This window comes from Nansenia antarctica, assembly GCF_963989245.1.
Source record: "Nansenia antarctica genome assembly, chromosome: 3".
NCBI lineage: Eukaryota > Metazoa > Chordata > Actinopteri > Argentiniformes > Microstomatidae > Nansenia > Nansenia antarctica.
The window spans coordinates 81,664,862-81,735,956 of NC_137688.1; the positions used below are offsets into that span (position 1 = coordinate 81,664,862).

At 47.1% G+C, this 71,095-nt stretch overlaps 5 protein-coding genes and 3 pseudogenes across 8 annotated transcripts in view; 6 read left to right on the forward strand and 2 right to left on the reverse strand.

Annotated features, from left to right (window-relative positions):
- The window catches only part of LOC308154487 (protein regulator of cytokinesis 1-like), a 7,612-nt pseudogene extending 5,847 nt beyond the window's left edge, over nt 1–1,765 (forward strand). Inside the window, exon 4 of the transcript in view lies at nt 1,761–1,765. The product of the transcript in view is annotated as a protein regulator of cytokinesis 1-like (transcript). The remainder of the gene's footprint in view (nt 1–1,760) is intronic.
- Nucleotides 1,766–29,467: 27,702 nt separating this feature from the next.
- Nucleotides 29,468–31,482, forward strand: LOC308154488 (protein regulator of cytokinesis 1-like; annotated as a pseudogene). Its single transcript has 3 exons — nt 29,468–29,905; nt 30,230–30,468; nt 30,621–31,482. The product of its transcript is annotated as a protein regulator of cytokinesis 1-like (transcript).
- A 6,486-nt stretch (nt 31,483–37,968) lies between these two features.
- LOC308154489 (protein regulator of cytokinesis 1-like) lies at nt 37,969–39,420 on the forward strand (the record flags this gene model as incomplete). The annotated part of the gene is made up of 3 exons (XM_080527643.1): nt 37,969–38,410; nt 38,601–39,039; nt 39,135–39,420. 3 exons carry the CDS (start codon nt 37,969–37,971, stop codon nt 39,418–39,420), a joined length of 1,167 nt encoding a protein of 388 aa, XP_080383769.1.
- Nucleotides 39,421–40,374: 954 nt separating this feature from the next.
- LOC308154490 (protein regulator of cytokinesis 1-like) lies at nt 40,375–42,168 on the forward strand (the record flags this gene model as incomplete). The annotated part of the gene is made up of 4 exons (XM_080527644.1): nt 40,375–40,816; nt 41,007–41,445; nt 41,541–41,754; nt 42,163–42,168. The coding sequence occupies 4 exons, from the start codon at nt 40,375–40,377 to the stop codon at nt 42,166–42,168; spliced, it is 1,101 nt and encodes a 366-aa protein (XP_080383770.1).
- Nucleotides 42,169–42,686: 518 nt separating this feature from the next.
- On the forward strand, nt 42,687–44,198 carry LOC308154491 (protein regulator of cytokinesis 1-like; the record flags this gene model as incomplete). The annotated part of the gene is made up of 3 exons (XM_080527645.1): nt 42,687–43,128; nt 43,319–43,757; nt 43,985–44,198. 3 exons carry the CDS (start codon nt 42,687–42,689, stop codon nt 44,196–44,198), a joined length of 1,095 nt encoding a protein of 364 aa, XP_080383771.1.
- Nucleotides 44,199–45,093: 895 nt separating this feature from the next.
- Nucleotides 45,094–46,605, forward strand: LOC308154492 (protein regulator of cytokinesis 1-like; the record flags this gene model as incomplete). Its single annotated transcript, XM_080527646.1, has 3 exons — nt 45,094–45,535; nt 45,726–46,164; nt 46,392–46,605. 3 exons carry the CDS (start codon nt 45,094–45,096, stop codon nt 46,603–46,605), a joined length of 1,095 nt encoding a protein of 364 aa, XP_080383772.1.
- Nucleotides 46,606–53,677: 7,072 nt separating this feature from the next.
- On the reverse strand, nt 53,678–54,642 carry LOC308154493 (leucine-rich repeat-containing protein 28-like; annotated as a pseudogene). The gene has a single exon. The product of its transcript is annotated as a leucine-rich repeat-containing protein 28-like (transcript).
- Nucleotides 54,643–55,484: 842 nt separating this feature from the next.
- LOC308154495 (leucine-rich repeat-containing protein 28-like) lies at nt 55,485–56,474 on the reverse strand (the record flags this gene model as incomplete). Its single annotated transcript, XM_080527648.1, has 1 exon — nt 55,485–56,474. One exon carries the CDS (start codon nt 56,472–56,474, stop codon nt 55,485–55,487), a length of 990 nt encoding a protein of 329 aa, XP_080383774.1.
- Between the last annotated feature and the right edge of the window lie 14,621 nt (nt 56,475–71,095).

Sequence of the window (71,095 nt, forward strand, 5' to 3'; positions counted from 1 at the left end):
CCGTCTTCATAAAAAATCAATAATTCGGAATGCTGCGCAAATGTAGTACCCCTGCAGAGTGGAGTATCTTCATTTCGACAGATCGACTCTACTGGGCTGCGTATGTCTGCGTGCACGCGCCCATATCGAAGATTTGTAAGCCTGTCTTCTGTGAACACTGATGACACAAGGCTGATCCTCATTCGAGGAATCACCTGAGGCTTGAATACCAATCTCGAGGTCCCTGAGCGCCGCATTTAATTATAGCGCAGCTATATTAAGCCACCGTTAGTGGAATATGGCCCAGGGAACGATTGCATTAGCTAAGAACCCAGTCCGCAGACAAAAATCCAAACACATTGATATAAAGTACCATTTCATCAGGTCTACAGTACAGAATGGACAGATCTGTTTGCAATATTGTCCCACAGATCAAATGGTGGCTGATGTGTTTAGCAAACCAGTAACTAAGGACAAATTGGTTAGGTTCACAAAGGTTATGTTTGGGAGAGAAACCACATCAGTGTGAGTAATGACCAAGCGGTCAATTTTTGTTTTGGTTTTCTTGCTTTATTTTTTTCAAAGTGTTATAAGAGAATACCAGTGAAAATTTGAAGACTGTTTGTAAATGATGATGATGATGATGATGATGATGTATATTCTTGTTTCACAGGAGGGGAACAATATCAGTGCCAGCTTTTGTTTGTTTGATTGATGGAATGACAGCCCCAAAGAGTGTTATGGAAATTGTAGGCTACTGATTGTTACTGATTTGTTTATTTTTCTCTCCATCTTAGATTGGTCAGGTGAGAGCAAGTGGGGGTGTTGACATGAGTGTGCTCTCCAGTCATCCCTATCCCAGTGTGAGTGGGGCATAATTGATTGATTGACACCAGCTGTGTGACATGAATGATTGAGCCAGCTGATCCTATATATGTGACCATTCCCACAATAAAAGTTGCTTCCTTGATAACATGAACCCTGTCTGACAGCGTATGATTCCTCCGTTCAGTGTGCAGTCCGATCGTTATCGTTTTAGCCAATACGCAATAACCAACGTTTAACAATCGCAAAACTGATTGCCTCAATCAAGACAACAATGTCTGATCAACAGCCTCACACGCCAGCGCAGGCGGAGGAGAATTCCTCCTGCGAAACTTCATCAACCTTTTGGAGCCACCGGCACACCATGTCCCTCATTCGGGACAGATCCGTATCAGAGGATGAGAGGGTGGCAAGGGGCGTGCCACTACAGGGATCTTCTGATCGACAGGGCATAGTGTGTCCACAGGGCACACAGAGAGACCTTGAGAACCAGAGAACAGAAGAGACCCTGGCGTCACAGAAGAGGAAGAGGAAGGTAGAGGAAGGCAGAGGAAGAGTTGGGGCCTGCACGGAGGAGACGAGGTGGGAGCTGGTCTGACCAGCGGTGGCTCGGTACCGAGGAGAGGAGGGAGGAGGATCTGATTGCGGATATGGGCTTCCTGTCTGTCACAGACTGGTGGTTCGGTACCGAGGAGAGGAAGGAGGAGGATCTGATTGCGGATATGGGCTTCCTGTCTGTCACAGACTAGTAACTCTCCACCTCTGACTGACAGCTCGATCCCTCCTCTACTTTGAATGAACTCAACCCCAATGTGTTGAATTGATATAGATTTATGAAGTAGTAGTAATAATATTAAGATAAGATTTCTGTCAGCATGCATACATTTTAAAACAATTATAAATAAAAGTGTTTTTTGAATGAACTCAACCCCAATGTGTTGAATTGACCCCACCAGGTTGACCAACAGAGGTCAGAAAATACCGGTACCGTTTCTAACTTCTGATTGGGTGGGCAGACTAGCCCGCCTCCTCCAACATCTCCCACTGCCCACCCCCTCTTCTTTCTGTCATAAACACAGCGCTCTGAAGCAGACAACCCGTAGACTGGTTGGCGACTTTGTCGCTATATCTGGCGACTTTCCAGACCCCCATGGCGACTTAATTAGTCAAAAGCGACCAGCGACAAATCTAGCTACTTTTTCTGGTCATTTGGGGAATTACTGTAAAGCAGACAACCCGTAGACTGGTTGGCGACTTTGTCGCTATATCTGGCGACTTTCCAGACCCCCATGGCGACTTAATTAGTCAAAAGCGACCAGCGACAAATCTAGCTACTTTTTCTGGTCATTTGGGGAATTACTGTAAAGCAGACAACCCGTAGACTGGTTGGCGACTTTGTCGCTATATCTGGCGACTTTCCAGACCCCCATGGCGACTTAATTAGTCAAAAGCGACCAGCGACAAATCTAGCTACTTTTTCTGGTCATTTGGGGAATTACTGTATTTTTTATTTTTGTAGGGTAACCTCTCTGTACCCTACAGAGAGGTTACCCTACAGAGAGGTTAGCCTACAGAGAGGTTAGCGTACAGAGAGGTTAGCCTACAGCAGGGTTAGCCTACAGAGAGGTTAGCCTACAGCAGGGTTAGCCTACAGAGAGGTTAGCCTACAGAGAGGTTAGTCTACAGAGAGGTTAGTCTTCAGAGAGGTTAGCCTACAGCAGGGTTAGCCTACAGAGAGGTTAGCCTACAGAGAGGTTACCCTACTGTATTTTTTTATTTTTGAGGAGAAGGAGAGTCAGACACTTTTGCTCAGCCACCATAGTGGCTATCCATAGGAAAACAACTGATTTTCACAGTGCCTTCTTAAGTTATATTCTTTCATAACAGACACGCTGTCTCCACACACAAGACACACAGGCTTTCCTTTTACTTCTTTTCGCCTCCCACCTGTCTTGAAACCCCCTGTCTGTTTTCAGCGTCTACTTTTCACTGTGCTGCTGCTCTGCTCATGACGAGTACTGAAGTGAAGCGAAGACGCGGGGTCGCGCTCGCTCGCGGGCACTCGGTACTCGCCAATGCACTCGCAGTGCATCTTGGGACTTGTAGTATTATGGTGCTAAGGGCACAGAATACTGCGGGCCGGTTTTAATAGTAATTAAATATCATCCCGCGGGCAAGAGAGAACTCATTCACGGGCCTGATCTGGCTTTGACACATGTGCTGTAAAGCATCTAACATGTCCTGTGTTCCACAATTCATGTTAAAACCGAGCTCAAGAGAGACGAGTAGGCCTACAGTCTCCCCAGAGAGAGCCTTGGTACAGCAAGGTTAGCCTACAGCAGGGTTAGTCTACAGAGAGGGTAGCCTACAGAGAGGTTAGCCTACAGCAAGGTTAGCCTACAGAGAGGTTAGTCTACAGAGAGGTTAGCCTACAGCAGGGTTAGCCTACAGAGAGGTTAGCCTACAGAGAGGTTAGCCTACAGAGAAGTTAGCCTACAGAGAGGTTAGCCTACAGAGAGGTTAGTCTACAGAGAGGTTAGCCTACAGAGAGGTTAGTCTACAGAGAGGTTAGCCTACAGAGAGGTTAGCCTACAGAGAGGTTACCCTACAGAGAGGTTAGCCTACAGCAGGGTTAGCCTACAGAGAGGTTAGCCTACAGAGAGGTTAGCCTACAGCGAGGTTAGCCTACAGAGAGGTTAGCCTACAGAGAGGTTAGTCTATAGAGGTTAGCCTACAGAGAGGTTACCCTACAGAGAGGTTACCCTACAGAGAGGTTACCCTACAGAGAGGTTAGCATACAGAGAGGTTAGCCTACAGCAGGGTTAGCCTACAGAGAGGTTATCCTACAGAGAGGTTAGTCTACAGAGAGGTTAGCCTACAGAGAGGTTAGCCTACTACAGAGAGGTTAGCATACAGAGAGGTTAGCCTACAGAGAGGTTATCCTACAGAGAGGTTAGCCTACAGAGAGGTTAGTCTTCAGCAGTGATGCCGGTAACGCGATACTAAGTAACGCGATACTCTAATCTGAATACTTTTCCCAGTAACGAGTATTCTAACGCGATACTATTTCCAAATCAGTAATCGGATTAAAGTTACTTATTCAAGTGGCTGTGCGTTACTATTGCGTTACTACCTCATAACTTAGGCTAAATGCAGTATTTCTTTGTAATGTTCGATAGTAAACAAACATTTCTCGCGTCTTGGGGAGTGACGTCAGTGCCCACGTTTTCAACACGAGGTTACTATGGAAGGCCATGCCCACAAAAAACGGCTCTCGACTATCGCGAGATTGCAGCAGAATCGCTCACGTGTATCACCACGCTGATTGCACAGTGTAAACAGAAGCGTAGCCTACACAATGGAGCGAGAACAGAGATATGCGTTAAATAGCTGGAAATATAAGGATTATTTTGAGTTTGTGTCAGCAAAGGATGACAAGAACATAAATGTTGATCATTGATAAACTAAATTGATAAGACTCACCCAGTTTAGGATTAGGATTATATTAGGATCATATCTGAATGGTCAGGGTAGGTTTTAGGTTTTGTGAAACCACTCCTTGCTAGTTACTGTTAAATAAAGATTATATTTATTTTATTGTTTAAAAACAAGTATTTATGTTGGGTGAGGCAAAGAAAGACTCTTTATTTTGTTGTTTTAAGTTATTGTTTAAAGTTTAATTCTGTAATTTAAGTTACTGTTAAAATAAAGTGAGTTTTGGCAAAACCAGTTTTCATTTTTATGTTGCGGGGGGGGGGGGGGGGGGGGTCGGGTGCCTAGGCAGCTGCCAATAGTAACTAAAAAAGTAACTAGTAATCTAACTTAGTTACTTTTAAAATCAAGTAATCAGTAAAGTAACTAGATTACTTTTTAAAGGAGTAATCAGTAATCAGTAATCAGAATACTTTTTCAAAGTAACTGTGGCAACACTGGTCTTCAGAGAGGTTAGCCTACAGCAGGGTTAGTCTACAGAGAGGTTAGCCTACAGAGAGGTTAGCCTACAGCAGGGTTAGTCTACAGAGAGGTTAGCCTACAGAGAGGTTACCCTACAGAGAGGTTCGCCTACAGCAGGGTTAGCCTACAGAGAGGTTAGTCTACAGAGAGGTTAGCCTACAGAGAGGTTACCCTACAGAGAGGTTACCCTACAGAGAGGTTAGCCTACAGCGAGGTTAGCGTACAGCGATGATTGCTGTCTCCTCCTCTCTCCCTCAACAAACGCAGCAGACAGACCCCAATGTGATGCTCTGAGCCTGCTCAGCCTTTTTAAATTAATTTAGCCTTTCAGAATTGCATATTATGCAAATTAGTTGATTATGTCATCTAGCTACTTCTAGCTACTTTTGGGAGAGCCACTTCCATGGAGTACTTCCATTACATTGGAGTTGGCAACACTGCTGGTGACTTTCCAAACCCCCGTTGCGACTTAACTAGTCAAAAGCGACCAGCGACAAATGTAGCTACTTTTTCTGGTCATTTGGGGAATTACTGTAAAGTATGTAACATAATGTCGCTTAGAAAAGACGCCACCTTTCATAAGATAGTACCAGGTAACAGTAACAGATACCAGTGTCTACCACAGGCATATGTGGAGGTATAACTCAAGAAAGTTATCTTTTTTTGCCGGTGGCATCCTGAAAGGAAAAACTTTAAAACATATCAGTATACATACAGTACATACTGATACATACATACATAAGAACGTGTCGTTGTAAGGCGATCAACTTCTCCAGAATTGAGTTAATTGAGTCGTCAAGCGAGTTCGTTTAATCTCAACGAGACGTCCTTGATATAACTTCTTAAGATAAAATGATCCAATCAAATATTAGGCACCACTACTGAACTGTTCTTTTTTTTGTTCTTTTTTTTTTAAATGCAGTTCTGCATTTTTTTTATTACAAAGTTTGAAAATATATACAGAAAAAACATTTTGGCCTGTAATCTGTTACATATAGCAAACAAGCACAGCTAAAGGAACAGTAAACAGAACAGAACAGTAACAGAAACTACTAAAACTAGCAGTGCAAATAATAAACGATACTGCGGGAAGCAGCATTTAATTAACAAACATTCCACATCTCAAGGCATCGAAGTAATGATGGGAAAATATATGAATACAATATACAAAAATAGTTACTAGTAAAATAAAAAAGATGACTGTACATTTAAGCTACACATCCACAGGTTCAAGTAGATGATTTGAACATTAGAACATAGTAGAACATTACTATCCTCAATTACTCTCAAAATGATTCGAGAGGCTAACATATAATGCATGCATCGTTTAATGCATTTCATAGAGTACTTAGGTATCTCAACAACTTAACAATAAATACCACTGGATAACTAAAAGTAATTCAAGTAACATGGAACATCAAATAATTTCACATTTAGTTTTTACCTTGTATGCTGTCTCATAAGCAGATATAACTGTATTGACCGAGAGAGGTACGCTAACATTTAGCATAGTATCTTTAAAGCACTGAGGTGTCACAAACCTGTAAACCACATTGATGTTGTATCATAACCTTTAGAGTGACCATGTTACCAGTCTTTGTACTGAAGACCCAGGCAGCCATTTTGTAGGGTCTATTTCTTTAGTCAGTAAACAGTAAAGCACCAAGTCGCTCCCTTTAGTCTCTTCCCCGGTCAAACAGGAAGGTTGTGTTCTCTGACTACCCTGACGACCCTGACGTTACACCTGATTGGCTTAATGAACAGGAAGTGGTTTTTAAAACCTCTCTTAAGATGCATCAGTGAGCTACTAAGAGTGCACGTGAGAGACTGGGGCTGTGTTCGTAAATTCGCTCTGGAAATCTGATCAGCACTGACTGTGAGAAGAATGCGTCTTGTCCAATCAAATCACTCGGTCCCTTTATGACATTGGACCCAGGGTGCACTCCGGTTGCTCTGAGCAAATTTACGAACACAGCCGTCGTGAGAAGCTTAGTGTCATCTTCCACAGTAGCCACTGGAACGTGTTAGGGGAAGACTTTCAGCTTCCATGGATATTCTTAATATTCCTTTCCTATGATCAACTGTTTTTGTGCTTTCCTAACTGATATATTTTGGATGAATCCCTACGGGGGGAAGCTAAAGAGACATTCACTCTAAAAAAATCTGACTTACATTCTCAGTATATTATTAATACTTAGTGCGAAGAGAGTAACAATCATAAGAATAGTTACTTAACAGTCTGCGTCCCTCAGCAAGGAGCAGAGCAGGGAGCCCTGGTTCAGACGGATGATGCCCAGGGGGCCTGGCGTGAACGTGTTCATCCGGTAGTCCTTACAGCTCCCCAGCACGTCGCCTCTCAGACTGATGAGAGGCAGCTTCTGCTTCTCCAGGGGCTCAGTAGGAAGCAGAGACACGGGGACCAGAGGAGCCACCTCCACTCTCTGGTCCATCCCCTGGTCCTCCAGGGGCAGGAAGTCCTCCAGGGGCAGGAAGTCCTCCAGGTCAGGGTTCGACAGTGCGACTGTTTTGGTCGCATTTGCGAGTGAATATATTTCTGTGCGACAAAAAAAAATAAAAAAAATAAAATAATAATAACTGAACTACTGTCATGCGCAGTCAATCTTATGTTCGTTAATAAGATCACAGCGCATCTAAACCAATGCAATCCTTTGAAAACAGACACGTGACAGACACGTGACCCGCAAGCACAACAAGCGCGCATTTACATTTGTAAATCCTGTCAGAAAAAGACCGCTGTTAAAATGAATCCGATTACGGCATACTTTAGCAAGAAGGCTAATGTTAGCAGCGTTCCAGACAGAGAGGAGGTAGAGGGGGGTAGTGGAGTCAACATTACAGCTGGAGACGAGAGGGACGAAGAAGACAGACGGGGAAAGCGAGGATGAGAGCGCCCGGTCAGAAAGTGTGTCAGGGGAGGGGGAAGGTCATTATCCGCGCGGTGATAATGGCGGTGCCACTGCCAACGCGAAGTCTGGTCTGACAAAAGTGACAAAGGTCTACAGGTACAGTGCCGAGTGGCAAACATCTTTCCCGTGGCTGTTGCTGAAGGGAAGATGTATTGCAAGTGGTGTGTCGCCCACATGAAGTTAGCTGGAAAGACCGTGTTTGTGTCAGGAGACGCACAGCTGAAACGCGACACAGTGAAAAAACATGGTCTGTCTCGCAAACATGTGAAATGCAGGGAAGCTTTCATGTCAGCTCAGAACAAGCCCCTTGAGAAAGCTGTTGGACGCCAGAAGGCTAGCTCCAGTGAGGAAATTAAAAGACAGCTCAAGTTAAAGTTTAACATCGCTTACTACGTGGCAAAAGAAGAGATCCCATTTATTAAATTCCACAAATTATTCGCCCTTCACAAGAAAAATGGCGTTGAATTAAATCCAACCTATAGTAATGACAAACGATGCGCTGACATGATCGGGCAGATAGCGGATGCCATGAGAGAAGACCTTGCTGTGAAGATCAATTCCGCACACTATCTCGCCGTACTGATAGACGGGGACATGGACATCACGAACACAGAGTGTGAGATTGTATATGTACGTCTTCTTGACAACGGGAAGCCTGTGAACCTTCTGGTGGGACAACAAGCCCTCGAACATGCCCATGCCATTGGTACGTTTTTTTTTAATAGTCTTAATTTATGTAAGTTGTAATTAGTCTATTTGGTTTTGGAGACTATTGTGTTTTTCTAATTGTGTTTTTTTCTGTAAAGGGGTTCTGAAGGCCACAAAGGCTGCCTTTGCAGCTGTTTGTGAAGGTGATGGAGCGGCATGGATGCAGAAGTGTGTGTCGTTTGGTGCTGATGGGGCCGCAGTGAACATGGGCAGGCAGGGGGGGGGTGATAGCCCATCTTCAGCGAGAGGCAGGGCCTCACATCATACCCATCCATTGTATGCCACACAGGTGAGTGTAAATGCATAACGCTACACTATACATAAATAATTACTACCTACTGTAAACTATAAATACTATGCACTAAATAAATAAGCCTATGATAACACTACCATATACATAAATACTGTACACTATAAATACTATACACTTCATAAATACTACACTTTAAATAAATACTCATGAACACAACCATTCATAGTTGCATTACAATCTCCATACTCTTAACCTTGAAAACATTTTTAATTAAGTGGCAACACATTTGTTTGAGTCTCTTGTGTTGGAAGAATATGTCTGCTTCTTACACAGATTGGAGCTTGCCATACTCACTCTACAGAAGACAGAGCCAAAGGTGTCGATAGTCTATGATCTCCTGCACCTCATCTGGAAGACCTACCACTACAGTGGAAAATCTAAACGAGAGCTCTGTGCTCTTGGACAGGAGCTTGGAGTGGATGTCCACAATCCCAGCAGTGTCAAGGTGTTGTATTTAATACTTATCTGGAATGTTGTTTTGTTATGGACATGATTCAGATGTTTTACCCTGTAAAACACTTAATAATAATTATTATTATTAAGGGAACTCGGTGGATCCCCCACATTCACCGGGCGCTGAAGGTATTCCTGCAGTATGGAGGGGGGAAGGACCTTGCCAGTGATCCTGATCAATACTCTGTGGTTCTCCAACATATGGAGCATCTGGCAGCCTCACAGTCCACTTCTGTGGAAGTGTAAGGACGGGCCAAAAAGGTCAGTTTTCTTGTGTTGACCACTATGAATAAATAAACTAAAGTTAGGCTTTAAAGAATAGGTTAAAAACATCTTAACTGCTCCTCCTGAGACATCTTCCGACCCTCACCACTACGTCTCCTAAAGACACCCGCTTTCCCCTCTACTGTGTCCCTAGAACTTATATTGCCCCCATTGTACTGTTTCTCAGTTTCTCCAGTAATAAAAAATAAATTAAAAAAAATTAAAAAAAAAAAGTTTTAGTAGAAGGCGATAATAGGGAGAAGGTTTTTCCTCCTATCAGTGGCCCCGGGCCCGAGCTAGAGTACTCTTCCTGCAACGAATGGTGGACTGCTGATTCACATGCTTAGTATTCAAATGTATTGATTGTAAGTCGCTTTGGAATAAGGCGTCTGCTAAATGCCAAAAATGTAAAATGTAAAACGCAAACACTACTGTCATCAAGTTGTTAGATGGTTAAGTTTATTTTCAACAGCTAACCATTTTTTATCGTATCCATTTACTCAACTACTCAACAGATAAAGAAGGAAATGGAGACTACACTTTTCTGTGTATTCTGCCACTTTTTCTGTGACCTGTTTGGCCTGCTAGCCAGCCTCAGCCTCACACTGCAGAGGAACAGTTTAATCCTCCCCACAGCCACTTCAGAAATAAGAAAAACGTTAACCAAGCTTCAGGCACTCAAGACACAGCCAAAGGAAGGTGGCTTGTTTGAGAGAATCCTGGCCACATTCGCACAGCAGCAGGGAAATGAGATGAGATTCCAGGTTAGTTTAGGATAAGTCAGTGTTTGTGATGTCAGGGTTTAACATTGATCATCTTGAGGATTATGCAGGGTTGAGAGAGTTTGAGGATGAAATACTGCTATGGTCACAACCAAGATTTTGTGTGTGTGTGTGTGTGTGTGTGTGTGTGTCTTTTGAAGGGAATGACCCTGAAGGGGAACATGAACGGCCTCACACATCCACAGCTGAAGCGACATGTGGATGCTGCCATTGACATCAGCATGGATGCTATCAAAGCGAGGTATGGGCAACAAACACTAAAGGAGCTCTGTGCTCTCTTTTGTTTTTAAAAGCATCACACCAAGGTAAATCACAAATCGATTGTGTTGACATCGCAATAAATCTTATTTTTTAGGTTTGGTAGTTTGGTGTCAGATGAGGGCGTCAAGTCTACGCTGGACTCTTTCAAAGTCTTCAACCCTGATGCCTGGCCAAAAGACCAAGCCAGCCTACTCACTTATGGAAATGGGAGCGTTGCAGATCTGGCAAGGCATTTCCATGAGCCTCTGACAGGGTAAGAATGCATTTTAAGACATTGCATTGACAGACGTGAGACACTAGTTGCATATGTGCTAACCCAATTGCTCTCTTCTATCCTTCAGAGCGGGGTGTGATATTCCTGCCCTGCAACAGGAATGGGAAGGGCTGAAAGTACTCGTAAGCGAGAACTTCAGCGACAAAAGCTATGCTGAGCTGTGGGAGGTTCTCCTCACAAAGGACCCCTATAAGAAAGACTACCAAGTAAGGCAAAGTAGATCCAGATAGCCCTACACTTAAACACATTCATGTTTATTGTATGTATGTTGTTTTTGAATAGTGAGAGGTGAGGGTTAAACATTTATTTAAAATGAAAATTGTTCTCCCCTTAGAACATACTGGAACTGGTCCAAATTATGTTGGTGCTCCCAATCTCGGCTGCCCAATGTGAGAGGGGGTTTTCAGCCCAGAACCGCATTAAAAGTGCAACCAGAAGTAGGCTGGCCGTTTCTACCACAGAAGACCTAATGCGAATCAGTTTGGAGGGGCCTCCGCTTGAGCAGTTTGATCCAAGTCCAGCGGTTGAAAGATGGCTTGATAGCTCTAAGCGGGCCAGGCGACCAGATTATCAAGACTGCTGGACCACAGACATTCTTTGCATTTAATTGCTCAGAATTTATGAATTTTATATGAAAGCCTGGGCTTAATTATTTATTTATTCATGAATCATTTATTAATAAATGAATATTCTTACTTCCCCTTTACATTGTGTGAGTCTCCATTTTTATTACGGCCAAGAGCCGGTTATGATAATTCTGATATGTTATGATTATGATAATTTGTTGTCGTCATACGAAAATTGCGCAATTTTCATTGTGCTACTGAAATTCTTGGTGTGCTACTAAATTTTTTGGCATGGTAGCACAGTGCTACCTGGGGAAAAGGTAAGTGTCAAACCCTGCTCCAGGGGCAGGAAGTCCTCCCCGCCGTCAGGCTCGTCACCGTCGTCCCTGGCAACAGCCATCCCAGCATCCCCTGCTGCTTGCCCTGCGCCCTCGTTGGACTCAAACAGAGCCATGGGGATGAAGGGCCTGCCCTCCGTCAGCGCGTCCCTCAGCAGGGAGCAGAGCAAGGAGCCCTGGTTCAGACGGATGATGCCCAGGGGGTCTGGCGTGAACGTGTTCATCCGGTAGTCCTTACAGCTCCCCAGCACGTCGCCTCTCAGACTGATGAGAGGCAGCTTCTGCTTCTCCAGGGGCTCAGTAGGAAGCAGAGACACGGGGACCAGAGGAGCCACCTCCACTCTCGCGGTCGACTCCTTCATGTCCGTGTTCTGAGAGACCATAGTGGAAACGTGGTCGAGGGAGTCCAACTCAGTATCATCCATGTGCTTTCTGGTCTTTCTGGTCTTCTTCGCACCATCCTCTCCAGATGCAGCATCCTCTTTATTCCGCTTGTCTCTGTCGGAGATGTAGTCCAGCGTTTGGAACACCAGGTTGTACAGGTGGTCCACCTTCTTGCTGTAAATACATGTTGAGCCTTGGATGACCAGTGCTGCCTCTGCAAAGTTCAGAGTGGTTCTCCCTCCGTCAAAAGTCATGGTTATATCATCCAACTCCTCTAGGTAAAGCGTCAGCTCCGAGGCGACGTCAATGGCCCAGTTGTCCTTGAGATCGCGGATCGGCCGCAACATGTCGTCCATAGCACTGACCCATTCTCTAGACTTGGGTGACTTCACTGCATCACTGTAGGTCAAAGGTACGTTACACAACATTTTGTAGCAGTAATCAATGTTTACCTGTGCCTGGTCCTGACTTCCTACTTCATATACACGGTCCCCAAAATAATCTGGTCTCTTCCTCTCCCTGGGAGGATAGCGTGGAGACTCCTGTTTCTCCCTAGTCTGCACCTGTTCGGGCCTGGTCACAGGAATATGCTCTTGAGCAGTCTTTGGACTCACGTCCCTTTGCTTAGTTGTGCTGGCCCTTTGTGGCACATCACAGTCCTCATCATCTATTGATATCTCAGTCTGTGTCTGCTGCTCACCCATCATCTTTGGCATAAATCTGACCAGTCTGTGCTTCCTCACCTTTCCACTGTCAGGATAGAAAACCAGGTAAGCTGGGCTTTTCTTGTCATGCCCTACAAAGAAGCCCTTCTCACTCCTTGGGTCTAGCTTTTTCTTATCCTGTTTGTAGGCATAACACACCGTTCCAAACTTCTGCATCCTAGACATATTGGGACGTCTCCCTGTCAGCATCATGTAAGGTGTCTGTTTTGTGTGATTGTTAAAACACCTATTTCTCACTACAGATGCAGTCTGTACTGCATAAGGCCATAACACCTTGGGTAGCTTGCTCTCTAATAACATGCATCGAGCCATGTCAAAGAGAGTCCTAAACTGGCGTTCTGCAGTGCCATTCTGATGTGGTGAATATGGAGATGATGTCTCATGTCTGATACCATTTCTTCTCAGTAGCCCTTGGTACTCTTTCCCTGTAAATTCAGTACCATTATCTGACCTGATACGTCTGATCCTACCATACGCGGCGGTGTCAGCTATGAACTGTTCTGTCGCCTGTACAGTATCACTCTTGTGCTTAAGAAAGTAGAAAAACACAGTACTAGTAGGTACGTTACACAACATTTTGTAGCAGTAATCAATGTTTACCTGTGCCTGGTCCTGACTTCCTACTTCATATACACGGTCCCCAAAATAATCTGGTCTCTTCCTCTCCCTGGGAGGATAGCGTGGAGACTCCTGTTTCTCCCTAGTCTGCACCTGTTCGGGCCTGGTCACAGGAATATGCTCTTGAGCAGTCTTTGGACTCACGTCCCTTTGCTTAGTCGTGCTGGCCCTTTGTGGCACATCACAGTCCTCATTATCTATTGATATTGTTGGGACGTCTCCCTGTCAGCATCATGTAAGGTGTCTGTTTTGTGCGATTGTTAAAACACCTATTTCTCACTACAGATGCAGTCTGTACTGCATAAGGCCATAACACCTTGGGTAGCTTGCTCTCTAATAACATGCATCGAGCCATGTCAAAGAGAGTCCTAAAGTCACCTCAGTCTGCCGATCTCAGGACAGATGACCTGCAGAGCGTTGTCACTCAGGTCCAGGGACTGGAGCTTGGCCAGGTTTCCTACAGCTTCAGGAATGATGGCTATGTTATTGGAGTGTAGATACAGCTCAATCAAGTTTGGGAGCTTCTGTGCAAGATTGTCAGGCAGAGTTGTGAGTGAGTTCATCTCCATGTAGAGCCTTTCCAAGAACTGCAGACCCTCATCCTTCAGGAGTTCTACAGGGAAGTTGTTGAGGTTCCTGTAGTTAAGGAACAGGTTCTTGTGGCGTTCCTGTTTGGCCATACATATCGTCTCATGGAGTTCTGAGGCCATTTCTATGGAGAAGCCCCTTACCAAGGGGGGTTTCTCTGTCACTCTGCCTTCTATACCATTGTTGCCCCCTGTAGGTGCTGAGGTGATGACAGGTGCGTGTGTGTCCATGTCTTTGATGAAGTCGTGGGTCATTCTCTCCAGCTCCTCCACTTCCCTCATGGAGAGAGGCACCCCCCCGCCGGGGATACGGAACGGGCCAGAGGGTGAGGGCTTTGATGACGGGGGAGATTTCATTGGCTGGCTGAAAGAAGAGGGTGGTGATGTCATCGCCTTGGGCTGAGGAGGGGCCACAGGAGTAGGAGGGGCCACAGGAGCAAGAGGGGGTGGGTTCACATTCTCCGGTCTGCCAATGGGAGAAGAGCCCTTTGTGTGATTGAAGGCTGGGGGAGCCACTGTGGTGGTTGGAGGGGCGAGGGGAGGAGGGGGGGGAGGGGTAGGTGGCAGCGGAAGGTTTAGGGGCGACGCCAAACGGAGCGGCCACGGCCGGGCCCTTAGCGGGCTGCTGCGCGACAAGGGCCGGAGCGGATGCTGCAGGGTTGTGGTTGGCCTGTCGGTTTGTGGCTCTGGCTTTGAGCTCCTCTGCCCGGGGGGGGGGGGAGGGCTTGTCTCCCATCTCTGGGGGTGGGAGGAAGGAGAGGGCGGGCTTTGGGGCGGTGGGGGGAGGGCCAGGGGGCTTGGGGGCAGGTGCTGCCGAGTGCTGATTGGGTAACTGAATGAACGACGATCATGGACGGTTGGAAGGTTTGAACATGAACATGCGGCTCGCGAGTCCTTCTCCTGGACGGTTGGAAGGTTTGAACATCTTTGAACTTCTCATGGACGGTTGGAAGGTTTGAACATGAACATGCGGCTCGCAAGTCCTTCTCCTGATATTTGCTTTGTATGCTCGGCCGTCTCTACCATGGATGTGCTCCGGTAGTGGGTTCTAGTCGCCCGCACTCTGCCACCATATGTGGTGACCACCACGTAGGACCAGGTATGATGAGCACAACAAGGTAGGAACAGACACCGACGACAGGGAGCAGTTTAGCCTTGACGGCACATTTACTAAAGAATAAGCAATACAGGGAAATAAAAATCCAACTCAGGTCTCTGCCGGGCCCTTTAAGGGTCCAGGGAATATAAGTCACAAAAGGCCTCTGTGCCTTGGGGGCGTGTGGGGTGGGTCCATGACCAGGGGCGGCTCCGTGGGTATGGATCACAGGGGGCTTCCACTCTATGGGCTGTGGGGGGCTCTTTCCCCCTTCTCTCCAAGGCCTAGGCCCAGGCCGGCCTGGCAACAGACAAACACAAGTTAAAATATTTTACTATGGAATTGCTGTGCCGGAAACCTCGAATTCGAAGTGGTCAGTTTATGAAAATAATACCATAGAATACTAAATAAAATATTAAAATAATAGCCCGCTAGCGTTTGCCGCCATATTGTGACACCACCCCCCCCCCCCCCCCCCAAGTCCAATAAAAAATGAATACATTTTAGCATCATAAAACTGCAATTTGGAGAAATGCAACACCAGCACACTTAAAAAAAACTAACAATGTTAGTTGTAATGTACAGTTCTGCATCCTACTGTTTGTTCTGCATCGGACATGTGTGAAATTGCTGCTGTTCCGTAGCAGTCTGTTTGTATTCTCTGATGTTGTCTGAGTTTGTTTAACACTCAGAAACAGCATTTTTATTCACATTCACATGGCTTTTCTGCTCTCTGGTAAACTAATGATAATGATATTCCAACTGCCCAGTTAAATCCAATCTATTATTTGGCATTCAGTGACATGCTTTTTAAATTATATAACACAGAATATTAGTCAACATTAATATTTAGGGAAGAAAATAAGCCTACTTTTTTTGATGGGGGGGGCGGTAAGAGGCCTGGATAATGGACAGGGGGGCGCTGGCCCAAAAAAGGTTGAGAACCACTGGTCTAACCTGAACTGTGAAGTGTGCACTCGGGGAAAGTTTGTACAGAGCTTCAACAGGAAGCCTGATAGAAGGGCCAAAAATGCTCTAGAGTTGGTGCACACAGACCTAGCGGGTCCAATTGACCCAGTGTCCATAGATGGACATAGATTTGCACTTTCGTTCACAGATGACTATACTAGTAGTGTTTTTCTACTTTCTTAAGCACAAGAGTGATACTGTACAGGCGACAGAGCAGTTCATAGCTGACACCGCCGCGTATGGTAGGATCAGAGGAGGACTGTGATGTGCCACAAAGGGCCAGCACGACTAAGCAAAGGGACGTGGGTTTTTCTACTTTCTTAAGCACAAGAGTGATACTGTACAGGCGACAGAGCAGTTCATACGACCAGCGGTGGTCTGACCAGCGGTGGCTCGGTACCGAGGAGAGGAGGGAGGAGGATCTGATTGCGGATATGGGCTTCCTGTCTGTCACAGACTGGTGGTTCGGTACCGAGGAGAGGAAGGAGGAGGATCTGATTGCGGATATGGGCTTCCTGTCTGTCACAGACTAGTAACTCTCCACCTCTGACTGACAGCTCGATCCCTCCTCTACTTTGAATGAACTCAACCCCAATGTGTTGAATTGATATAGATTTATGAAGTACTGTATTTTCCGCACTATAAGGCGCACTGGATTATAAGGCGCACCTTCAATGAATGGCCTATTTTAGAACTGTTTTCATATATAGGGCGCACCGGATTATAAGGCGCATAGAATAGAATATAGAATACTGCAGTCAAACGTTTGACTGGGGTTGCGTTACGCCCAAGCTCCACCTACTGCGTTGCGTCACCTCTCCATCGGTGTTGTGTCAACTTCCCGTTGTCCATGCTCCACCTGAGCGTTGTCACCGTCAACGTTCTACCTGCTCCACCGTCAAAAATATATATTTTTCCACCTCAAGTATCAGCCGTTCGTCATCCATTTTTGCAACAAGCGTCAAGGACCTGCGGTGATTCACAGCTGACTCGCGTGAATAGCAATTCGCAATAGCTGCGACCACGAGATATAGAGTAGTTAGCTAAAAGCATTTTCAATCTGGTATCTTCTCTATTAGTGGATTAACCGATGTGGTGATTTAACAGCTGATAAAAAAATACATCAAGTAGACTACAAACAGAGCAAAACAACACCAGAAAACAACCAATAGGCTATACAATTATAACCAACAACCAATATGTGACAGCTCCTGGTGAAATGTGCAACGTAATTTTTCAGTTTTTACACATGCTTAAACTACAGATGGTAAGCTTTTAAATGATGTGTCATACATTCAAATCAGAGAAAGATTGAACACGACAGGCGTATTTGAATGTTGGTTCACCTCAAACACTGAATGGGAGAAAAGTGACTCTGAACGCAGCCCCAGCTATGAACGCAGCCACAGCTACGAACGCTCCTAACAAAACACATCGCTACGAAGGTCTCAACTGTATTTTAATAACATGACAACATACTGGGAGAACATCGACATGCTAAAAACACATAACTACACATAACTAGATGAACACATGAAGCGGCCTTGAGTGGGCGGCGCTATCCATTCGAACTATCCTCACCATCAGGTTTAGTAGTTTTAGGTACACTAGTATTTTTAGCAGAGTTCCGGTTAGAAGCCTAGTCTCGGCTGCCCGCTTGGAGGTAACAGTATAGTTCAGGTAGGACCAGTGTAGTCAGCTGCAGTGTGCAGTGTTTCGCATGCCTTATTGGGTACAGCCTACCCCATACGTTATTTAACAGTGTATTTGCAGTGATACGTTTTGCAGTGTATTTGCAGTGATACGGTTTTTCTGTGGTTTACTGTGTGCAGTGTTATTTTAGAGCAGCATTACTCAGACTCTCCATCAGGGGGAGCCAAACTGGGCCCAACTGTATCGTTGTCCCAAAGCATAGTGGCTGTGACTGGTGCCGCCTGACCACTCTGCCTTAGAGATTGATTTTATACTTTTAATATTACTCGTCCTGATCCTGGTGCAGGTGTTTTTTTATGAATTGTTAATAAACTTATGGTTGCAATATACTGTATATCGCCTCCTCTTGTTGTGTACTCAAGGGTCCTAGTATATCCTGCCCATACTCAGTATTGATACAGTCGTCACGAACAATAACCACCCATGCAAGCACAGGCATGACGCCCCACTACGTCGTCTTCGGCCGCCACGCCAGGCTTCCAGTGGACATGCTCCATGAAGTCGCACCGCCCCAACAGAGAGACGACCTGGACGGGTGGGTCAAAAGACATCATCAAGCCCTTCTGCAAGCCTATGTCACGGTTCGCAACAACGTAGAGCGGCGCAACAACTGGAACGAGGAGAACTACAACCGGAACGCACGGAGCTTACCACTGCTACCAGGAGAGAGGGTGTTGATGAGGAACTTTCGCCGCCAAGCACAAGGGAAGCTAGCCCCCCGGTGGCTCCCAACACCTTTTGTGGTGGTTTCCCAGCTATCGGATCAGCCAGTCTTCGCCATACGACCAGAAGGGAAAGACGGCCCCATCCGAACCATCCACCGCAACAACTTGAGGCCATGCCCAGGAGACTCGGCGATGAGGGACGACCAGGGTATGAATCTTCCAGCAAGCCATCCAGATCGTGCTCAACATGGACAACCGCAGCCCGTTTGGCCATGCAGGTGGATGGTCCAGCCACAGCCACCTGCTCCGCCTCGACACGGCCGTACATCTGGACCACCAAGTCCAATCCAAGGACCACCCTTCCCTCCAGCAATGGCACCGGCGCCGACTGCCCAGCCTCAGGAGGCCCCAGAGCACCAACTAGGGGCAGACCAAGGCGATTCACGGCGGTATTCACTCCGCCCCAATCGTGGCAACCCTCCATCACGGTTTTCACCTTAAGGGTCGAAACAGACTGACTAGTCGTGCTCGGGACGACCACGTGTAAAGGGGGGGCGAATGAAGCGGGTTGGAATGACTGGTATGAATGAGTGGGTGTGTCAGAAGTGGGATGGTGCGAATGAGTGTTTGTGTGTACGTCCATCTGCTTCTCCACAGGTGGTCCCAATCACAATCACTCCCATGATTGTGAGTATAAATGCCGGTGCTTCCGTTCCACGAGAGACCCGACCTTCCTTCCACGCACCGGCGAAATCGAGGGCTCGAACGACGGGAACGGACCTACGATTCCACACCACACGAGAGACTTTATACAACGCCCTCAATTCATCACAGTAAAGGGAAGTCGTACTACCCTTGCCTGTGTGTGAGTTGAGCAACACCGGTTTTCTCCTTTTGTATGTGTCTGACGACTGATTCTGCCTCCCCCTCCCCCTACCCGCAGCACACCGGACCAGCCAACCATCGCCGAACGCCGGGCGACGATTGAGGATTGCGGGAACGATCAACACCTATCCACGGGCGCCTATCGCGAACAACCCGCTCCCTGGACTTCCACCGAGAGTCGCAAGACTGAGCGACATCACTGACACTGAAGTGCTGGGATTCCCTCTCACCCCTCTCCCGATTAGACGAGACTGTGGGTTGGGCCTTGAGTGGGCGGCGCTATCCATTCGAACTATCCTCACCATCAGGTTTAGTAGTTTTAGGTACACTAGTATTTTTAGCAGAGTTCCGGTTAGAAGCCTAGTCTCGGCTGCCCGCTTGGAGGTAACAGTATAGTTCAGGTAGGACCAGTGTAGTCAGCTGCAGTGTGCAGTGTTTCGCATGCCTTATTGGGTACAGCCTACCCCATACGTTATTTAACAGTGTATTTGCAGTGATACGTTTTGCAGTGTATTTGCAGTGATACGGTTTTTCTGTGGTTTACTGTGTGCAGTTATTTTAGAGCAGCATTACTCAGACTCTCCATCAGGGGGAGCCAAACTGGGCCCAACTGTATCGTTGTCCCAAAGCATAGTGGCTGTGACTGGTGCCGCCTGACCACTCTGCCTTAGAGATTGATTTTATACTTTTAATATTACTCGTCCTGATCCTGGTGCAGGTGTTTTTTTATGAATTGTTAATAAACTTATGGTTGCAATATACTGTATATCGCCTCCTCTTGTTGTGTACTCAAGGGTCCTAGTATATCCTGTACGGCTACACACACAGTTCTTGCTTTTGAACACGAGCTAAAACGAAAGTACTTATGTTTACAAGTCAACCCTCCCTTACCGGTAGCCTCCGGCAAACGAGAATAATGAATCCAATACACAAATTATAAGTGTTTAGTGATCGTTAAACTGTTGTTTATTATATCGAGTGGGTACTTTAAAACTTCAAGTTGAAAGCACCAAGAAGGACCGCCTCGAAATTCATCGATGTTCATGTCCCGTGCTCGCGCTGTTGCCTTCATTCGATTGACTGTAGAGACGCTTCTACTTGGTGTTTACTGATTACCGTAATGCTGCAAGCGGTGCGGCTTTGTAGTTTACCAGTCGTACTGAAACATTTTGACAGAGCGCCTTGAGCGCCGTGTACAACCAGTATGGATCAACAAATTAACCAATTGATCCATATATAAGGCGCACTGTCGTTTTTTTTGAAAATTAAAGGCTTTTAAGTGCGCCTTATAGTGCGGAAAATACGGTAGTAGTAATCATATTAAGATAAGATTTCTGTCAGCATGCATACATTTTAAAACAATTAAAGTAATTGTAAATTAAATAAAAGTGTTTTTTGAATGAACTCAACCCCAATGTGTTGAATTGATATAGATGTAGACTGACAATGTATCAAATATACACATTCTGCAGTTACAAATTATACATTTAACTACAACATTTACATCACAATGGTGCATTTCTTGGAATCTCTAACATTGAAATGTATGAAATATTCCCCTCTTTGTATAGTTTTGTAATTTATTTAAAGTGTAATTACTGTGGATATCTTTGTTTAAAATGAAGAAAAGTGGGCATTTTCACATGATGTGGAGCCCAACATCACGGCAGCTTGTCCAAGTATGTGATATTTCTCCCCATGAGGTTCTCTGACTTTGTGAAGGCCAGGACTATGTATTTGTGTGTGATTATTTCAAATTTTTGTTTTTACCAGTTCAATACACCTGATTTGAAAAGCCACTCTACCGGATTGGAGCACTTTGAGCTGCAACGTTTGCAGGAAAAGCGCTATACAAATAAAAAGTTATTATTATTATTATTATTATTATTATCTGTTTACTGTAGTTATATTACAAAGCATTGAGATGGGACAGTTCTGGTATTTTTGCCACCAAAATGCGAACTTTGATACACTTGGGTATCCATAAACCATAAAAGAGTTTTACTGAAAAGAAAAAGGGAAACGGCTAGAAGCAATATATGAAATCTGTAGCTTTATGTCTATACACAGTAATGTATAAGAAAAAGGTTATTTAAACATGTGACAATGTGCTGTATGTTTCTACGTTGAACAGTTGTTGTAGAAAATGAACAAACAAATTAGTTTAATTAATTCTATTAATTAATTTCTATAATAAGTTGTTCTATGCTACTTGGAAGTTTTGAGTCATATTTCAACTTGTCTGATTGCGATGACATGATTTGTGATGAATATAGGTCAACTCTACAATTTAATTATTCCCCCCCCCCCCTCTCTCTCCAATGTCCTTATTCATGTTAAATACATCTGCTGGAGAAGGAATTCCTCATGAACCCCTAAATAGGTTTGCTGACAAAATGGACCCTGGCTATGGACTGTGAGGTCACAATGTCTGAAGTTAGAATTCTTCTAAAACATTACACACATCACATACAGTCCTTGTGGATGTCACAATTGCCAAAGTGATGACAACCATGTAGAACATGCAGCTGGAGTTCTAGAATCCAGCTAGAGTACACATGCCGTTCATTTACCTGCAATTCATCTGTGAAGAGCTAGATAGATAAACGTTATTCGTTCTTTTCCCCAAAAAATTTGAAGACATGAATCCTAGTGCGCCTATTCAATGGATGGCCTCCTTGTATGTAGGAGATCTCCACAGGGATACCACTGAGGAAATGCTGCATGAGAAATTCAGCCTTTCTGGCCCGATCGTCTCTACAAGGGTGTGCAGGGACATGCTAACACAACAATCTCTTGGGTATGCCTATGTCAACTTTCAACAGCAAGCTGACGCAGAGCGTGCCCTGGACACCATGAACTTTGATGTCGTCAACAGAAGACCTATGCGCATCATGTGGTCTCAGCGTGACCCTTCTCGGAGGAACAGTGGGGTCGGCAACATCTTCGTTAAGGATTTAGTGGAGACGTTCAACAGCAAGCACCTCTACGACACGTTCTCGGAGTTTGGGAGCATCCTTTCCTGCAAGGTAGCGTCTGACGCGAATGGTAATGCTAAAGGCTATGGCTTTGTGCAGTATAACACCCAGGAGGCTGCTGAGAGAGCGATTAAGAGACTCAACGGCACGTTATTGAAGGGCAGAAAAGTGTTCGTCGGACACTTCCAATCACGCAAAGAACAAGAGGCTGAACTCGGATCCAGGGCCGGAGAGTTCACCAACGTGTATGTCAAGAACTTCGGAGAGGATATGGACGACCGACGCCTTCAGGAGAGGTTTGAAAGATTTGGACCAGTCCTGAGTGTCCGTGTCATGACCGATGACGCTGGTAAATCCATGGGTTTTGGATTTGTCGACTTCGAAAGGCATGAGGATGCCAAAAGGGCCGTTGATGAGATGAACGGCCAGGAGCTAAATGGGAGGCGGGTCTACGTGGGCCGTGCCCAGAAGAGAGGAGAGCGCCAGACTGTGCTGAAGCGCCAGTTTGAGCATATAAATCAGGGCCACAGGACCAGATACCAGGTGTGTGTATATGAACAAACATATACTGTATCAGAAAGCTCATAATCTTGGTAAGCATTGTTGATGTATTTGAGGCATGAAAAACATCTTAGTAAAACACAGTTTCTCTCTACCAGGGTGTCAATCTTTATGTCAAGAACTTGCACGATTGTTTGGACGACAAGCAGCTGCACAAAGAGTTCTCCCACTTCGGAACAATCACCAGCGCAAAGGTGATGACGGAGGGCGGACGCAGCAAGGGATTCGGCTTCGTGTGCTTCTCCTCCCCCGAGGACGCCACCAAGGCCGTGACCGAGATGAACGGCTGCATCGTGGCCACCAAGCCCCTGTACGTGGCCCTGGCCCAGGGCAAGGAGGAGCGCCAGGCTCGCGCAACCAACCAGCACGTGCAGAGTATGGCCAGCGGCTGCGCCGTTCCCAACCCAGGCATCAACCCCTACCAGGTTGCTCCCCCACCTGGGTTCTTCATGGCGGCCATTCCACAGGCCCAGAACTGGGCTGCACCGGACTTCACCAACCAGCTGGCTCAGCTGAGACCCACTCATCTCCTAGACACACCTCCTCAGCACTTCCAGAACACGCCCACCAACGCCATGTGTCCGTCGGCTACCAGGCCTAAGACCTTCAACGCTATGAAGGCCACGCCCTCCCTGGTTCCCCCTATGATGACCTCTCAGCGCGCGGGTCAGTATATTTAGTGAAGTAATCCTGCCCCAAAGAGCACTATCCAAACATTTGCCATAAATATCCCTTTGATTATGATTATCTTCCCTCTCAGCTACCCAGGCCTTGAGAAAGCACCCTGCCAGTGCAGACGCAGCTACAGCACGGATGCACACTGTGCCCCGTAACAAGTACACAGCTGGTGTACACCTCCTGCAGCACATGGCTCCCCAGCCACAGATCCCCATGCAGCAGCCTGCTATCCATGACCAGGAGCTTCGGACTGACTCCATTTTGGCTGCCGTTCCCCATGAGGACCTGAAGCAAATGATAGGCGAGTCTATTTGTTTGTTTCAATGAATCCCCCATTAGGTTAGTATAATTACTGTTACTGATATTTATTCTCCCCCTCCCTCCAGGTGAGCGTCTCTTCTCATCTATCCACAGCATGCACCCCAGCATCGCTCCCAAGGTCACTGGCATGCTGCTGGAGATGGACAACTCTGACCTGCTCCGCATGCTGGAGTCTCCACAGTTCCTGCGCTCCAAGGTGGACGAAGCGGTCGCTGCGCTGGAGGCCCACTGGGCTGAGGAGGCTGTACAGAAATCTGGCCACGTCCCAGTTTGAGTTTCAAGCGGCTAACGCGTAAAAAAGGAGACGCGGACTTTGAAACCTACTTCACCGATAACTATGCAAAACGAATAAATGACTTCATCACAAAATGAAATCGATTGACTCAGCTATGTCTAAAAAAAGGGTAAGCTGTACCTCGATGATGAATGTAAAAGCACTGGTTGGACCAGGCTACACGTGAACGCGCAAAACGGAGATTAGGGGTGAAAACGGAGCCAGAGCATACCTGTCAACATTGGGATTTGAAAATAAGGGATATTTTCCCGAAAATAAGGGATATCCCCGGCACGCCCCCGGGCCGCCCCCCCACCCCACCCCCCACCCCCACCCCACCGTCCATAAACCATACCCCTTACATTTAGAGAAGGGTACACACAGTCAATCCTAACATCACCACTAGACAACCATAGGATACCCCTTACATTTAGACAAGGGTACACACAGTCAATCCTAACATCACCACTAGACAACCATAGGATACCTCTTACATTTAGACTGTACACACAGTCAATCCTAACATCACCACTAGACAACCATAGGATACCCCTTACATTTAGACAAGGGTACACAGTCAATCCTAACATCACCACTAGACAACCATAGGAGACCCCTTACATTTAGACAAGGGTACACACAGTCAATCCTAACATCACCACTAGACAACCATAGGATACCCCTTACATTTAGACTGTACACACAGTCAGTCCTAACATCACCACTAGACAACCATAGGATACCTCTTACATTTAGACAAGGGTACACACAGTCAATCCTAACATCACCACTAGACAACCATAGGATACCCCTTACATTTAGACAAGGGTACACACAGTCAGTCCTAACATCACCAATAGACAACCATAGGATACCTCTTACATTTAGACAAGGGGACACAGTCAATCAACCACCTGCTTCAGTGCAACAATAATTGGGTTAACTAGTTCCTATGATTAAGTTAAGTAAGTGACTACAGGTGATCAGAATCAGATACCTGGTTGAAAGTAAAATACTTTGAACATCCCTGCATATACCGGTATATACATGAAAACACAAAAGGGCATATCAATTCAGCACATTTATTTATACATTACTTAACTTAATAGATAGATAACAGTTGTTTTGGTTTAATAAGTGCTGCTATACAGCTCAACGGGGGGAAATGCGACATGAATTATATCAAAAAGCAGCACTATCATGCACAGATCACCCTTAAAACTTGTAAAGTAAATATCTAACATTAGACAGGGAGCAGACATTTATTGTTATGGCGTTCCGAAATACGATGTGACAGGAACGCTGGCTGTCCACGGCATTGGTCAACTACATGCTCAAATCCACCGCTCTCCATCAAAAATGGCACATCCATCAATAATATTACATAAGAACAAAGTTCTGCTCGGATTAGATTGCGGGTTGTTTTTGTTTAATAAGTGCCGCTATACAGCTATATCGTCATATACCATCAAGGGGGGGAAATGTTACATGGAACTAGGTCAAAACGCGCGACTATCATGCACAAATCAGCCTAATGTCTCTACGCCTCTTTCTTTGATGAACTTTATTGACAAGGTTTAGCTAGATGTTACCAGAGAACATCATAGTAAAAAAACATATTAGATTTTGATAGATTTTCCTGCTTTACCAGGGACAAGAACACGACTGGAAAAGGAATAATAACATTATTGGAATTCACGATGAGGAAGAGTGAGGTGCTCGCAGCGGAGTCTGTGGCATGCTTGAATAAAGCCCTGTGCCACTTGAAGGGCATCTGGGATGAGATCGGCATCCCAGAAGACCAGAGACTGGAGAGAGATCATGTGGTCAAGAAACATATCAAAAGTTTGCTGGACACGATGATTGCTGAGGAGGAGTCCCGAAGGAAGAGACTCCTGATAAGCATGGAGAAATGCAGGAAAGATCTGGACACACTCTGTCTGGAACTGCACACACCCCATGTTGAGGAGGAGCGGGGGAACAGCATGCTCCAGCAGGAGAAGGACATCCGGACTCGGGTGGAGGTTCTGTTGAAGGAGAAGAACCAGAGGATGCAGCGGCTCAAAGCCCTGGTCGAGCAGGACCAGGACCTGTGTGACATCCTCTGCTCCCAGCCCTTCTCCATCGCCCCCAAGGACGTCCGTATGCGTATAATATATAGGGGTAGAGGGGTAGTATCAGTGGTGTAGTCTACGTGATACGCAGGACTACGCCGTATACCCACTAGGAAAGGACAAGGATTTGCGTATACCCACTAAAAAAATGCGCGAGGATACGTAACGGCGTTTTGTGACAGAACTTTCACTTTCATTCATAAAATTCACCCCGTCTGTGTTACGAAGCACTTACTTCGAACTTTCTGACATGTTTGTTATCGCATAACCAGTAGTTCAGAATGCTAGTCTCAGTATTTCCCCTACAGAGCCTTGGGGTGGGCGGGCCGCGAATTTGCGATACCTAGGATGGTAGGGGGGTCTCGCCAGCCAATGAGGGAGTGCTTCGCCAACCAATCAGGTAGCGGTATTGCCCTGCCTCCCCTTACCATCCTAGGTTTCTCAAATTCGCGGGCGGGCCAGACCTCCACACACAGCTTCGTGCCGCTGGAGAATGGTTTTGTTTTTGTTTTGTGTGCGCGTGCGACGCGAGAGAGTTTTTGCAGGGTGAAATCTCTGCAGAAGAAAGTAAGCAAGTTGAAACGTTAGCAAATATAATTACTGTGTTCTGACAGAGAAAGTTGGTTCAAATTAGTCGTTATTATTGTGACTAGAAAGTGTCTGATTATAGTTTCATTGTGTGAATAATAGTATCAAAGAACTAGTAAGCTAGCTAGCTCAGAGGTGGTTAGATGAGCTAGTCTGCTGCACACATGCCAGCTAAAGAGCTAACTGGAGGCACTTTATTATTTTGCTTAAAGTATATATACAATCTTTCTTATTCTGCTAGAATTGGGCTTTATGGTAATACCATAATGGTATATTTACAGTACATGGACAGTGGATTGAAGCATTGGAACAAACCCTCACTCATTGGAAATGTCTGTTTTTTGTAGTTGGACATACGATTTCCTTACAGGTGAGAGAGTAAGTAAAGACAGTATCTGACTCTATTGCCCACAGCAACCCAATATTCAATTAGAATGATGTTATGATTTGATATGCATTCAATGTATACCTCTTATTAAATTATAAATACTCTGGTTGTTATATTTGCCTTTTGGTTGACAGCAAAAGAGGGAGAGAGGAGGATAGAGAGGGAGAGGAGGAGGAGAGAGAGCAGGATGGTGTCGGCACACCAGAGAGACAGCAAGAACCAGGTGAGAAAGTGGACATGTAGTCAAGACCACATAAGTAAGTAGCCTTGAGAACCAATGGTTCTCGAGCCTAACGGCCCTTAGGGGGCAGGAGCCTATCTCCTGTTTCTGTAGCGTGAGGCAGCTTGATGTACAAGTACAGTCCATGCCACCCCCCCCCCCCAAGGCAGCAAACACTGGTGTAGATGCATACTGTATGCATAAGTGAGTGTGGTGGTGCTTATGGGGTGTCGCTACGGGACAGGTGTCGCTCTGACTGGGAGGGCAAAATCACAGTATACCCACTAGAAAAAACTAGACTACACCACTGGGTAGTATAATATATAGGAGTAGAGGGGGAGTATAATATATAGGGGTAGAGGGGTAGTATAATATATAGGGGTAGAGGGGTAGTATAATATATGGGGGTAGAGGGGTAGTATAATGTATTGGGGTAGTATAATATCCCTGACATGGAATCCATATAAAATACATCTGTGGGACCGGCTGCAGGTCCCGGAGGAGGAGAGAGGGGCCTTCTCTGATCACATGGTCCAGTCCAAGAAGAAGAAGAACCTGGAGGCGTTACAAGAGGAGATCAGGCGTCTGGAGGAGCTCAAACTGCTGAACATCCGTCACGTCACCGAGGCCATCCGGTCAGAGGTAGCTGTGTTATGGTAGAGGTGCTTCCTCAGCACTGAACAGCGGCAGGCCTTCGCTCCCTACTTTAGCGAGGAGTACACTGAGGAGCTGCTGGGTCTGCACGAGGGTGAGATCCTGAGGCTGAACCAGCACTTTGAAGAGCACAAGGAGCTGTTTGAGGGGGTCCACCACTGGGAGGACAGCTGGAGGCTCTTCCTGGATCTAGAGAGAAAAGCCACAGACCCCACCAGGTTGACCAACAGAGGAGGGGCCCTCCTCAAAGAGGAGAGACAGAGGTCAGAGTTGCACAAAAGCCTGCCCAAGCTTGAGAAGAAGCTGCGCAGGCGGAGGAGAATTCCTCCTGCGAAACTTCATCAACCTTTTGGAGGCACCGGCACACCATGTCCCTCATTCGGGACAGATCCGTATCAGAGGATGAGAGGGTGGCAAGGGGCGTGCCACTACAGGGATCTTCTGATCGACAGGGCAGAGTGTGTCCACAGGGCACACAGAGAGACCTTGAGAACCAGAGAACAGAAGAGGAAGAGGAAGGTAGAGGAAGGTAGAGGAAGAGTTGGGGCCTGCACGGAGGAGACGAGGTGGGAGCTGGTCTGACCAGCGGTGGTCTGACCAGCGGTGGCTCGGTACCGAGGAGAGGAGGGAGGAGGATCTGATTGCGGATATGGGCTTCCTGTCTGTCACAGACTAGTAACTCTCCACCTCTGACTGACAGCTCGATCCCTCCTCTACTTTGAATGAACTCAACCCCAATGTGTTGAATTGATATAGATTTATGAAGTAGTAGTAATAATATTAAGATAAGATTTCTGTCAGCATGCATACATTTTAAAACAATTATAAATAAAAGTGTTTTTTGAATGAACTCAACCCCAATGTGTTGAATTGATATAGATGTAGACTGACAATGTATCAAATATACACATTCTGCAGTTACAAATTATACATTTAACTACAACATTTACATCACAATGGTGCATTTCTTGGAATCTCTAACATTGAAATGTATGAAATATTCCCCTTTGTATAGTTTTGTAATTTATTTAAAATGTAATTACTGTGGATATCTTTGTTTAAAATGAAGAAAAGTGGGCATTTTCACATGATGTGGAGCCCAACATCACGGCAGCTTGTCCAAGTATGTGATATTTCTCCCCCTGAGGTTCTCTGACTTTGTGAAGGCCAGGACTATGTATTTGTGTGTGATTATTTCAAATTTTTGTTTTTACCAGTTCAATACACCTGATTTGAAAAGCCACTCTACGCCTATTTCTTTGATGAACTTTATTGACAAGGTTTAGCTAGAAGTTACCAGAGAACATCATAGTAAAAAAACATATTAGATTTTGATAGATTTTCCTGCCTTACCAGGGACAAGAACACGACTGGAAAAGGAATAATAACATTATTGGAATTCACGATGAGGAAGAGTGAGGTGCTCGCAGCGGAGTCTGTGGCATGCTTGAATAAAGCCCTGTGCCACTTGAAGGGCATCTGGGATGAGATCGGCATCCCAGAAGACCAGAGACTGGAGAGAGGTCATGTGGTCAAGAACCATATCAAAAGTTTGCTGGACACGATGATTGCTGAGGAGGAGTCCCGAAGGAAGAGACTCCTGATAAGCATGGAGAAATGCAGGAAAGATCTGGACACACTCTGTCTGGAACTGCACACACCCCATGTTGAGGAGGAGCGGGGGAACAGCATGTTCCAGCAGGAGAAGGACATCCGGACTCGGGTGGAGGTTCTGTTGAAGGAGAAGAACCAGAGGATGCAGCGGCTCAAAGCCCTGGTCGAGCAGGACCAGGACCTGTGTGACATCCTCTGCTCCCAGCCCTTCTCCATCGCCCCCAAGGACGTCCGTATGCGTATAATATATAGGGGTAGAGGGGTAGTATAATATATAGGGGTAGAGGGGTAGTATAATATATAGGGGTAGAGGGGTAGTATAATATATAGGGGTAGAGGGGTAGTATAACATATAGGGGTAGAGGGGTAGTATAATATATAGGGGTAGAGGGGTAGTATAATATATGGGGGTAGAGGGGTAGTATAATGTATTGGGGTAGTATAATATCCCTGACATGGAATCCATATAAAATACATCCATGAATGTTGCTGATGTTTACCAACATGTTTATAACATCAACGCAGAATATTACAGTTTTTGTTCATGTTTTAGCCTACCAGGCCCAAAGAGGAGCCTACCAGGCCCAAAGAGGAGCCTACCAGGCCCAAAGAGGAGCCTACCAGGCCCAAAGAGGAGCCTACCAGGCCCAGCGAGGAGCCTACCAGGCCCAAAGAGGAGCCTACCAGGCCCAAAGAGGAGCCTACCAGGCCCAAAGAGGAGCCTACCAGGCCCAAAGAGGAGCCTACCAGGCCCAAAGAGGAGCCTACCAGGCCCAGCGAGGAGCCTACCAGGCCCAGGGAGCAGCCAGCCTGGAGGACCAACCCGGAGGTGTGTGTGTGTGTGTGTGTGTGTGTGTGTGTGTGTGTGTGTGTGTGTGTGCTGAGTAGAGATCAACGTGGGTCTTGTGTGTAAATTACCAGAGAGTCTATTGAAGTTCAAACAGCCTCACAGTCATCCATGAACCCCACCGTGAGAGGGTCCAGAAGCTGTGGGACCGGCTGCAGGTCCCGGAGGAGGAGAGAGGGGCCTTCTCTGATCACATGGTCCAGTCTAAGAAGAAGAAGAACCTGGAGGCGTTACAAGAGGAGATCAGGCGTCTGGAGGAGCTCAAACTGCTGAACATCCGTCACGTCACCGAGGCCATCCGGTCAGAGGTAGCTGTGTTATGGTAGAGGTGCTTCCTCAGCACTGAACAGCGGCAGGCCTTCGCTCCCTACTTTAGCGAGGAGTACACTGAGGAGCTGCTGGGTCTGCACGAGGGTGAGATCCTGAGGCTGAACCAGCACTTTGAAGAGCACAAGGAGCTGTTTGAGGGGGTCCACCACTAGGAGGACAGCTGGAGGCTCTTCCTGGATCTAGAGAGAAAAGCCACAGACCCCACCAGGTTGACCAACAGAGGAGGGGCCCTCCTCAAAGAGGAGAGACAGAGGTCAGAGTTGCACAAAAGCCTGCCCAAGCTTGAGAAGAAGCTGAAAGCCCAGATAGACGTGTGGGAGCAGGAGCAGGGGCGGGACTTCCTGGTCAACGGACAGCAGTTCCTGCAGTTTGTGGAGGAGCAGTGGGAGACGCACCGCGTAGAGAAGGAGCAGGAGAAACTGGAGAGACAATTGAAGAAAAGCAAGCAGACAGAAATGGATATGCTCTATGGAACGTCCGTCAGAACACCAACTCAAAGGAGGTTCCTTGGCACTGTGACCCCCAGTAAAACACGAAAGCTCAATGCCACCTCCAGCATCTCTAGCGCCAACTCTAACAGCACCGTCCGCTCAGCTTTTCAAATTCAAACTCAAACCCCAATGTGTTGAATTGATATAGATTTTTTCAGGGACCAATCAACCCAGGGTTCAACAGAGGATTGAGGATGTTGAGGGAAGATCCCTGTTGCCATTGAGAAGTGGGACAGTTTAAGTGAAGAAAACAAAGCACAACTTGGGTCAATGTCAAATTTCTACTGCAAAATGCACCTTGTTGCAAACCTGGAGGAGGAAGCCAAGAAAGCCTTGAAGAGCTTTGAGGACGTCGTTGTGCAGGAGGGGAAGAACACCCACAGCTTCACCACCAATGAAGCAGGAGCAGTGCGTTTAGTCCCAACAGCATGCAAAGCATTCACCGTAAGAGGCTCTGATGAAGCGGGCATTCCACACCTTCTGGAGGCTCATCTAGCTCCACTTGGCAGGTGTGAGAGCACTTGGCATCATAGATAAGATGGTTACAGGACCATTCTGGCGGCTCATCTCTCAAAAAGGCAAGAACATCCTCAGCCTAAACCACCATCTGTTGGATATGAAGATCCAGTTTGAGAGATGGAGCCGAGATGCAAGTCCACTCCTGGAAGCAGAAGCCCTATTCAACGAGGAAGTTGTTGAGGTCCACAAAGATGATCTGTACGAGGAACTCTTCAGTGAAAGTGGCGATGAAGAGTTTCAGGTGATTTTTTATATTGTGCATCTGTCAAATTTAAATATATTGAATGACAACTGTACATAGACCCTACTGTGTGTATGAGTACAAACATACTACACGCGTGTGAGCATGCATGCACAGTACAGTCACACTCATGAAACACTGTACCCACACACAGTGAAAGATTATCCCATGAAACGCGTACATGGGCTGATTGGTAAAACATAATTGCCGTCCCGTAGGTTTTGACACTATCTGTTATGTGTAACTGCAAATGTTAGGATGTAGCATGGTCATTCTGATATATTTGTATTTATTCCCCTCAGACCATGACACAGGAGGCCCTGGAGCTGATGATGTCTGGGATGCTTATTCTGTTGGAAAGGCAGGCTGCAGATCAGCTTCCAGGAGGAAAGTACTGGGACCCCTCAGAGGAGGTGAGGGCGCATGCTGGAAATGTGCCAACAACAAATATTGTGTCAGAACGTGACTTTGCCATCCTCGACATGCTGGTGCGACAGAAGCCTTCTGCTAGGACTCAAACTGCTGAACATCCGTCACGTCACCGAGGCCATCCGGTCAGAGGTAGCTGTGTTATGGTAGAGGTGCTTCCTCAGCACTGAACAGCGGCAGGCCTTCGCTCCCTACTTTAGCCAGGAGTACACTGAGGAGCTGCTGGGTCTGCACCAGGGTGAGATCCTGAGGCTGAACCAGCACTTTGAAGAGCACAAGGAGCTGTGTTGAAATGTGCCAACAACAAATATTGTGTCAGAACGTGACTTTGCCATCCTCGACATGCTGGTGCGACAGAAGCCTTCTGCTAGGACAATGTCGCAAAAAAGAAAAAAGCAGCAACAGAAGAGAGAGAAAGAAAACAAAGAACTAAACAACAAGGTCATGCTGACAAATAAAATAGCAAAATTGGGTGGTGTATGGTGTTCAGCAGCAGAAATAGATCACCAACTTTCAGCTCTGGCTACTGAAAGAGAAAAGATTCTAGCCTTGGTGACCCAGCTGCAGTTCCACAGGTCTGTCCTTAAGGCAAAAGGAGCAAAAGAACTGTTCCAGCAGTCGGTCACAAGAGATGGGAAATCTCACACTTTCAGCTTCAAGGAGCTTCGCCTGAATGTGCTTGAAGTTCTAAAAGAGAACCAGGTTGTTGAGGAGACAGAAGAGAATCAACAGGAGCCTGCAATAACATACCGCAGCGAGGAGGAAGTAAGGAAAAGGCTAGAGAGGTCTGGGATGAGATCGGCATCCCAGAAGACCAGAGACTGGAGAGAGGTCATGTGGTCAAGAACCATATCAAAAGTTTGCTGGACACGATGATTGCTGAGGAGGAGTCCCGAAGGAAGAGACTCCTGATAAGCATGGAGAAATGCAGGAAAGATCTGGACACACTCTGTCTGGAACTGCACACACCCCATGTTGAGGAGGAGCGGGGGAACAGCATGCTCCAGCAGGAGAAGGACATCCGGACTCGGGTGGAGGTTCTGTTGAAGGAGAAGAACCAGAGGATGCAGCGGCTCAAAGCCCTGGTCGAGCAGGACCAGGACCTGTGTGACATCCTCTGCTCCCAGCCCTTCTCCATCGCCCCCAAGGACGTCCGTATGCGTATAATATATAGGGGTAGAGGGGTAGTATAATATATAGGGGTAGAGGGGTAGTATAATATATAGGGGTAGAGGGGTAGTATAATATATAGGGGTAGAGGGGTAGTATAATATATGGGGGTAGAGGGGTAGTATAATGTATTGGGGTAGTATAATATCCCTGACATGGAATCCATATAAAATACATCTGTGGGACCGGCTGCAGGTCCCGGAGGAGGAGAGAGGGGCCTTCTCTGATCACATGGTCCAGTCCAAGAAGAAGAAGAACCTGGAGGCGTTACAAGAGGAGATCAGGCGTCTGGAGGAGCTCAAACTGCTGAACATCCGTCACGTCACCGAGGCCATCCGGTCAGAGGTAGCTGTGTTATGGTAGATGTGCTTCCTCAGCACTGAACAGCGGCAGGCCTTCGCTCCCTACTTTAGCGAGGAGTACACTGAGGAGCTGCTGGGTCTGCACGAGGGTGAGATCCTGAGGCTGAACCAGCACTTTGAAGAGCACAAGGAGCTGTTTGAGGGGGTCCACCACTGGGAGGACAGCTGGAGGCTCTTCCTGGATCTAGAGAGAAAAGCCACAGACCCCACCAGGTTGACCAACAGAGGAGGGGCCCTCCTCAAAGAGGAGAGACAGTTAGCCCTTCTAAAATGCCTTTCTAAACAATGGAATGAAATAAATGATGATAATACAGAGAAAAAAAAAAAAAAAAAAAAAAAAAAGAGGAGAGACAGAGGTCAGAGTTGCACAAAAGCCTGCCCAAGCTTGAGAAGAAGCTGCGCAGGCGGAGGAGAATTCCTCCTGCGAAACTTCATCAACCTTTTGGAGGCACCGGCACACCATGTCCCTCATTCGGGACAGATCCGTATCAGAGGATGAGAGGGTGGCAAGGGGCGTGCCACTACAGGGATCTTCTGATCGACAGGGCAGAGTGTGTCCACAGGGCACACAGAGAGACCTTGAGAACCAGAGAACAGAAGAGGAAGAGGAAGGTAGAGGAAGGTAGAGGAAGAGTTGGGGCCTGCACGGAGGAGACGAGGTGGGAGCTGGTCTGACCAGCGGTGGTCTGACCAGCGGTGGCTCGGTACCGAGGAGAGGAGGGAGGAGGATCTGATTGCGGATATGGGCTTCCTGTCTGTCACAGACTAGTAACTCTCCACCTCTGACTGACAGCTCGATCCCTCCTCTACTTTGAATGAACTCAACCCCAATGTGTTGAATTGATATAGATTTATGAAGTAGTAGTAATAATATTAAGATAAGATTTCTGTCAGCATGCATACATTTTAAAACAATTATAAATAAAAGTGTTTTTTGAATGAACTCAACCCCAATGTGTTGAATTGATATAGATGTAGACTGACAATGTATCAAATATACACATTCTGCAGTTACAAATTATACATTTAACTACAACATTTACATCACAATGGTGCATTTCTTGGAATCTCTAACATTGAAATGTATGAAATATTCCCCTTTGTATAGTTTTGTAATTTATTTAAAATGTAATTACTGTGGATATCTTTGTTTAAAATGAAGAAAAGTGGGCATTTTCACATGATGTGGAGCCCAACATCACGGCAGCTTGTCCAAGTATGTGATATTTCTCCCCCTGAGGTTCTCTGACTTTGTGAAGGCCAGGACTATGTATTTGTGTGTGATTATTTCAAATGTGTGTTTTTACCAGTTCAATACACCTGATTTGAAAAGCCACTCTACGCCTCTTTCTTTGATGAACTTTATTGACAAGGTTTAGCTAGATGTTACCAGAGAACATCATAGTAAAAACATATTAGATTTTGATAGATTTTCCTGCCTTACCAGGGACAAGAACACGACTGGAAAAGGAATAATAACATTATTGGAATTCACGATGAGGAAGAGTGAGGTGCTCGCAGCGGAGTCTGTGGCATGCTTGAATAAAGCCCTGTGCCACTTGAAGGGCATCTGGGATGAGATCGGCATCCCAGAAGACCAGAGTCTGGAGAGAGGTCATGTGGTCAAGAACCATATCAAAAGTTTGCTGGACACGATGATTGCTGAGGAGGAGTCCCGAAGGAAGAGACTCCTTATAAGCATGGAGAAATGCAGGAAAGATCTGGACACACTCTGTCTGGAACTGCACACACCCCATGTTGAGGAGGAGCGGGGGAACAGCATGCTCCAGCAGGAGAAGGACATCCGGACTCGGGTGGAGGTTCTGTTGAAGGAGAAGAACCAGAGGATGCAGCGGCTCAAAGCCCTGGTCGAGCAGGACCAGGACCTGTGTGACATCCTCTGCTCCCAGCCCTTCTCCATCGCCCCCAAGGACGTCCGTATGCGTATAATATATAGGGGTAGAGGGGTAGTATAATATATAGGGGTAGAGGGGTAGTATAATATATAGGGGTAGAGGGGTAGTATAATATATAGGGGTAGAGGGGTAGTATAATATATGGGGGTAGAGGGGTAGTATAATGTATTGGGGTAGTATAATATCCCTGACATGGAATCCATATAAAATACATCTGTGGGACCGGCTGCAGGTCCCGGAGGAGGAGAGAGGGGCCTTCTCTGATCACATGGTCCAGTCCAAGAAGAAGAACCTGGAGGCGTTACAAGAGGAGATCAGGCGTCTGGAGGAGCTCAAACTGCTGAACATCCGTCACGTCACCGAGGCCATCCGGTCAGAGGTAGCTGTGTTATGGGAAAGGTGCTTCCTCAGCACTGAACAGCGGCAGGCCTTCGCTCCCTACTTTAGCGAGGAGTACACTGAGGAGCTGCTGGGTCTGCACGAGGGTGAGATCCTGAGGCTGAACCAGCACTTTGAAGAGCACAAGGAGCTGTTTGAGGGGGTCCACCACTGGGAGGACAGCTGGAGGCTCTTCCTGGATCTAGAGAGAAAAGCCACAGACCCCACCAGGTTGACCAACAGAGGAGGGGCCCTCCTCAAAGAGGAGAGACAGTTAGCCCTTCTAAAATGCCTTTCTAAACAATGGAATGAAATAAATGATGATAATACAGAGAAAAAAAAAAAAAAAAAAAAAAAAAAAGAGGAGAGACAGAGGTCAGAGTTGCACAAAAGCCTGCCCAAGCTTGAGAAGAAGCTGCGCAGGCGGAGGAGAATTCCTCCTGCGAAACTTCATCAACCTTTTGGAGGCACCGGCACACCATGTCCCTCATTCGGGACAGATCCGTATCAGAGGATGAGAGGGTGGCAAGGGGCGTGCCACTACAGGGATCTTCTGATCAACAGGGCAGAGTGTGTCCACAGGGCACACAGAGAGACCTTGAGAACCAGAGAACAGAAGAGACCCTGGCGTCACAGAAGAGGAAGAGGAAGGTAGAGGAAGGTAGAGGAAGAGTTGGGGCCTGCACGGAGGAGACGAGGTGGGAGCTGGTCTGACCAGCGGTGGTCTGACCAGCGGTGGCTCGGTACCGAGGAGAGGAGGGAGGAGGATCTGATTGCGGATATGGGCTTCCTGTCTGTCACAGACTGGTGGTTCGGTACCGAGGAGAGGAAGGAGGAGGATCTGATTGCGGATATGGGCTTCCTGTCTGTCACAGACTAGTAACTCTCCACCTCTGACTGACAGCTCGATCCCTCCTCTACTTTGAATGAACTCAACCCCAATGTGTTGAATTGATATAGATTTATGAAGTAGTAGTAATAATATTAAGATAAGATTTCTGTCAGCATGCATACATTTTAAAACAATTATAAATAAAAGTGTTTTTTGAATGAACTCAACCCCAATGTGTTGAATTGATATAGATGTAGACTGACAATGTATCAAATATACACATTCTGCAGTTACAAATTATACATTTTACTACAACATTTACATCACAATGGTGCATTTCTTGGAATCTCTAACATTGAAATGTATGAAATATTCCCCGTTGTATAGTTTTGTAATTTATTTAAAGTGTAATTACTGTGGATATCTTTGTTTAAAATGAAGAAAAGTGGGCATTTTCACATGATGTGGAGCCCAACATCACGGCAGCTTGTCCAAGTATGTGATATTTCTCCCCCTGAGGTTCTCTGACTTTGTGAAGGCCAGGACTATGTATTTGTGTGTGATTATTTCAAAATTTTGTTTTTACCAGTTCAATACACCTGATTTGAAAAGACACTCTACGCCTCTTTCTTTGATGAACTTTATTGACAAGGTTTAGCTAGATGTTACCAGAGAACATCATAGTAAAAAAACATATTAGATTTTGATAGATTTTCCTGCCTTACCAGGGACAAGAACACGACTGGAAAAGGAATAATAACATTATTGGAATTCACGATGAGGAAGAGTGAGGTGCTCGCAGCGGAGTCTGTGGCATGCTTGAATAAAGCCCTGTGCCACTTGAAGGGCATCTGGGATGAGATCGGCATCCCAGAAGACCAGAGACTGGAGAGAGGTCATGTGGTCAAGAACCATATCAAAAGTTTGCTGGACACGGTGATTGCTGAGGAGGAGTCCCGAAGGAAGAGACTCCTTATAAGCATGGAGAAATGCAGGAAAGATCTGGACACACTCTGTCTGGAACTGCACACACCCCATGTTGAGGAGGAGCGGGGGAACAGCATGCTCCAGCAGGAGAAGGACATCCGGACTCGGGTGGAGGTTCTGTTGAAGGAGAAGAACCAGAGGATGCAGCGGCTCAAAGCCCTGGTCGAGCAGGACCAGGACCTGTGTGACATCCTCTGCTCCCAGCCCTTCTCCATCGCCCCCAAGGACGTCCGTATGCGTATAATATATAGGGGTAGAGGGGTAGTATAATATATAGGGGTAGAGGGGTAGTATAATATATAGGGGTAGAGGGGTAGTATAATATATAGGGGTAGAGGGGTAGTATAATATATGGGGGTAGAGGGGTAGTATAATGTATTGGGGTAGTATAATATCCCTGACATGGAATCCATATAAAATACATCTGTGGGACCGGCTGCAGGTCCCGGAGGAGGAGAGAGGGGCCTTCTCTGATCACATGGTCCAGTCCAAGAAGAAGAACCTGGAGGCGTTACAAGAGGAGATCAGGCGTCTGGAGGAGCTCAAACTGCTGAACATCCGTCACGTCACCGAGGCCATCCGGTCAGAGGTAGCTGTGTTATGGGAAAGGTGCTTCCTCAGCACTGAACAGCGGCAGGCCTTCGCTCCCTACTTTAGCGAGGAGTACACTGAGGAGCTGCTGGGTCTGCACGAGGGTGAGATCCTGAGGCTGAACCAGCACTTTGAAGAGCACAAGGAGCTGTTTGAGGGGGTCCACCACTGGGAGGACAGCTGGAGGCTCTTCCTGGATCTAGAGAGAAAAGCCACAGACCCCACCAGGTTGACCAACAGAGGAGGGGCCCTCCTCAAAGAGGAGAGACAGTTAGCCCTTCTAAAATGCCTTTCTAAACAATGGAATGAAATAAATGATGATAATACAGAGAAAAAAAAAAAAAAAAAAAAAAAAAAGAGGAGAGACAGAGGTCAGAGTTGCACAAAAGCCTGCCCAAGCTTGAGAAGAAGCTGCGCAGGCGGAGGAGAATTCCTCCTGCGAAACTTCATCAACCTTTTGGAGGCACCGGCACACCATGTCCCTCATTCGGGACAGATCCGTATCAGAGGATGAGAGGGTGGCAAGGGGCGTGCCACTACAGGGATCTTCTGATCAACAGGGCAGAGTGTGTCCACAGGGCACACAGAGAGACCTTGAGAACCAGAGAACAGAAGAGACCCTGGCGTCACAGAAGAGGAAGAGGAAGGTAGAGGAAGGTAGAGGAAGAGTTGGGGCCTGCACGGAGGAGACGAGGTGGGAGCTGGTCTGACCAGCGGTGGTCTGACCAGCGGTGGCTCGGTACCGAGGAGAGGAGGGAGGAGGATCTGATTGCGGATATGGGCTTCCTGTCTGTCACAGACTGGTGGTTCGGTACCGAGGAGAGGAGGGAGGAGGATCTGATTGCGGATATGGGCTTCCTGTCTGTCACAGACTAGTAACTCTCCACCTCTGACTGACAGCTCGATCCCTCCTCTACTTTGAATGAACTCAACCCCAATGTGTTGAATTGATATAGATTTATGAAGTAGTAGTAATAATATTAAGATAAGATTTCTGTCAGCATGCATACATTTTAAAACAATTATAAATAAAAGTGTTTTTTGAATGAACTCAACCCCAATGTGTTGAATTGATATAGATGTAGACTGACAATGTATCAAATATACACATTCTGCAGTTACAAATTATACATTTTACTACAACATTTACATCACAATGGTGCATTTCTTGGAATCTCTAACATTGAAATGTATGAAATATTCCCCGTTGTATAGTTTTGTAATTTATTTAAAGTGTAATTACTGTGGATATCTTTGTTTAAAATGAAGAAAAGTGGGCATTTTCACATGATGTGGAGCCCAACATCACGGCAGCTTGTCCAAGTATGTGATATTTCTCCCCCTGAGGTTCTCTGACTTTGTGAAGGCCAGGACTATGTATTTGTGTGTGATTATTTCAAAATTTTGTTTTTACCAGTTCAATACACCTGATTTGAAAAGACACTCTACGCCTCTTTCTTTGATGAACTTTATTGACAAGGTTTAGCTAGATGTTACCAGAGAACATCATAGTAAAAAAACATATTAGATTTTGATAGATTTTCCTGCCTTACCAGGGACAAGAACACGACTGGAAAAGGAATAATAACATTATTGGAATTCACGATGAGGAAGAGTGAGGTGCTCGCAGCGGAGTCTGTGGCATGCTTGAATAAAGCCCTGTGCCACTTGAAGGGCATCTGGGATGAGATCGGCATCCCAGAAGACCAGAGACTGGAGAGAGGTCATGTGGTCAAGAACCATATCAAAAGTTTGCTGGACACGGTGATTGCTGAGGAGGAGTCCCGAAGGAAGAGACTCCTTATAAGCATGGAGAAATGCAGGAAAGATCTGGACACACTCTGTCTGGAACTGCACACACCCCATGTTGAGGAGGAGCGGGGGAACAGCATGCTCCAGCAGGAGAAGGACATCCGGACTCGGGTGGAGGTTCTGTTGAAGGAGAAGAACCAGAGGATGCAGCGGCTCAAAGCCCTGGTCGAGCAGGACCAGGACCTGTGTGACATCCTCTGCTCCCAGCCCTTCTCCATCGCCCCCAAGGACGTCCGTATGCGTATAATATATAGGGGTAGAGGGGTAGTATAATATATAGGGGTAGAGGGGTAGTATAATATATAGGGGTAGAGGGGTAGTATAATATATAGGGGTAGAGGGGTAGTATAATATATGGGGGTAGAGGGGTAGTATAATGTATTGGGGTAGTATAATATCCCTGACATGGAATCCATATAAAATACATCTGTGGGACCGGCTGCAGGTCCCGGAGGAGGAGAGAGGGGCCTTCTCTGATCACATGGTCCAGTCCAAGAAGAAGAACCTGGAGGCGTTACAAGAGGAGATCAGGCGTCTGGAGGAGCTCAAACTGCTGAACATCCGTCACGTCACCGAGGCCATCCGGTCAGAGGTAGCTGTGTTATGGGAAAGGTGCTTCCTCAGCACTGAACAGCGGCAGGCCTTCGCTCCCTACTTTAGCGAGGAGTACACTGAGGAGCTGCTGGGTCTGCACGAGGGTGAGATCCTGAGGCTGAACCAGCACTTTGAAGAGCACAAGGAGCTGTTTGAGGGGGTCCACCACTGGGAGGACAGCTGGAGGCTCTTCCTGGATCTAGAGAGAAAAGCCACAGACCCCACCAGGTTGACCAACAGAGGAGGGGCCCTCCTCAAAGAGGAGAGACAGTTAGCCCTTCTAAAATGCCTTTCTAAACAATGGAATGAAATAAATGATGATAATACAGAGAAGAAAAAAAAAAAAAAAAAAAAAAAGAGGAGAGACAGAGGTCAGAGTTGCACAAAAGCCTGCCCAAGCTTGAGAAGAAGCTGCGCAGGCGGAGGAGAATTCCTCCTGCGAAACTTCATCAACCTTTTGGAGGCACCGGCACACCATGTCCCTCATTCGGGACAGATCCGTATCAGAGGATGAGAGGGTGGCAAGGGGCGTGCCACTACAGGGATCTTCTGATCGACAGGGCAGAGTGTGTCCACAGGGCACACAGAGAGACCTTGAGAACCAGAGAACAGAAGAGGAAGAGGAAGGTAGAGGAAGGTAGAGGAAGAGTTGGGGCCTGCACGGAGGAGACGAGGTGGGAGCTGGTCTGACCAGCGGTGGTCTGACCAGCGGTGGCTCGGTACCGAGGAGAGGAGGGAGGAGGATCTGATTGCGGATATGGGCTTCCTGTCTGTCACAGACTAGTAACTCTCCACCTCTGACTGACAGCTCGATCCCTCCTCTACTTTGAATGAACTCAACCCCAATGTGTTGAATTGATATAGATTTATGAAGTAGTAGTAATAATATTAAGATAAGATTTCTGTCAGCATGCATACATTTTAAAACAATTATAAATAAAAGTGTTTTTTGAATGAACTCAACCCCAATGTGTTGAATTGATATAGATGTAGACTGACAATGTATCAAATATACACATTCTGCAGTTACAAATTATACATTTAACTACAACATTTACATCACAATGGTGCATTTCTTGGAATCTCTAACATTGAAATGTATGAAATATTCCCCTTTGTATAGTTTTGTAATTTATTTAAAATGTAATTACTGTGGATATCTTTGTTTAAAATGAAGAAAAGTGGGCATTTTCACATGATGTGGAGCCCAACATCACGGCAGCTTGTCCAAGTATGTGATATTTCTCCCCCTGAGGTTCTCTGACTTTGTGAAGGCCAGGACTATGTATTTGTGTGTGATTATTTCAAATGTGTGTTTTTACCAGTTCAATACACCTGATTTGAAAAGCCACTCTACGCCTCTTTCTTTGATGAACTTTATTGACAAGGTTTAGCTAGATGTTACCAGAGAACATCATAGTAAAAACATATTAGATTTTGATAGATTTTCCTGCCTTACCAGGGACAAGAACACGACTGGAAAAGGAATAATAACATTATTGGAATTCACGATGAGGAAGAGTGAGGTGCTCGCAGCGGAGTCTGTGGCATGCTTGAATAAAGCCCTGTGCCACTTGAAGGGCATCTGGGATGAGATCGGCATCCCAGAAGACCAGAGACTGGAGAGAGGTCATGTGGTCAAGAACCATATCAAAAGTTTGCTGGACACGGTGATTGCTGAGGAGGAGTCCCGAAGGAAGAGACTCCTTATAAGCATGGAGAAATGCAGGAAAGATCTGGACACACTCTGTCTGGAACTGCACACACCCCATGTTGAGGAGGAGCGGGGGAACAGCATGCTCCAGCAGGAGAAGGACATCCGGACTCGGGTGGAGGTTCTGTTGAAGGAGAAGAACCAGAGGATGCAGCGGCTCAAAGCCCTGGTCGAGCAGGACCAGGACCTGTGTGACATCCTCTGCTCCCAGCCCTTCTCCATCGCCCCCAAGGACGTCCGTATGCGTATAATATATAGGGGTAGAGGGGTAGTATAATATATAGGGGTAGAGGGGTAGTATAATATATAGGGGTAGAGGGGTAGTATAATATATAGGGGTAGAGGGGTAGTATAATATATGGGGGTAGAGGGGTAGTATAATGTATTGGGGTAGTATAATATCCCTGACATGGAATCCATATAAAATACATCTGTGGGACCGGCTGCAGGTCCCGGAGGAGGAGAGAGGGGCCTTCTCTGATCACATGGTCCAGTCCAAGAAGAAGAACCTGGAGGCGTTACAAGAGGAGATCAGGCGTCTGGAGGAGCTCAAACTGCTGAACATCCGTCACGTCACCGAGGCCATCCGGTCAGAGGTAGCTGTGTTATGGGAAAGGTGCTTCCTCAGCACTGAACAGCGGCAGGCCTTCGCTCCCTACTTTAGCGAGGAGTACACTGAGGAGCTGCTGGGTCTGCACGAGGGTGAGATCCTGAGGCTGAACCAGCACTTTGAAGAGCACAAGGAGCTGTTTGAGGGGGTCCACCACTGGGAGGACAGCTGGAGGCTCTTCCTGGATCTAGAGAGAAAAGCCACAGACCCCACCAGGTTGACCAACAGAGGAGGGGCCCTCCTCAAAGAGGAGAGACAGTTAGCCCTTCTAAAATGCCTTTCTAAACAATGGAATGAAATAAATGATGATAATACAGAGAAAAAAAAAAAGAAAAAAAAAAAAAAAGAGGAGAGACAGAGGTCAGAGTTGCACAAAAGCCTGCCCAAGCTTGAGAAGAAGCTGCGCAGGCGGAGGAGAATTCCTCCTGCGAAACTTCATCAACCTTTTGGAGGCACCGGCACACCATGTCCCTCATTCGGGACAGATCCGTATCAGAGGATGAGAGGGTGGCAAGGGGCGTGCCACTACAGGGATCTTCTGATCAACAGGGCAGAGTGTGTCCACAGGGCACACAGAGAGACCTTGAGAACCAGAGAACAGAAGAGACCCTGGCGTCACAGAAGAGGAAGAGGAAGGTAGAGGAAGGTAGAGGAAGAGTTGGGGCCTGCACGGAGGAGACGAGGTGGGAGCTGGTCTGACCAGCGGTGGTCTGACCAGCGGTGGCTCGGTACCGAGGAGAGGAGGGAGGAGGATCTGATTGCGGATATGGGCTTCCTGTCTGTCACAGACTGGTGGTTCGGTACCGAGGAGAGGAAGGAGGAGGATCTGATTGCGGATATGGGCTTCCTGTCTGTCACAGACTAGTAACTCTCCACCTCTGACTGACAGCTCGATCCCTCCTCTACTTTGAATGAACTCAACCCCAATGTGTTGAATTGATATAGATTTATGAAGTAGTAGTAATAATATTAAGATAAGATTTCTGTCAGCATGCATACATTTTAAAACAATTATAAATAAAAGTGTTTTTTGAATGAACTCAACCCCAATGTGTTGAATTGATATAGATGTAGACTGACAATGTATCAAATATACACATTCTGCAGTTACAAATTATACATTTTACTACAACATTTACATCACAATGGTGCATTTCTTGGAATCTCTAACATTGAAATGTATGAAATATTCCCCGTTGTATAGTTTTGTAATTTATTTAAAGTGTAATTACTGTGGATATCTTTGTTTAAAATGAAGAAAAGTGGGCATTTTCACATGATGTGGAGCCCAACATCACGGCAGCTTGTCCAAGTATGTGATATTTCTCCCCCTGAGGTTCTCTGACTTTGTGAAGGCCAGGACTATGTATTTGTGTGTGATTATTTCAAAATTTTGTTTTTACCAGTTCAATACACCTGATTTGAAAAGACACTCTACGCCTCTTTCTTTGATGAACTTTATTGACAAGGTTTAGCTAGATGTTACCAGAGAACATCATAGTAAAAAAACATATTAGATTTTGATAGATTTTCCTGCCTTACCAGGGACAAGAACACGACTGGAAAAGGAATAATAACATTATTGGAATTCACGATGAGGAAGAGTGAGGTGCTCGCAGCGGAGTCTGTGGCATGCTTGAATAAAGCCCTGTGCCACTTGAAGGGCATCTGGGATGAGATCGGCATCCCAGAAGACCAGAGACTGGAGAGAGGTCATGTGGTCAAGAACCATATCAAAAGTTTGCTGGACACGGTGATTGCTGAGGAGGAGTCCCGAAGGAAGAGACTCCTTATAAGCATGGAGAAATGCAGGAAAGATCTGGACACACTCTGTCTGGAACTGCACACATCCCATGTTGAGGAGGAGCGGGGGAACAGCATGCTCCAGCAGGAGAAGGACATCCGGACTCGGGTGGAGGTTCTGTTGAAGGAGAAGAACCAGAGGATGCAGCGGCTCAAAGCCCTGGTCGAGCAGGACCAGGACCTGTGTGACATCCTCTGCTCCCAGCCCTTCTCCATCGCCCCCAAGGACGTCCGTATGCGTATAATATATAGGGGTAGAGGGGTAGTATAATATATAGGGGTAGAGGGGTAGTATAATATATAGGGGTAGAGGGGTAGTATAATATATAGGGGTAGAGGGGTAGTATAATATATGGGGGTAGAGGGGTAGTATAATGTATTGGGGTAGTATAATATCCCTGACATGGAATCCATATAAAATACATCTGTGGGACCGGCTGCAGGTCCCGGAGGAGGAGAGAGGGGCCTTCTCTGATCACATGGTCCAGTCCAAGAAGAAGAACCTGGAGGCGTTACAAGAGGAGATCAGGCGTCTGGAGGAGCTCAAACTGCTGAACATCCGTCACGTCACCGAGGCCATCCGGTCAGAGGTAGCTGTGTTATGGGAAAGGTGCTTCCTCAGCACTGAACAGCGGCAGGCCTTCGCTCCCTACTTTAGCGAGGAGTACACTGAGGAGCTGCTGGGTCTGCACGAGGGTGAGATCCTGAGGCTGAACCAGCACTTTGAAGAGCACAAGGAGCTGTTTGAGGGGGTCCACCACTGGGAGGACAGCTGGAGGCTCTTCCTGGATCTAGAGAGAAAAGCCACAGACCCCACCAGGTTGACCAACAGAGGAGGGGCCCTCCTCAAAGAGGAGAGACAGTTAGCCCTTCTAAAATGCCTTTCTAAACAATGGAATGAAATAAATGATGATAATACAGAGAAAAAAAAAAAGAAAAAAAAAAAAAAAGAGGAGAGACAGAGGTCAGAGTTGCACAAAAGCCTGCCCAAGCTTGAGAAGAAGCTGCGCAGGCGGAGGAGAATTCCTCCTGCGAAACTTCATCAACCTTTTGGAGGCACCGGCACACCATGTCCCTCATTCGGGACAGATCCGTATCAGAGGATGAGAGGGTGGCAAGGGGCGTGCCACTACAGGGATCTTCTGATCAACAGGGCAGAGTGTGTCCACAGGGCACACAGAGAGACCTTGAGAACCAGAGAACAGAAGAGACCCTGGCGTCACAGAAGAGGAAGAGGAAGGTAGAGGAAGGTAGAGGAAGAGTTGGGGCCTGCACGGAGGAGACGAGGTGGGAGCTGGTCTGACCAGCGGTGGTCTGACCAGCGGTGGCTCGGTACCGAGGAGAGGAGGGAGGAGGATCTGATTGCGGATATGGGCTTCCTGTCTGTCACAGACTGGTGGTTCGGTACCGAGGAGAGGAAGGAGGAGGATCTGATTGCGGATATGGGCTTCCTGTCTGTCACAGACTAGTAACTCTCCACCTCTGACTGACAGCTCGATCCCTCCTCTACTTTGAATGAACTCAACCCCAATGTGTTGAATTGATATAGATTTATGAAGTAGTAGTAATAATATTAAGATAAGATTTCTGTCAGCATGCATACATTTTAAAACAATTATAAATAAAAGTGTTTTTTGAATGAACTCAACCCCAATGTGTTGAATTGACCCCACCAGGTTGACCAACAGAGGTCAGAAAATACCGGTACCGTTTCTAACTTCTGATTGGGTGGGCAGACTAGCCCGCCTCCTCCAACATCTCCCACTGCCCACCCCCTCTTCTTTCTGTCATAAACACAGCGCTCTGAAGCAGACAACCCGTAGACTGGTTGGCGACTTTGTCGCTATATCTGGCGACTTTCCAGACCCCCATGGCGACTTAATTAGTCAAAAGCGACCAGCGACAAATCTAGCTACTTTTTCTGGTCATTTGGGGAATTACTGTAAAGCAGACAACCCGTAGACTGGTTGGCGACTTTGTCGCTATATCTGGCGACTTTCCAGACCCCCATGGCGACTTATTTAGTCAAAAGCGACCAGCGACAAATCTAGCTACTTTTTCTGGTCATTTGGGGAATTACTGTAAAGCAGACAACCCGTAGACTGGTTGGCGACTTTGTCGCTATATCTGGCGACTTTCCAGACCCCCATGGCGACTTAATTAGTCAAAAGCGACCAGCGACAAATCTAGCTACTTTTTCTGGTCATTTGGGGAATTACTGTAAAGCAGACAACCCGTAGACTGGTTGGCGACTTTGTCGCTATATCTGGCGACTTTCCAGACCCCCATGGCGACTTAATTAGTCAAAAGCGACCAGCGACAAATCTAGCTACTTTTTCTGGTCATTTGGGGAATTACTGTATTTTTTATTTTTGTAGGGTAACCTCTCTGTACCCTACAGAGAGGTTACCCTACAGAGAGGTTAGCCTACAGAGAGGTTAGCGTACAGAGAGGTTAGCCTACAGCAGGGTTAGCCTACAGAGAGGTTAGCCTACAGAGAGGTTAGCCTACAGCAGGGTTAGCCTACAGAGAGGTTATCCTACAGAGAGGTTAGCCTACAGCAGGGTTAGCCTACAGAGAGGTTAGCCTACAGAGAGATTAGCGTACAGAGAGGTTAGCCTACAGAGAGGTTAGTCTTCAGAGAGGTTAGCCTACAGCAGGGTTAGCCTACAGAGAGGTTAGCCTACAGAGAGGTTAGCCTACAGAGAGGTTACCCTACTGTATTTTTTTTATTTTTGAGGAGAAGGAGAGTCAGACACTTTTGCTCAGCCACCATAGTGGCTATCCATAGGAAAACAACTGATTTTCACAGTGCCTTCTTAAGTTATATTCTTTCATAACAGACACGCTTGTCTCCACACACAAGACACACAGGCTTTCCTTTTACTTCTTTTCGCCTCCCACCTGTCTTGAAACCCCCTGTCTGTTTTCAGCGTCTACTTTTCACTGTGCTGCTGCTCTGCTCATGACGAGTACTGAAGTGAAGCGAAGACGCGGGGTCGCGCTCGCTCGCGGGCACTCGGTACTCGCCAATGCACTCGCAGTGCATCTTGGGACTTGTAGTATTATGGTGCTAAGGGCACAGAATACTGCGGGCCGGTTTTAATAGTAATTAAATATCATCCCGCGGGCAAGAGAGAACTCATTCACGGGCCTGATCTGGCTTTGACACATGTGCTGTAAAGCATCTAACATGTCCTGTGTTCCACAATTCATGTTAAAACCGAGCTCAAGAGAGACGAGTAGGCCTACAGTCTCCCCAGAGAGAGCCTTGGTACAGCAAGGTTAGCCTACAGCAGGGTTAGCCTACAGAGAGGTTAGCCTACAGAGAGGTTAGCCTACAGCAGGGTTAGTCTACAGAGAGGGTAGTCTACAGAGAGGTTAGTCTACAGAGAGGTTAGCCTACAGAGAGGTTAGCCTACAGAGAGGTTACCCTACAGCGAGGTTAGTCTACAGAGAGGTTAGCCTACAGCAGGGTTAGCCTACAGAGAGGTTAGCTTACAGAGAGGTTACCCTACAGAGAGGTTAGCCTACAGAGAGGTTAGCCTACAGAGAGGTTAGCCTACAGAGAAGTTAGCCTACAGCAGGGTTAGCCTACAGAGAGGTTAGCGTACAGAGAGGTTAGCCTACAGAGAGGTTACCCTACAGAGAGGTTAGCCTACAGAGAGGTTAGCCTACAGAGAAGTTAGCCTACAGAGAGGTTAGCCTACAGATAGGTTAGCCTACAGCGAGATTAGCCTACAGAGAGGTTAGCCTAGAGAGAGGTTAGCCTACAGAGAGGTTAGCCTACAGAGAGGTTAGCCTACAGAGAGGTTACCCTACAGAGAGGTTAGCCTACAGAGAGGTTAGCGTACAGAGAGGTTAGCCTACAGCAGGGTTAGCCTACAGAGAGGTTAGTCTTCAGAGAGGTTAGCCTACAGCAGGGTTAGCCTACAGAGAGGTTAGCCTACAGAGAGGTTAGCCTACAGCAGGGTTAGTCTACAGAGAGGTTAGCCTACAGAGAGGTTCGCCTACAGCAGGGTTAGCCTACAGAGAGGTTACCCTACAGAGAGGTTAGCCTACAGCGAGGTTAGCGTACAGCGAGGATTGCTGTCTCCTCCTCTCTCCCTCAACAAACGCAGCAGACAGACCCCAATGTGACGCTCTGAGCCTGCTCAGCCTTTTTAAATTAATTTAGCCTTTCAGAATTGCATATTATGCAAATTAGTTGATTATGTCATCTAGCTACTTCTAGCTACTTTTGGGAGAGCCACTTCCATGGAGTACTTCCATTACATTGGAGTTGGCAACACTGCTGGTGACTTTCCAAACCCCCTTGGCGACTTAACTAGTCAAAAGCGACCAGCGACAAATGTAGCTACTTTTTCTGGTCATTTGGGGAATTACTGTAAAGTATCTAACATAATGTCGCGTAGAAAAGACGCCACCTTTCATAAGATAGTACCAGGTAACAGTAACAGATACCAGTGTCTACCACAGGCATGTGGAGGTATAACTCAAGAAAGTTATCTTTTTTTGCCGGTGGCATCCTGAAAGGAAAAACTTAAAAACGTATCAGTATACATACAGTACATACTGATACATACATACATACATACATACATACATACCCAAGAACGTGTCGTTGTAAGGCGATCAACTTCTCCAGAATTGAGTTAATTGAGTCGTCAAGCGAGTTCGTTTAATCTCAACGAGACGTCCTTGATATAACTTCTTAAGATAAAATGATCCAATCAAATATTAGGCACCACTACTGAACTGTTCTTTATTTATTTTTATTTATTTTTAAATGCAGTTCTGCATTTTTTTTATTACAACGTTTGAAAATATATACAGAAAAAACATTTTGGCCTGTAATCTGTTACATATAGCAAACAAGCACAGCTAAAGGAACAGTAAACAGAACAGAACAGTAACAGAAACTACTAAAACTAGCAGTGCAATTAATAAACGATACTGCGGGAAGCAGCATTAAATTAACAAACATTCCACATCTCAAGGCATCGAAGTGATGATGGGAAAATATATGAATACAATATACAAAAATAGTTACTAGTAAAATAAAAAAGATGACTGTACATTTAAGCTACACATCCACAGGTTCAAGTAGATGATTTGAACATTAGAACTATCAGATAGAACATTACTATCATTAATCATATCATATTAATAATATCAATATAATATCATATTGATATTAACTATCAATATCATTACAATCATTAACATTACATTAGAACTATGAGATAGAACATTACTATCCTCAATTACTCTCAAAATGATTCGAGAGGCTAACATATAATGCATGCATCGTTTAATGCATTTCATAGAGTACTTAGGTATCTCAACAACTTAACAATAAATACCACTGGATAACTAAAAGTAATTCAAGTAACATGGAACATCAAATAATTTCACATTTAGTTTTTACCTTGTATCCTGTCTCATAAGCAGATATAACTGTATTGACCGAGAGAGGTACGCTAACATTTGGCATAGTATCTTTAAAGCACTGAGGTGTCACAAACCTGTAAACCACATTGATGTTGTATCATAACCTTTAGAGTGACCATGTTACCAGTCTTTGTACTGAAGACCCAGGCAGCCATTTTGTAGGGTCTATTTCTTTAGTCAGTAAACAGTAAAGCACCAAGTCGCTCCCTTTAGTCTCTTCCCCGGTCAAACAGGAAGGTTGTGTTCTCTGACTACCCTGACGACCCTGACGTTACACCTGATTGGCTTAATGAACAGGAAGTGGTTTTTAAAACCTCTCTTAAGATGCATCAGTGAGCTACTAAGAGTGCACGTGAGAGACTGGGGCTGTGTTCGTAAATTCGCTCTGGAAATCTGATCAGCACTGACTGTGAGAAGAATGCGTCTTGTCCAATCAAATCACTCGGTCCCTTTATGACATTGGACCCAGGGTGCACTCCGGTTGCTCTGAGCAAATTTACGAACACAGCCGTAGTGAGAAGCTTAGTGTCATCTTCCACAGTAGCCACTGGAACGTGTTAGGGGAAGACTTTCAGCTTCCATGGATGTTCTTAATATTCCTTTCCTATGATCAACTGTTTTTGTGTTTTCCTAACTGATATATTTTGGATGAATCCCTACGGGGGGAAGCTAAAGAGACATTCACTCTAAAAAAATCTGACTTACATTCTCAGTATATTATTAATACTTAGTGCGAAGAGAGTAACAATCATAAGAATAGTTACTTAACAGTCTGCATCCCTCAGCAGGGAGCAGAGCAGGGAGCCCTGGTTCAGACGGATGATGCCGAGGGGGTCTGGCGTGAACGTGTTCATCCGGTAGTCCTTACAGCTCCCCCAGCACGTCGCCTCTCAGACTGATGAGAGGCAGCTTCTGCTTCTCCAGGGGCTCAGTAGGAAGCAGAGACACGGGGACCAGAGGAGCCACCTCCACTCTCTGGTCCATCCCCTGGTCCTCCAGGGGCAGGAAGTCCTCCAGGGGCAGGAAGTCCTCCAGGGGCAGGAAGTCCTCCAGAGGCAGGAAGTCCTCCCCGCCGTCAGGCTCGTCACCGTCGTCCCTGGCAACAGCCATCCCAGCATCCCCTGCTGCTTGCCCTGCGCCCTCGTTGGACTAAAACAGAGCCATGGGGATGAAGGGCCTGCCCTCCGTCAGCGCGTCCCTCAGCAGACCTCCACTCCTCCACTCTCGCGGTCGACTCCTTCATGTCCGTGTTCTGAGAGACCATAGTGGAGACGTGGTCGAGGGAGTCCAACTCAGTATCATCCATGTGCTTTCTGGTCTTTCTGGTCTTCTTCGCACCATCCTCTCCAGATGCAGCATCCTCTTTATTCCGCTTGTCTCTGTCGGAGATGTAGTCCAGCGTTTGGAACACCAGGTTGTACAGGTGGTCCACCTTCTTGCTGTAAATACATGTTGAGCCTTGGATGACCAGTGCTGCCTCTGCAAAGTTCAGAGTGGTTCTCCCTCCGTCAAAAGTCATAGTTATATCATCCAACTCCTAGGTAAAGCGTCAGCTCCGAGGCGACGTCAATGGCCCAGTTGTCCTTGAGATCGCGGATCGGCCGCAACAAATGAGCTAATCTGGTCTCAACTGCCTTGTCCATGACGTCCAGAAACCCAATTTGAAGAAGATCCAGTCACAAGTTAAACACTTAGATGAAGTTGTTACTATCTATCTATGCTAAAAACGTATTCTTAGAAGAAACTGTTGACTGTTTATTTTTTGTTGAAAAGAACCCCGCGCAGACGCCACCTTTGAATTTGACCGTTGAGAGTTTTCCTTCTTCTTTGTGTAAGTTCCTCTCTTTTTTTTATTTTTTATAATCTGTTTATTCATTTATTTTTTTCATCAAAAAAACACAAAACACTTGAGAGTTGTGAGTGAGTTCATCTCCATGTAGAGCCTTTCCAAGAACTGCAGAACCTCATCCTTCAGGAGTTCTACAGGGAAGTTGTTGAGGTTCCTGTAGTTAAGGAACAGGTTCTTGTGGCGTTCCTGTTTAGCCATACATATCGTCTCATGGAGTTCTGAGGCCATTTCTATGGAGAAGCCCCTTACCAAGGGGGGCCTTCTATACCATTGTTCTATACCATTGTTGCCCCCTGTAGGTGCTGAGGTGATGACAGGTGCGTGTGTGTCCATGTCTTTTATGAAGTCGTGGGTCATTCTCTCCAGCTCCTCCACTTCCCTCATGGAGAGAGGCACCCCCCCGCCGGGGATACGGAACGGGCCAGAGGGTGAGGGCTTTGATGACGGGGGAGATTTCATTGGCTGGCTGAAAGAAGAGGGTGGTGATGTCATCGCCTTGGGCTGAGGAGGCGCCACAGGAGTAGGAGGGGCCACAGGAGCAGGAGGGGGTGGGTTCACATTCTCCGGTCTGCCAATGGGAGAAGAGCCCTTTGTGTGATTGAAGGCTGGGGGAGCCACTGTGGTGGTTGGAGGGGCGAGGGGAGGAGGAGGGGGGGGGGGGGGGGGGGGTAGGTGGCAGCGGAAGGTTTAGGGGCGACGCCAAACGGAGCAGGGGTGTGGTTCTGGTTCTGGTTCTGCTTCGGTGCCACGGTGGGCGCCGTGGTGACCGCTCGGACCCCGAAACTGGTCCCACTTGGACTGACGGGGGGGAGACCGCCCTTAGGGGCCACGGCCGGGCCCTTAGCGGGCTGCTGCGCGACAAGGGCCGGAGCGGATGCTGCAGGGTTGTGGTTGGCCTGTCGGTTTGTGGCTCTGGCTTTGAGCTCCTCTGCCCAGGGGGGGGGGAGGGCTTGTCTCCCATCTCTGGGGGTGGGAGGAAGGAGAGGGCGGGCTTTGGAGCGGTGGGGGGAGGGCCAGGGGGCTTGGGGGCAGGTGCTGCCGAGTGCTGATTGGGTAACTGAATGAACGACGATCATGGACGGTTGGAAGGTTTGAACATGAACATGCGGCTCGCGAGCCACGGGAAGGGCGGCAGGAGACTCGGCTCTCCATGTCTATGCTTTGCGGTAGCTGTGTTTGCCCTCTCCTCAGCCTTGAGGGCCCTCATGGCAAGCTCCTCCAGGGGGACCACGCGCTCTGCCTCTGAGCCTATGGACTTGACCTTGACAGGTAGAGGCACAGTGACCTCGCCTAGGGCCAGGGAGAGCAGCGTACCATCAGAGACCTGCGGCGAAAGACCACACCCGCTGCAGCCGATCACTTTGTTGTACAGGTATGACGGAAGGCCTTTGAGGTGGACGTTGTTCTCGACGAAGACAAACTGCAGCTCCCGCGAACGACCCAAGTCCAGGGGCAGCGAGGCCAGGCGGTTGGCGGCCATGGAGAGCTCGTTGAGGCTGTGCAGCTGACAGAGCTGGCGGGGGAAGCCCCTCAGGTGGTTGCGGTCCAGGGTCAGGCACTGCAGGGACAGGCACTGGTGCAGCCGCTCCGGCAGGCAGGCCAGCAGGTTCATGGACACGTCCAGGGTCTCCAGGTCCCGGAGGTCCCCGACCTCTGGAGGAAGGAATTTGAGCTGGTTGTTGGCCAGCCTCAGGTGCCGTAGAGACCTCAGTCTGCCGATCTCAGGACAGATGACCTGCAGAGCGTTGTCACTCAGGTCCAATGACTGGAGCTTGGCCAGGTTTCCTACAGCTTCAGGAATGGTGGCTATGTTATTGGAGTGTAGATACAGCTCAATCAAGTTTGGGAGCTTCTGTGCAAGATTGTCAGGCAGAGTTGTGAGTGAGTTATCTCCATGTAGAGCCTTTCCAAGAACGGCAGACCCTCATCCTTCAGGAGTTCTACAGGGAAGTTGTTGAGGTTCCTGTAGTTAAGGAACAGGTTCTTGTGGCGTTCCTGTTTGGCCATACATATCGTCTCATGGAGTTCTGAGGCCATTTCTATGGAGAAGCCCCTTACCAAGGGGGGTTTCTCTGTCACTCTGCCTTCTATACCATTGTTGCCCCCTGTAGGTGCTGAGGTGATGACAGGTGCGTGTGTGTCCATGTCTTTGATGAAGTCGTGGGTCATTCTCTCCAGCTCCTCCACTTCCCTCATGGAGAGAGGCACCCCCCCGCCGGGGATACGGAACGGGCCAGAGGGTGAGGGCTTTGATGACGGGGGAGATTTCATTGGCTGGCTGAAAGAAGAGGGTGGTGATGTCATCGCCTTGGGCTGAGGAGGGGCCACAGGATTAGGAGGGGCCACAGGAGCAGGAGGGGGTGGGTTCACATTCTCCGGTCTGCCAATGGGAGAAGAGCCCTTTGTGTGATTGAAGGCTGGGGGAGTCACTGTGGTGGTTGGAGGGGCGAGGGGAGGAGGGGGGGGGGGGAGGGGTAGGTGGCAGCGGAAGGTTATGGGGCGACGCCAAACGGAGCAGGGGTGTGGTTCTGGTTCTGGTTCTGCTTCGGTGCCACGGTGGGCGCCGTGGTGACCGCTCGGACCCCGAAACTGGTCCCACTTGGACTGACGGGGGGGAGACCGCCCTTAGGGGCCACGGCCGGGCCCTTAGCGGGCTGCTGCGCGACAAGGGCCGGAGCGGATGCTGCAGGGTTGTGGTTGGCCTGTCCGTTTGTGGCTCTGGCTTTGAGCTCCTCTGCCCAGGGGGGGGGGGAGGGCTTGTCTCCCATCTCTGGGGGTGGGAGGAAGGAGAGGGCGGGCTTTGGAGCGGTGGGGGGAGGGCCAGGGGGCTTGGGGGCAGGTGCTGCCGAGTGCTGATTGGAAAACTGAATGAACGACGATCATGGACGGTTGGAAGGTTTGAACATGAACATGCGGCTCGCGAGCCACGGGAAGGGCGGCAGGAGACTCGGCTCTCCATGTCTATGCTTCGCGGTAGCTGTGTTTGCCCTCTCCTCAGCCTTGAGGGGCTGGCGGTATATGCCATAGAGGGCCCTCATGGCGAGCTCCTCCAGGGGGACCACGCGCTCTGCCTCTGAGCCTATGGACTTGACCTTGACAGGTAGAGGCACAGTGACCTCGCCTAGGGCCAGGGAGAGCAGCGTACCGTCAGAGACCTGCGGCGAAAGACCACACCCGCTGCAGCCGATCACTTTGTTGTACAGGTATGACGGAAGGCCTTTGTGGTGGACGTTGTTCTCGACGAAGACAAACTGCAGCTCCCGCGAATGACCCAAGTCCAGGGGCAGCGAGGCCAGGCGGTTGGCGGCCATGGAGAGCTCGTTGAGGCTGTGCAGCTGACAGAGCTGGCGGGGGAAGCCCCTCAGGTGGTTGCGGTCCAGGGTCAGGCACTGCAGGGACAGGCACTGGTGCAGACGCTCCGGGAGGCAGGCCAGCAGGTTCATGGACACGTCCAGGGTCTCCAGGTCCCGGAGGTCCCCGACCTCTGGAGGAAGGAATTTGAGCTGGTTGTTGGCCAGCCTCAGGTGCCGTAGAGACCTCAGTCTGCCGATCTCAGGACAGATGACCTGCAGAGCGTTGTCACTCAGGTCCAATGACTGGAGCTTGGCCAGGTTTCCTACAGCTTCAGGAATGATGGCTATGTTATTGGAGTGTAGATACAGCTCAATCAAGTTTGGGAGCTTCTGTGCAAGATTGTCAGGCAGAGTTGTGAGTGAGTTCATCTCCATGTAGAGCCTTTCCAAGAACTGCAGACCCTCATCCTTCAGGAGTTCTACAGGGCAGTTGTTGAGGTTCCTGTAGTTAAGGAACAGGTTCTTGTGGCGTTCCTGTTTGGCCATACATATCGTCTCATGGAGTTCTGAGGCCATTTCTATGGAGAAGTCCCTTACCAAGGGGGGTTTCAAGTTTGGGAGCTTCTGTGCAAGATTGTCAGGCAGAGTTGTGAGTGAGTTCATCTCCATGTAGAGCCTTTCCAAGAACTGCAGACCCTCATCCTTCAGGAGTTCTACAGGGAAGTTGTTGAGGTTCCTGTAGTTAAGGAACAGGTTCTTGTGGCGTTCCTGTTTGGCCATACATATCGTCTCATGGAGTTCTGAGGCCATTTCTATGGAGAAGCCCCTTACCAAGGGGGGTTTCTCTGTCACTCTGCCTTCTATACCATTGTTGCCCCCTGTAGGTGCTGAGGTGATGACAGGTGCGTGTGTGTCCATGTCTTTGATGAAGTCGTGGGTCATTCTCTCCAGCTCCTCCACTTCCCTCATGGAGAGAGGCACCCCCCCGCCGGGGATACGGAACGGGCCAGAGGGTGAGGGCTTTGATGACGGGGGAGATTTCATTGGCTGGCTGAAAGAAGAGGGTGGTGATGTCATCGCCTTGGGCTGAGGAGGGGCCACAGGAGTAGGAGGGGCCACAGGAGCAAGAGGGGGTGGGTTCACATTCTCCGGTCTGCCAATGGGAGAAGAGCCCTTTGTGTGATTGAAGGCTGGGGGAGCCACTGTGGTGGTTGGAGGGGCGAGGGGAGGAGGGGGGGGGAGGGGTAGGTGGCAGCGGAAGGTTTAGGGGCGACGCCAAACGGAGCGTCCACGGCCGGGCCCTTAGCGGGCTGCTGCGCGACAAGGGCCGGAGCGGATGCTGCAGGGTTGTGGTTGGCCTGTCGGTTTGTGGCTCTGGCTTTGAGCTCCTCTGCCCGGGGGGGGGGGAGGGCTTGTCTCCCATCTCTGGGGGTGGGAGGAAGGAGAGGGCGGGCTTTGGGGCGGTGGGGGGAGGGCCAGGGGGCTTGGGGGCAGGTGCTGCCGAGTGCTGATTGGGTAACTGAATGAACGACGATCATGGACGGTTGGAAGGTTTGAACATGAACATGCGGCTCGCGAGTCCTTCTCCTGGACGGTTGGAAGGTTTGAACATCTTTGAACTTCTCATGGACGGTTGGAAGGTTTGAACATGAACATGCGGCTCGCAAGTCCTTCCCCTGATATTTGCTTTGTATGCTCGGCCGTCTCTACCATGGATGTGCTCCGGTAGTGGGTTCTAGTCGCCCGCACTCTGCCACCATATGTGGTGACCACCACGTAGGACCAGGTATGATGAGCACAACAAGGTAGGAACAGACACCGACGACAGGGAGCAGTTTAGCCTTGACGGCACATTTACTAAAGAATAAGCAATACAGGGAAATAAAAATCCAACTCAGGTCTCTGCCGGGCCCTTTAAGGGTCCAGGGAATATAAGTCACAAAAGGCCTCTGTGCCTTGGGGGCGTGTGGGGTGGGTCCATGACCAGGGGCGGCTCTGTGGGTATGGATCACAGGGGGCTTCCACTCTATGGGCTGTGGGGGGCTCTTTCCCCCTTCTCTCCAAGGCCTAGGCCCAGGCCGGCCTGGCAACAGACAAACACAAGTTAAAATATTTTACTATGGAATTGCTGTGCCGGAAACCTCGAATTCGAAGTGGTCAGTTTATGAAAATAATACCATAGAATACTAAATAAAATATTAAAATAATAGCCCCCTAGCGTTTGCCGCCATATTGTGACCCCCCCCCCCCCCCCCAAAGTCCTCTCAGTGCTCTCAAAGAAATTTCAGATGAAAGATATGGGCAAATTGACACATTTCCTGGGAATCGATTTTGAACAGTGTGATGGATGTGTAACAATGTTACAAAAGCAGTGTGTAAAGAACATGCTAGAGAGGTTTGACATGCAGAACTGTAAACCCAGATCGACGCCTTGTGAGCAGACACTCAATTACACTGAAGGGGCAGGATTAATGAGTGATGTCACTCGGTACAGAGGGGTGGTCGGTAGCCTCATCTACCTGACTATGTGTACTAGGCCAGATCTTTGTTTCATAGTGAGTAAACTGTCCCAGTATTTTACCAAACCAACCGAGGAGCATTGGGCCACTGCCAAACATGTATTGAGGTTCTTAAAGGGCACCAGTGATAAAGTGTTGTGTTACAAAAGGTGTAACTCTGATTTGAGATTACAGGCTTTCAGTGATGCTGACTGGGCAGCAGATGTCACAGACCGTCGTAGCACAACAGGTTACTGTGTTAGTCTACATGAGAATGGTCCATTGGTCTCATGGAAGACCAAAAAGCAACCAACGGTGGCGTTGTCCACATGTGAGGCGGAGTACATGGCATTAGCTGCAACCACCCAAGAGTGTTTACACCTGACTCAACTGTTGACACATATGGATGCATGTAAGTATGCACCACCCATTGTCCATGAGGACAATCAGGGAACGATTGCATTAGCTAAGAACCCAGTCCGCAGACAAAGATCCAAACACATAGATATAAAGTACCATTTCATCAGGTCTACAGTACAGAATGGACAGATCTGTTTGCAATATTGTCCCACAGATCAAATGGTGGCTGATGTGTTTACCAAACCAGTAACTAAGGACAAATTGGTTAGGTTCACGAAGGTTATGTTTGGGAGAGAAACCACATCAGTGTGAGTAATGACCAAGCGGTCAATTTTTGTTTTGGTTTTCTTGCTTTATTTTTTCAAAGTGTTATAAGAGAATACCAGTGAAAAACTGAAGACTGTTTGTAAATGATGATGATGATGTATATTCTTGTTTCACAGGAGAGGAACAATATCAGTGCCAGCTTTTGTTTGTTTGATTGATGGAATGACAACCCCCAAAGAGTGTTATGGAAATTGTAGGCTACTGATTGTTATTGATTTGTTTATTTTTCTCTCCATCTTGGTCAGGTGAGAGCAAGTGGGGGTGTTGACATGAGTGTGCTCTCCAGTCATCCCTATCCCAGTGTGAGTGGGGCATAATTGGTTGATTGACACCAGCTGTGTGACATGAATGATTGAGCCAGCTGATCCTATATATGTGACCATTTCCACAATAAACGTTGCTTCCTTGATAACATGAACCATGTCTGACAGCGTATGATTCCTCCGTTCAGTGTGTAGTCCGATCGTTATGGTCTTAGCCAATACGCAATAACCAACGTTTAACATTTTCCAACAAACTGACCAGGGATGGAAAAGTTCACGTCTTCTCTTTGGAGGAGTTGACCTCAAATTTAGCAGAGGTTCTGCACATAAACCAGTTGGAAAGTGCAGAAGCAGAGGAAGAAAATGAAACTGATCTGCAGCCTGCTCTAACTTATAGGACACAAGAAGAAGCCATGACAAGACTTGTTGAAGAGAAAAGGAAGTTGTCCGAGAAATTGAGTGCATCAAGTAGGCAGTTAGGTAACATTCTAAAAGCTGTCCGCTGGACGAGAATTCTACTGTACACAAACGGTCTTCATTAGATAAACCAATACATATAAACACTGTGTATGACAAAATATGGATTGACTGTTTTAACTTGTGTGAATAGTTGTTGTTACCACTCATACAATGTTTCAATATAATCCGTTTCACCATTCATTAATTATAAGTCCAGATGTGAGGTGTCCGCCGTGCTCAGAGCGTCCGATTCTATCAACTACATTTGGTCACGCTACGGCCGAAATGTGTGGTTTAATGTTGACCAATTTCGGAGGGGGGTCCCAATGACAGATCAATACAACCTAACTATCAGTTGGTTTCCAAGGGATATGTTCACACGCACAGCAAGTTTCACCAGTTTCCGGATTTTTTAAGCAGTCGAGAAAGGCAAGAAAGATTTTCCTATCGTTTTTCTTATATGAATTATTCTCCCTACATGAATAAAACATACCTGGTGATCAACTACAGCTAGCTGTGAACATTTGGATTTGTGGTGTGTTCTGCCACGACTATTGGTCTTGCAGGTCTTGGAGGTGATAAGGGGAAAAAAAGCAGCCTTACTCACTCAGTTCCAGTTTCACAAGACGGTCCTTAAAGCAGATGGGAGAAGGGAACTTTTCCAACAAACTGACCAGGGATGGAAAAGTTCACGTCTTCTCTTTGGAGGAGTTGACCTCAAATTTAGCAGAAGTTCTGCACATAAACCAGTTGGAAAGTGCAGAAGCAGAGGAAGAAAATGAAACTGATCTGCAGCCTGCTCTAACTTATAGGACACAAGAAGAAGCCATGACAAGACTTGTTGAAGAGAAAAGGAAGTTGTCCGAGAAATTGAGTGCATCAAGGAAGAAAAGACAGACAGAAACACAGAAAGAGAACATCTGTGACTACATAAAACAACCTGAGAAGTTAGTGGGCCAGAGGGTGCAACACAACTGCTGCGAAGAAAAGGATTCAGCAATATATATTATATGTAAACAGTGTAGTGATGGTCTTTCTGGCTTGAGTGGGTACTACCAGACGGACGAAGACTCTGACCAGTGGCGGCTGGCCAATAAAGGGCGCTAGGGCGCCGCCCCCACCTTCCAACGCAGCCCCACTTCCAGTTGCTACTTGTGTTGCTGTTGTGTTGTGTTGCTACTTATGTGCTACTTATGTTGTTATGTTATGTTACTTGTAAAAGATTTTTAAAAATAAACATTGTTATCTGTGTGTGTGTGTAAAATTCACTGTGAAAATACATAGGGGAGGAGTCGGGGCGCCGGCCGAATGGCAGTCTATGGCAGTCCAAATACTTTTGGCTTACACGTGAGCTGTAGCAGCGCTCCAATTGGCTGTCTCCTATTTCTCGGTCGGGGCGCAAAAAATGCGCCCCCTGATCTGCAGCCTGCTCTAACTTATAGGACACAAGAAGAAGCCATGACAAGACTTGTTGAAGAGAAAAGGAAGTTGTCCGAGAAATTGAGTGCATCAAGGAAGAAAAGACAGACAGAAACACAGAAAGAGAACATCTGTGACTACATAAAACAACCTGAGAAGTTAGTGGGCCAGAGGGTGCAACACAACTGCTGCGAAGAAAAGGATTCAGCAATATATATTATATGTAAACAGTGTAGTGATGGTCTTTCTGGCTTGAGTGGGTACTACCAGACGGACGAAGACTCTGACCAGTGGCGGCTGGCCAATAAAGGGCGCTAGGGCGCCGCCCCCACCTTCCAACGCAGCCCCACTTCCAGTTGCTACTTGTGTTGCTGTTGTGTTGTGTTGCTATTTGTGTGCTACTTATGTTGTTATGTTATGTTACTTGTAAAATATTTTTAAAAATAAACATTGTTATCTGTGTGTGTGTAAAATTCACTGTGAAAATACATAGGGGAGGAGTTGGGGCGCCGGCCGAATGGCAGTCTATGGCAGTCCAAATACTTTTGGCTTACACGTGAGCTGTAGCAGCGCTCCAATTGGCTGTCTCCTATTTCTCGGTCGGGGCGCAAAAAATGCGCCCCCTGATCTGCAGCCTGCTCTAACTTATAGGACACAAGAAGAAGCCATGACAAGACTTGTTGAAGAGAAAAGGAAGTTGTCCGAGAAATTGAGTGCATCAAGGAAGAAAAGACAGACAGAAACACAGAAAGAGAACATCTGTGACTACATAAAACAACCTGAGAAGTTAGTGGGCCAGAGGGTGCAACACAACTGCTGCGAAGAAAAGGATTCAGCAATATATATTATATGTAAACAGTGTAGTGATGGTCTTTCTGGCTTGAGTGGGTACTACCAGACGGACGAAGACTCTGACCAGTGGCGGCTGGCCAATAAAGGGCGCTAGGGCGCCGCCCCCACCTTCCAACGCAGCCCCACTTCCAGTTGCTACTTGTGTTGCTGTTGTGTTGTGTTGCTACTTGTGTGCTACTTATGTTGTTATGTTATGTTACTTGTAAAAGATTTTTAAAAATAAACATTGTTATCTGTGTGTGTGTAAAATTCACTGTAAAATACATAGGGGAGGAGTCGGGGCGCCGGCCGAATGGCAGTCTATGGCAGTCCAAATACTTTTGGCTTACACGTGAGCTGTAGCAGCGCTCCAATTGGCTGTCTCCTATTTCTCGGTCGGGGCGCAAAAAATGCGTCCCCTGATCTGCAGCCTGCTCTAACTTATAGGACACAAGAAGAAGCCATGACAAGACTTGTTGAAGAGAAAAGGAAGTTGTCCGAGAAATTGAGTGCATCAAGGAAGAAAAGACAGACAGAAACACAGAAAGAGAACATCTGTGACTACATAAAACAACCTGAGAAGTTAGTGGGCCAGAGGGTGCAACACAACTGCTGCGAAGAAAAGGATTCAGCAATATATATTATATGTAAACAGTGTAGTGATGGTCTTTCTGGCTTGAGTGGGTACTACCAGACGGACGAAGACTCTGACCAGTGGCGGCTGGCCAATAAAGGGCGCTAGGGCGCCGCCCCCACCTTCCAATGCAGCCCCACTTCCAGTTGCTACTTGTGTTGCTGTTGTGTTGTGTTGCTACTTGTGTGCTACTTATGTTGTTATGTTATGTTACTTGTAAAATATTTTTTAAAATAAACATTGTTATCTGTGTGTGTGTAAAATTCACTGTGAAAATACATAGGGGAGGAGTCGGCGCGCCGGCCGAATGGCAGTCTATGGCAGTCCAAATACTTTTGGCTTACACGTGAGCTGTAGCAGCGCTCCAATTGGCTGTCTCCTATTTCTCGGTCGGGGCGCAAAAAATGCGCCCCCTGATCTGCAGCCTGCTCTAACTTATAGGACACAAGAAGAAGCCATGACAAGACTTGTTGAAGAGAAAAGGAAGTTGTCCGAGAAATTGAGTGCATCAAGGAAGAAAAGACAGACAGAAACACAGAAAGAGAACATCTGTGACTACATAAAACAACCTGAGAAGTTAGTGGGCCAGAGGGTGCAACACAACTGCTGCGAAGAAAAGGATTCAGCAATATATATTATATGTAAACAGTGTAGTGATGATCTTTCTGGCTTGAGTGGGTACTACCAGACGGACGAAGACTCTGACCAGTGGCAGCTGGCCAATAAAGGGCGCTAGGGCGCCGCCCCCACCTTCCAATGCAGCCCCACTTCCAGTTGCTACTTGTGTTGCTGTTGTGTTGTGTTGCTACTTGTGTGCTACTTATGTTGTTATGTTATGTTACTTGTAAAAGATTTTAAAAAATAAACATTGTTATCTGTGTGTGTGTAAAATTCACTGTGAAAATACATAGGGGAGGAGTCGGGGCGCCGGCCGAATGGCAGTCTATGGCAGTCCAAATACTTTTGGCTTACACGTGAGCTGTAGCAGCGCTCCAATTGGCTGTCTCCTATTTCTCTGTCGGGGCGCAAAAAATGCGCCCCCTGATCTGCAGCCTGCTCTAACTTATAGGACACAAGAAGAAGCCATGACAAGACTTGTTGAAGAGAAAAGGAAGTTGTCCGAGAAATTGAGTGCATCAAGGAAGAAAAGACAGACAGAAACACAGAAAGAGAACATCTGTGACTACATAAAACAACCTGAGAAGTTAGTGGGCCAGAGGGTGCAACACAACTGCTGCGAAGAAAATGATTCAGCAATATATATTATATGTAAACAGTGTAGTGATGGTCTTTCTGGCTTGAGTGGGTACTACCAGACGGACGAAGACTCTGACCAGTGGCGGCTGGCCAATAAAGGGCGCTAGGGCGCCGCCCCCACCTTCCAACGCAGCCCCACTTCCAGTTGCTACTTGTGTTGCTGTTGTGTTGTGTTACTACTTGTGTGCTACTTATGTTGTTATGTTATGTTACTTGTAAAAGATTTTAAAAAATAAACATTGTTATCTGTGTGTGTGTAAAATTCACTGTGAAAATACATAGGGGAGGAGTCGGGGCGCCGGCCGAATGGCAGTCTATGGCAGTCCAAATACTTTTCGCTTACACGTGAGCTGTAGCAGCGCTCCAATTGGCTGTCTCCTATTTCTCGGTCGGGGCGCAAAAAATGCGCCCCCTGATCTGCAGCCTGCTCTAACTTATAGGACACAAGAAGAAGCCATGACAAGACTTGTTGAAGAGAAAAGGAAGTTGTCCGAGAAATTGAGTGCATCAAGGAAGAAAAGACAGACAGAAACACAGAAAGAGAACATCTGTGACTACATAAAACAACCTGAGAAGTTAGTGGGCCAGAGGGTGCAACACAACTGCTGCGAAGAAAAGGATTCAGCAATATATATTATATGTAAACAGTGTAGTGATGGTCTTTCTGGCTTGAGTGGGTACTACCAGACGGACGAAGACTCTGACCAGTGGCGGCTGGCCAATAAAGGGCGCTAGGGCGCCGCCCCCACCTTCCAACGCAGCCTCACTTCCAGTTGCTACTTGTGTTGCTGTTGTGTTGTGTTGCTACTTGTGTGCTACTTATGTTGTTATGTTATGTTACTTGTAAAAGATTTTAAAAAATAAACATTGTTATCTGTGTGTGTGTAAAATTCACTGTGAAAATACATAGGGGAGGAGTCGGGGCGCCGGCCGAATGGCAGTCTATGGCAGTCCAAATACTTTTGGCTTACACGTGAGCTGTAGCAGCGCTCCAATTGGCTGTCTCCTATTTCTCGGTCGGGGCACAAAAAATGCGCCCCCTGATCTGCAGCCTGCTCTAGGTTTGGGAGTTCGTTCTTTGCCAGAGAGAGACCGAGACGTTACGTTTGTTCATCATTCAACATCCATGTTCAGTTTTACACAAAGCCTCTCTTCCACAAACTCTCTACCCTGCAGGTCCACGGGGTCATTAGAGGTGCCCCCAACAGCCTCAGACCTGGCTGGCCATCACTGGTAGCCATGTTTGACCAAAGCACCTTCTCTGGGAATGGGGTCCTCGTTGGCAAAGACAAACTGGTCAGGCTGGTGCTCTTCCCTCCTGGTCTCCTCATAGGCTTCTGGAGAAGCGAGAGCCAGGCCATTGCCTTTGCCATGGTCAACCTCCACTTCCACAAACTGGTGGAGAGGAGTCTGCTGGGCTCTCCCATTTGGCCGTACCCGGTGCTAGAAGACAGGGCCTGTGTCAACCATGGCGACCCCAACTACGGTCTCCATGGTTACTCACTACACTTCGTCCTTCACGACACGGTCACCCAACTCGTCTCGGAATGTTTCCGTCATCTCCACTGTCGGAAAGGTCATGTCCAGGACGGCTTCGTTCCGCTGATTGCCATCCACGTGAAGAACCTGTCCCAGCACAGACCCTTCTCCGGCAAGATCAACCTGCCTTGGAAAACTGACCACACTGCGGGGGGTACTGTGGCGGACTGTTGCATGATGAGTCTGACTCTGCTGGACGAGTTCCAGACGCCGTTCTGGTGCGTCAGCAGCCCCGTCTCCATGGTGCAGATGGAGAACCTCTCCTACCACCACGAGGGAGACCAGTTCTACATCGACTACCTGGACGCGGAGGGCAGGGTGAAGATGCAGCTGGTCTGGCTGGAGGAGGACAGGCATTTCTTCCTCATCAAACTGGTAGTCTTCATCGCCGTGGCCAAAGTTAACAAACACTTTGGGAGAAAGTATTGTTGAGACCGCACACGCTTGTAGCTGTTCGTGTTTGTGTTTTGTTTCTGTTCAGTTTTTTTTTGCTCGGTTTAGCTCACATGTTCTGTTATGATTTTGTAATATTTGGTGTACAGTTTTGAGTATTACTTCTCAAGTGTTATTTCCTTTAATATGTTCACACCTCTAATGAGCAATTAAAAAGTCGTCACTTAGGGGCATAAAAAAAAAAAAATGTAACGGATACTCCTCTCCAAATACTTTTGGCTTACACGTGAGCTGTAGCAGCGCTCCAATTGGCTGTCTCCTATTTCTCGGTCGGGGCGCAAAAAATGCGCCCCCTGATCTGCAGCCTGCTCTAACTTATAGGACACAAGAAGAAGCCATGACAAGACTTGTTGAAGAGAAAAGGAAGTTGTCCGAGAAATTGAGTGCATCAAGGAAGAAAAGACAGACAGAAACACAGAAAGAGAACATCTGTGACTACATAAAACAACCTGAGAAGTTAGTGGGCCAGAGGGTGCAACACAACTGCTGCGAAGAAAAGGATTCAGCAATATATATTATATGTAAACAGTGTAGTGATGGTCTTTCTGGCTTGAGTGGGTACTACCAGACGGACGAAGACTCTGACCAGTGGCGGCTGGCCAATAAAGGGCGCTAGGGCGCCGCCCCCACCTTCCAACGCAGCCCCACTTCCAGTTGCTACTTGTGTTGCTGTTGTGTTGTGTTGCTACTTGTGTGCTACTTATGTTGTTATGTTATGTTACTTGTAAAAGATTTTTTTAAATAAACATTGTTATCTGTGTGTGTGTAAAATTCACTGTGAAAATACATAGGGGAGGAGTCGGGGCGCCGGCCGAATGGCAGTCTATGGCAGTCCAAATACTTTTGGCTTACAAGTGAGCTGTAGCAGCGCTCCAATTGGCTGTCTCCTATTTCTCGGTCGGGGCGCAAAAAATGCGCCCCCTGATCTGCAACCTGCTCTAACTTATAGGACACAAGAAGAAGCCATGACAAGACTTGTTGAAGAGAAAAGGAAGTTGTCCGAGAAATTGAGTGCATCAAGGAAGAAAAGACAGACAGAAACACAGAAAGAGAACATCTGTGACTACATAAAACAACCTGAGAAGTTAGTGGGCCAGAGGGTGCAACACAACTGCTGCGAAGAAAAGGATTCAGCAATATATATTATATGTAAACAGTGTAGTGATGGTCTTTCTGGCTTGAGTGGGTACTACCAGACGGACGAAGACTCTGACCAGTGGCGGCTGGCCAATAAAGGGCGCTAGGGCGCCGCCCCCACCTTCCAACGCAGCCCCACTTCCAGTTGCTACTTGTGTTGCTGTTGTGTTGTGTTGCTACTTGTGTGCTACTTATGTTGTTATGTTATGTTACTTGTAAAAGATTTTTAAAAATAAACATTGTTATCTGTGTGTGTGTAAAATTCACTGTGAAAATACATAGGGGAGGAGTCGGGGCGCCGGCCGAATGGCAGTCTATGGCAGTCCAAATACTTTTGGCTTACACGTGAGCTGTAGCAGCGCTCCAATTGGCTGTCTCCTATTTCTCGGTCGGGGCGCAAAAAATGCGCCCCCTGATCTGCAGCCTGCTCTAGGTTTGGGAGTTCGTTCTTTGCCAGAGAGAGACCGAGACGTTACATTTGTTCATCATTCAACATCCATGTTCAGTTTTACACAAAGCCTCTCTTCCACAAACTCTCTACCCTGCAGGTCCACGGGGTCATTAGAGGTGCCCCCAACAGCCTCAGACCTGGCTGGCCATCACTGGTAGCCACGTTTGACCAAAGCACCTTCTCTGGGAATGGGGTCCTCGTTGGCAAAGACAAACTGGTCAGGCTGGTGCTCTTCCCTCCTGGTCTCCTCATAGGCTTCTGGAGAAGCGAGAGCCAGGCCATTGCCTTTGCCATGGTCAACCTCCACTTCCACAAACTGGTGGAGAGGAGTCTGCTGGGCTCTCCCATTTGGCCGTACCCGGTGCTAGAAGACAGGGCCTGTGTCAACCATGGCGACCCCAACTACGGTCTCCATGGTTACTCACTACACTTCGTCCTTCACAACACGGTCACCCAACTCGTCTCGCAATGTTTCCGTCATCTCCACTGTCGGAAAGGTCATGTCCAGGACGGCTTCGTTCCGCTGATTGCCATCCACGTGAAGAACCTGTCCCAGCACAGACCCTTCTCCGGCAAGATCAACCTGCCTTGGAAAACTGACCACACTGCGGGGGGTACTGTGGCGGACTGTTGCATGATGAGTCTGACTCTGCTGGACGAGTTCCAGACGCCGTTCTGGTGCGTCAGCAGCCCCGTCTCCATGGTGCAGATGGAGAACCTCTCCTACCACCACGAGGGAGACCAGTTCTACATCGACTACCTGGACGCGGAGGGCAGGGTGAAGATGCAGCTGGTCTGGCTGGAGGAGGACAGGCATTTCTTCCTCATCAAACTGGTAGTCTTCATCGCCGTGGCCAAAGTTAACAAACACTTTGGGAGAAAGTATTGTTGAGACCGCACACGCTTGTAGCTGTTCGTGTTTGTGTTTTGTTTCTGTTCAGTTTTTTTTGGCTCGGTTTAGCTCACATGTTCTGTTATGATTTTGTAATATTTGGTGTACAGTTTTGAGTATTACTTCTCAAGTGTTATTTTCTTTAATATGTTCACACCTCTAATGAGCAATTAAAAAGTCGTCACTTAGGGGCATCAAAAAAAAAAAAATATGTAACGGATACTCCTCTCCAAATACTTTTGGCTTACACGTGAGCTGTAGCAGCGCTCCAATTGGCTGTCTCCTATTTCTCGGTCGGGGCGCAAAAAATGCGCCCCCTGATCTGCAGCCTGCTCTAACTTATAGGACACAAGAAGAAGCCATGACAAGACTTGTTGAAGAGAAAAGGAAGTTGTCCGAGAAATTGAGTGCATCAAGGAAGAAAAGACAGACAGAAACACAGAAAGAGAACATATGTGACTACATAAAACAACCTGAGAAGTTAGTGGGCCAGAGGGTGCAACACAACTGCTGCGAAGAAAAGGATTCAGCAATATATATTATATGTAAACAGTGTAGTGATGGTCTTTCTGGCTTGAGTGGGTACTACCAGACGGACGAAGACTCTGACCAGTGGCGGCTGGCCAATAAAGGGTGCTAGGGCGCCGCCCCCACCTTCCAACGCAGCCCCACTTCCAGTTGCTACTTGTGTTGCTGTTGTGTTGTGTTGCTACTTGTGTGCTACTTATGTTGTTATGTTATGTTACTTGTAAAAGATTCTGTCAGCATGCATACATTTTAAAACAATTAAATAAAAGTGTAAATAAATAAATAAAAGTGTTTTTTGAATGAACTCAACCCCAATGTGTTGAATTGATATAGATGTAGACTGACAATGTATCAAATATACACATTCTGCAGTTACAAATTATACATTTAACTACAACATTTACATCACAATGGTGCATTTCTTGGAATCTCTAACATTGAAATGTATGAAATATTCCCCTCTTTGTATAGTTTTGTAATTTATTTAAAGTGTAATTACTGTGGATATCTTTGTTTTAAATGAAGAAAAGTGGGCATTTTCACATGATGTGGAGCCCAACATCACGTCAGCTTGTCCAAGTATGTGATATTTCTCCCTGTGTTGTCCGGCAACACTTTCTTTATTTTCTTAATATTTGATGTAGTGACACCACTTTCGGTTTACCGCAAATCTACTTCTGGTTAATCTACTTCCGGTTTGGGAGTTCGTTCTTTGCCAGAGAGAGACCGAGACGTTACGTTTGTTCATCATTCAACATCCATGTTCAGTTTTACACAAAGCAATGTTGTAAGTACGAAATATCAAGTGTTGGATTGTTAGCTTTATATATATGGTAGAGGTGCTTCCTCAGCACTGAACAGCGGCAGGCCTTCGCTCCCTACTTTAGCGAGGAGTACACTGAGGAGCTGCTGGGTCTGCACGAGGGTGAGATCCTGAGGCTGAACCAGCACTTTGAAGAGCACAAGGAGCTGTTTGAGGGGGTCCACCACTGGGAGGACAGCTGGAGGCTCTTCCTGGATCTAGAGAGAAAAGCCACAGACCCCACCAGGTTGACCAACAGAGGAGGGGCCCTCCTCAAAGAGGAGAGACAGAGGTCAGAGTTGCACAAAAGCCTGCCCAAGCTTGAGAAGAAGCTGCGCAGGCGGAGGAGAATTCCTCCTGCGAAACTTCATCAACCTTTTGGAGGCACCGGCACACCATGTCCCTCATTCGGGACAGATCCGTATCAGAGGATGAGAGGGTGGCAAGGGGCGTGCCACTACAGGGATCTTCTGATCGACAGGGCAGAGTGTGTCCACAGGGCACACAGAGAGACCTTGAGAACCAGAGAACAGAAGAGGAAGAGGAAGGTAGAGGAAGGTAGAGGAAGAGTTGGGGCCTGCACGGAGGAGACGAGGTGGGAGCTGGTCTGACCAGCGGTGGCTCGGTACCGAGGAGAGGAGGGAGGAGGATCTGATTGCGGATATGGGCTTCCTGTCTGTCACAGACTAGTAACTCTCCACCTCTGACTGACAGCTCGATCCCTCCTCTACTTTGAATGAACTCAACCCCAATGTGTTGAATTGATATAGATTTATGAAGTAGTAGTAATAATATTAAGATAAGATTTCTGTCAGCATGCATACATTTTAAAACAATTATAAATAAAAGTGTTTTTTGAATGAACTCAACCCCAATGTGTTGAATTGATATAGATGTAGACTGACAATGTATCAAATATACACATTCTGCAGTTACAAATTATACATTTAACTACAACATTTACATCACAATGGTGCATTTCTTGGAATCTCTAACATTGAAATGTATGAAATATTCCCCTTTGTATAGTTTTGTAATTTATTTAAAATGTAATTACTGTGGATATCTTTGTTTAAAATGAAGAAAAGTGGGCATTTTCACATGATGTGGAGCCCAACATCACGGCAGCTTGTCCAAGTATGTGATATTTCTCCCCCTGAGGTTCTCTGACTTTGTGAAGGCCAGGACTATGTATTTGTGTGTGATTATTTCAAATTTTTGTTTTTACCAGTTCAATACACCTGATTTGAAAAGCCACTCTACGCCTCTTTCTTTGATGAACTTTATTGACAAGGTTTAGCTAGATGTTACCAGAGACCATCATAGTAAAAAAACATATTAGATTTT